General features: G+C 61.2%; 2 protein-coding genes across 3 annotated transcripts in view; both read right to left on the bottom strand.

Annotated features, from left to right (window-relative positions):
* The window catches only part of KIFC3 (kinesin family member C3), a 40,699-nt gene extending 33,755 nt beyond the window's left edge, over positions 1–6,944 (bottom strand). Inside the window, exon 1 of the mRNA XM_068168370.1 lies at positions 6,850–6,944. The gene's annotated coding sequence lies outside the window, so the exon portion shown is untranslated. The remainder of the gene's footprint in view (positions 1–6,849) is intronic.
* A 16,918-nt stretch (positions 6,945–23,862) lies between these two features.
* On the bottom strand, positions 23,863–62,712 carry CNGB1 (cyclic nucleotide gated channel subunit beta 1). Of its 2 annotated transcripts, XM_068168383.1 has the most exons (21): positions 62,159–62,712; positions 60,154–60,783; positions 58,086–58,218; positions 55,524–55,566; positions 47,620–47,752; positions 44,397–44,492; positions 43,294–43,451; positions 42,303–42,485; positions 40,775–40,983; positions 37,924–37,974; positions 37,739–37,825; positions 37,343–37,407; positions 35,871–35,993; positions 35,416–35,557; positions 33,994–34,153; positions 32,085–32,182; positions 30,847–30,930; positions 29,624–29,742; positions 28,722–28,868; positions 28,229–28,424; positions 23,863–27,010 (listed from the first exon to the last, which is right to left on the bottom strand). In XM_068168383.1, the coding sequence occupies exons 1-21, from the start codon at positions 62,371–62,373 to the stop codon at positions 26,801–26,803; spliced, it is 3,282 nt and encodes a 1,093-aa protein (XP_068024484.1). In that variant the 5' UTR covers positions 62,374–62,712; the 3' UTR covers positions 23,863–26,800. The 2 variants fall into 2 exon arrangements, with proteins under 2 accessions (XP_068024484.1, XP_068024485.1); XM_068168384.1 differs by lacking the exons at positions 58,086–58,218; positions 60,154–60,783; positions 62,159–62,712 and adding an exon at positions 53,790–54,101 and having other exon boundaries at positions 55,524–55,562.
* Positions 62,713–67,100: the final 4,388 nt, after the last annotated feature.

Genomic DNA, 67,100 nt, shown 5'->3' with positions numbered 1-67,100 from the left:
TGGGTGAGCTCCAGAGGTCCCTTCCAACCCTTTATCACTGTGTGATGCAAAGAGCAGCCACTGGAACCCCCACCCCTCCGAGCTGTGGGGCTGACTTTCAGCGAGGATAGCACAGCACACCAGGCACAGAATCCCCCAGGGTCCAGAAGGGGATTATTTAGGGATGGGTGAACACTTGGTGGCTGGGTGCCAGCTCCACTTCCCTTGGCTGTGATGGTGCTTAGCTACAGGAGAGCAGCCTGCAGGAGAAGGCCTTGGGGGTGCCAGGGGTTGGCAAAGTGTCCAGGAGCCAGCACTGGGCTCTGGCAGCCCAGAGCCAGCTGAGTGCTGAGCTGCAGCCAGAGCAGGGAGAGCAGCAGCACAGGGAGGGGATTCTGCCCCTCTGCTCTGCTCTGCTCAGCCCCCACCTGCAGCACTGCCTCCAGCTCTGGGGCCCCCAGCACAAGGAGGACCTGGAGCTGCTGGAGAGGCTCCAGAGGAGGCCACAGAGATGCTGAGAGGCTGCAGAGCCTCCCCTGTGGGGCCAGGCTGGGAGGGTTGGGGCTGTGCAGCCTGCAGGAGAGAAGGCTGCAGGCAGAGCTCAGAGCAACCTTGCAGGAGCTGAAGGGCTCCAGGAGAGCTGGGGAGGGACTGTGGGCAAGGGCTGGGAGTGGCAGGAGCAGGGAGAATGGCTTGGAGCTGGGAGAGGGCAGAGGGAGAGTGGAGAGGAGGAAGGAATGGTTGGCAGGGAGGCTGGGGAGAGCCTGGCACAGGCTGCCCAGGGAGGCTGTGGCTGCCCCCTGCCTGGAGGGGGGATTTGACTTGGTTTGGTTTGACTTGGGCTGGGGGGAGGAGTCCCTGGCCAGGGCAGGGGGCTTGGAACTGAATGATCTTTAAGATCCCTTCCAACCTAAACCATTCTCTGGATCCCTGAGTGCTGTAAACCCCAGGGCTGCTCACTTGCTGCCAGCTGGGCCTGGGGGTGCTGCGGGCAGCGGGCACCCTCCTCACCACCCCCACCCCCCACCCCCCCCCTTGCAGGCATTCCCCTCCCCTGCTTTGAGGGCAATCTCAGCCTGGTCCCTCAGCAGTGCTCCTGCCCTCCTGCCCCCTTCCTGGCTGCCACATCTTGGTGACCTGAGGCCAGCAGGGGCTGGGCTGACCACCGAAGGTTATTTGTGGAGTCGCTGCTTTGCAGGCAGAGAGAAGGCAGTGCCCAGGCAGCTGGGCTGAGTGCCAGGCAGTCCCCCCCCCCCCCCCGCCCAGCACCCAGCAGGTAGCAAGTGGCAAAGGCTCCCCAGATCTCAACCAGCCAGCAGCACCTAAAGCCCAGCCTGCCCTCTGGGGTGGCACCGTCCTGCTGTGGGGGGCAGGCTGCCAGGGGGCTGGGTGGCCCCGGGGTGGGGGGGGGGGTGTTGAGCTCCCTTTGGCTTGTGGCCCCAGCCTGCTCTGGGGGCTGCTGTGAAGTCAGGCAGGTTAAATTCAGCTTTGTTTCTCCTGCCTGGCTGAAGGGGAAGCTCCAGCAGCCGAAAGGCAGCGCTGAGCGGGGCCTCTCGCACGAGGCATCGGCTCTGCCCCTGGCAAATGTTCAACCTACATCTGTAAGGAGGCTCAAAAAAACCAACCCCAGCCACCCCAAAACCCAACCAAACCCAACCCAAACCCATCCAACCCCCCTCCCCCCCCCAAATCCCAGCAAGAATGTAGCTCTCCCTCCTCTCCCTTCAAGCAGCCTCACACTGCAGTCCAGCAGTGCAGGCAGGAGCATCCCTGAAGCCTGCTCTGGATCTGGTGGTCCCTGCAGAAGATTCCAGCCAGGATGGTGGCAGACATAGGATCACAACACACCTAAGGGCTGGAAGGGACCTCAGGAGATCATCCAGGCCAACCCCCCCCCTCCCACCCCTGCCAAAGCAGGGTCACCTAAGGCAGGTCACACAGCAGCACATCCAGGTGGAGCTTGAAAAGTCTCCAGAGCAGGAGAGCATCATAGAACTGTTGGAGCTGGGAAGGTCCTCTGGGATCTCTGAGGCCAACCAGCAGCCTCAGACCACCATGGCCATTAAGCCACAGCCCCAGGTGCTGTGTCCAGACATCTCTGGAACACCTCCAGGCACGCTGACAGGAGACACAGGACCTTAGAACTGCTGAGCTGGGAAGAGACCTTGGAGCTCACCCAGTCCCAGCCACTCATCCCCAGAGCTCACAGTGCTGCTGAGCCCCCAGCACCAAACCACCTCCCTCAGCACCACCTCCAGGCAGATCTGAAACCCCTCCAGGCATGGAGACTCCACCACCTCCCTGGGCAGCCTGGGCCAGGGCCTGGGAACCCTTCCTGGGAAGATATTTTACCTCCTCTCCAACCTGAGCCTCCCCTGGCACAACTTGTGGCCATTTCCTCCCCTTCTATCAGCTGAGACTAGGGAGAAGAGCCCAACCCCCACCTGGCTCCAGCCTCCTTTCAGGGAGCTGTAGAGAGCAGAGAGCTCTCCCCTCAGCCTCCTCTTCCCCAGACTGAGCCCCGGAGCGGGGGGAAGATGCCCCTGGAGCACAGTTCATGAGAGCCCAGCCCATGGCTGCACTTTTGCCACTCCTGAGACTTCTCAGCACTGCAGCACTGACACCGGGGCAGGGATGGACCACCCCCACCCCACCCCACCCCTGCCTTCCTGCCCTGCCCTCTCACACAAAGCCAGGAGCGCTCAGGAAGCCTTAGCAAGCTCCTGAGAAATTGAATACTCATTTTAAAGTTCACCAACTGAATTAATTCGGCCCCGAGGCTCTGATCCTTCAGATAGGGTTGGAGAGGAGGAGCCGGAGAGGGAGGTTGCAAGGCTGCCTGCCAGAACCCCAACAGAGCAGGATGCTGCCGACCCCCGCTGGTGGCAGGGGGCTCTGTCGGCAGCTGTTGGGCTCAGCCCCTCCCTGGCCAGGTGCCAGGAGCTGGTTAGGTCGGGTTTGGGCTGCCAGAGGGGTAGGGCAGCCAGGGCAGCACAAAGGTGATGCAGAGCCGAGGAGCTGAGGCAGAGCAGAGGAGCTGCTGCAGAGCAGAGGAGCTGCTGCAGAGCCGAGGAGCTGAGGCAGAGCAGAGGAGCTGAGGCAGGGCAGAGGAGCTGAGGCAGGGCAGAGGAGCTGAGGCAGAGCCGAGGAGCTGAGGCAGAGCAGAGGAGCTGCTGCAGAGCAGAGAAGCTGAGGCAGAGCAGAGGAGCTGAGGCAGGGCAGAGGAGCTAAGGCAGGGCAGAGGAGCTGAGGCAGAGCAGAGGAGCTGCTGCAGAGCCGAGGAGCTGCTGTAGAACAGAGGAGCTGAGGCAGAGCAGAGGAGCTGCTGTAGAGCAGAGGAGCTGAGGCAGAGCAGAGGAGCTGAGGCAGGGCAGAGGAGCTGAGGCAGGGCAGAGGAGCTGAGGCAGAGCAGAGGAGCTGAGGCAGAGCAGAGGAGCTGCTGCAGAGCAGAGGAGCTGCTGCAGAGCAGAGGAGCTGAGGGAGAGCAGAGGAGCTGCTGCAGAGCAGAGGAGCTGAGGCAGAGCAGAGGAGCTGCTGCAGAGCCGAGGAGCTGCTGCAGAGCAGAGGAGCTGAGGCAGAGCAGAGGAGCTGCTGCAGAGCAGAGGAGCTGAGGGAGAGCAGAGGAGCTGCTGCAGAGCAGAGGAGCTGAGGCAGAGCAGAGGAGCTGCTGCAGAGCCGAGGAGCTGAGGCAGAGCAGAGGAGCTGAGGCAGAGCAGAGGAGCTGCTGCAGAGCAGAGGAGCTGAGGCAGAGCAGAGGGGCTGCTGCAGAGCAGAGGAGCTGAGGGAGAGCAGAGGAGCTGCTGCAGAGCAGAGGAGCTGAGGCAGAGCAGAGGAGCTGCTGCAGAGCAGAGGAGCTGCTGCAGAGCCGAGGAGCTGCTGCAGAGCCGAGGAGCTGCTGCAGAGCAGAGGAGCTGAGGCAGAGCAGAGGAGCTGAGGCAGGGCAGAGGAGCTGCTGCAGAGCAGAGGAGCTGCTGCAGAGCAGAGGAGCTGAGGCAGAGCCGAGGAGCTGAGGCAGGGCAGAGGAGCTGAGGCAGGGCAGAGGAGCTGAGGCAGAGCAGAGGAGCTGCTGCAGAGCAGAGGAGCTGCTGCAGAGCAGAGGAGCTGAGGCAGAGCAGAGGAGCTGAGGCAGAGCAGAGGAGCTGAGGCAGGGCAGAGGAGCTGCTGCAGAGCAGAGGAGCTGAGGCAGAGCAGAGGAGCTGCTGCAGAGCCGAGGAAATGAGGCAGAGCAGAGGAGCTGCTGCAGAGCAGAGGAGCTGAGGCAGAGCAGAGGAGCTGCTGCAGAGCCGAGGAGATGAGGCAGAGCAGAGGAGCTGAGGCAGAGCAGAGGAGTTGAGGCAGAGCAGAGGAGCTGCTGCAGAGCCGAGGAGCTGAGGCAGAGCAGAGGAGCTGAGGCAGAGCAGAGGAGCTGAGGCAGAGCAGAGGAGCTGCTGCAGAGCTGAGGAGCTGAGGCAGGGCAGAGGAGCTGCTGCAGAGCCGAGGAGATGAGGCAGAGCAGAGGAGCTGAGGCAGAGCAGAGGAGCTGAGGCAGAGCAGAGGAGCTGCTGCAGAGCCGAGGAGATGAGGCAGAGCAGAGGAGCTGAGGCAGAGCAGAGGAGCTGAGGCAGGGCAGAGGAGCTGCTGCAGAGCAGAGGAGCTGAGGCAGGGCAGAGGAGCTGCTGCAGAGCCGAGGAGATGAGGCAGAGCAGAGGAGCTGCTGCAGAGCAGAGGAGCTGAGGCAGAGCAGAGGAGCTGCTGCAGAGCAGAGGAGCTGCTGCAGAGCAGAGGAGCTGAGGCAGAGCAGAGGAGCCGGCCAAAAGGACTCAGCTCTGCTGCACTGCACACCAGGGCTCAGCTGCACTGCCCTGCACACCAGGGCTCAGCTCTGCTGCAGTGCACACGAGGGCTCAGCTGCACTGCACCCCAGGGCTCTGCTGCACTGCACTGCACACCTGGGCTCAGCTCTGGTGCACTGCACACCAGGGCTCAGCTGCACTGCCCTGCACACCAGGGCTCAGCTGCACTGCACTGCACACCAGGGCTCAGCTGCACTGCACTGCACACCAGGGCTCAGCTGCGCTGCACAGCACACCAGGGCTCAGCTCTGCTGCACAGCACACCAGGGCTCAGCTGCACTGCACTGCACACCAGGTCTCAGCTCTGCTGCACTGCACACCAGGGCTCAGCTCTGCTGCACAGCACACCAGGGCTCTGCTGCACTGCACTGCACACCAGGGCTCAGCTGCACTGCACTGCACACCAGGGCTCAGCTGCACTGCACAGCACCCCAGGGCTCAGCTGCACTGCACAGCACCCCAGGGCTCAGCTGCACTGCACTGCACACCAGGGCTCAGCTGCACTGCACAGCACACCAGGGCTCAGCTGCACTGCACTGCACACCAGGGCTCAGCTGCACTGCACTGCACACCAGGGCTCAGCTCTGCTGCACTGCACACCAGGTCTCAGCTCTGCTGCACTGCACACCAGGGCTCAGCTGCACTGCACTGCACACCAGGGCTCAGCTCTGCTGCACTGCACACCAGGGCTCAGCTGCACTGCACTGCACACCAGGGCTCAGCTGCGCTGCACAGCACACCAGGGCTCAGCTGCACTGCAGTGCACACCAGGGCTCAGCTGCACTGCACAGCACACCAGGGCTCAGCTGCACTGCACAGCACACCAGGGCTCAGCTCTGCTGCACTGCACACCAGGGCTCAGCTGCACTGCACTGCACACGAGGGCTCAGCTGCACTGCACAGCACACCAGGGCTCAGCTGCACTGCACTGCACCCCAGGGCTCAGCTGCACTGCACTGCACACCAGGGCTCAGCTGCACTGCACTGCACCCCAGGTCTCAGCTGCACTGCACTGCACACCAGGGCTCAGCTGCACTGCACAGCACCCCAGGGCTCAGCTGCACTACACTGCACACCAGGGCTCAGCTGCACTGCACTGCACAGCAGGGCTCAGCTGCACTACACTGCACACCAGGGCTCAGCTGCACTGCACAGCACCCCAGGGCTCAGCTCTGCTGCACTGCACACCAGGTCTCAGCTCTGCTGCACTGCACACCAGGGCTCAGCTGCACTGCACAGCACCCCAGGGCTCAGCTCTGCTGCACTGCACACCAGGGCTCAGCTCTGCTGCCCTCCCTCCCCAGGAATAACTCCTTTCTGTGCAGCCACAGACAGAAGCCACAACTTGGTCATCCTGCTGCATCCAGGCAGCAGGGAGAACTCTGCTCTGGCTCTGGGTGGTGTGAGATGTGGCAGCCACCAGCCAGGAGAGGCAATTCCTTCTCCTGGAAATTCCCTGCCTTGGGGCTAGGTTGCAGAGGCAGAATGACAGAAGCATGGAATCATGGCTCCATAAAATCGTGGCACCATTGGGATCAGGGAGTCACAGAGTCACAGAGCCACAGAATCAGAGTCACAGAATGATGGAACCATGGAAGTGTGGGATCAGAATCATGGAAGTACAGAATCACAGCACCCCAGAATTATAGACTCAAGGAATTATAGGATCAGAATTACAGGGGCCCAGAAATGCAGCAGCCAAGAAACCCAGAGGCACAGAAGCACAAATCGTGGTGCCCCAGAGACAGAGCATCAGAGAAGAGTGGAATCAGAGAGCAGAGGAATCACAGAATTCAAGAGACACAGAATTGTAGAACCAGAGACTCAGAGACTCAGAGACTCACAGTCACAGAATGACTTCAGCTGCCGAAGGCCTCTAAGCTCCTCAAGCCCAACCATTCTCTCACCCTTCCAAGCCTGGTGCCAAGCCATGGCCCTCAGCACCATGTCACCCCCCCTGCAGGGCTGGGGGTTCAGGCAGCTCCCTGGCCAGCCTGGCTAACCCAACCCTCCACATCTCCCTTTTTTTCCCCCTTGCCTTTGGTCTTCATCCTTTTCTTTCAGCTGGCTCCAGGGGCGACTTGCTTTTGGGCTTGGCTGCTCCTGCCTGCCCGAAGCCGGAGGCTGCCAGGCTCATCCTGTGCCAGGCTGGGGAGCTGGCAGCTGCTCTGCAGGAGGGCACAGCTTACCTGCTAAAGTCATTAATGTTTCATGGCATTAACCCAGGCAGGCTCCTGCTAATCAAGCCCTTCTTAGAAACAAGGCTAAGAATAAGCACGAGGAGCCCCAGCTCAGGCTGAGGCTCAGGCTGAGGGCTGCCTGTGCTGGCTTGAGTGAAGCCACTGCAAGGGCAGCCTGACACCAAACCAATTCCATCCAGGAAGGTTTTGTCAGCAAGGAAATAAAATCAGACTGTGCAGGAGAGATTGCTGCCCCCCAGCAGGGAGCTCCTGAGCTGGCAGACCCCCACTAGCCATTCCCTGGCCAGCACTTCAGGACCACCTGCTTGAGCCCTTGGGTACTCTCATAGACTCATAGAATGGGTTGGAAGGGACCCTCAAGAGCATCCAGTTCCAGCCCCCTGCCATGGGCAGGGACACCTCCCACCAGCACAGGTGGCCTGGCCTGGAACACCTCCAGACAGGGGGCAGCCACAGCCTCCCCGGGCAACCTGGACCCTCCAAGGGCCTCCTGTCCAACCCCCCTGCAGGCAGCAGGGACAGCTCCAGCTGCAGCAGGCTGCCCAGGGACACAGCCAGGCTGAGCTGGAAGGGCTGCAGGGATGGAGCCTCCACCACCTCCCTGGGCAGCCTGGGCCAGGCTCTCCCCAGCCTCCCTCTGCACAACTTCCTCCTCGGCTCCAACCTAACTCTGCCCTGCTCCAGCTCCAAACCATTGCCCCTGGGCCTAGCCCCACAGCCCCTTCTGAGCAGTCCCTCCCCAGCCTGCCTGCAGCTGCCCTGCAGCTCTGCAGCTGCAGCTCTGAGCTCTGCCTGCAGCCTTCTCTCCTGCAGGCTGCACAGCCCCAGCTCTCCCAGCCTCTCCCCATAGGGGAAGGTCCTGCAGCCCTCTGCTCATCTCTGTGGCCTCCTTTGGAGCCTCTCCAGCAGCTCCAGGTCCTTCTTTTGTTGGGGGTCCCATAGCTGGATGCAGCCCAGCAGAGCAGAGGGGCAGGATCCCCTCTCTCCATCTGCTGCCCACACTGGTGGCTGAGCTTCATCCTCACTGCAGCCTTGCTGAAGAGGTGAAAGTGCAGGACAAGGTAGGATGCTGCCTGGTGGCAGGCAGGAGCCTTCCCCACTAAAGAGCTTTGCCTGCTGGATATTGAACTGCCTGCAAACTCGCTCTGGGAGCTGATCCAGGCCACTCTGCTGCTTCTGCACTTTTGTGTCCCCCCTATAGATTTGAGCCTGCCCTAGGGGGGTATGGTTCAGTGGGCACCACCCAGCCACTCTGCTTGCACCCCCCCCCCCCAGCATGTGTGGGGCTGCTGGAGCACCACTTTGACACTCTAGAAGCTCTGAGAGCAGGATGGAAACATTATCCTGCTGTGCATTATTGACACTGCTTCTAGATAATGGATGTCCCCCAGCCTGGCACCAGCAAGAGCAGCTCAGAGGGTGGCAGCAGCAGGGCCTGCCCCCAGCTCCTGGGTGGGCATCACAGCAGAGCCCTTTGGACACAGCCTGGGAGTGTGCTGGTTCAGGCATCCACCTACAGCTGAGGTCCTCTTTCCCCAGGGGTGCTCCCAGGCCATACCAGTCAGGATAAAACTCTGTGGAGCACCTGATAGTAGAATAGAATAGAATAGAATAGAATAGAATAGAATAGAATAGAATAGAATAGAATAGAATAGAATAGAATAGAGTAGAGTAGAGTAGAGTAGAATAGAATAGAATAGAATAGAATAGAATAGACCAGACCAGGTTGGAAGAGACCTTCAAGATCATCCAGTCCAACCTATCAACCAATCCAACACCACCTAAACAACTCAACCATGGCACCAAGCACCCCATCAAGCCTCCTCCTGAACACCTCCAGTGATGGTGACTCCACCACCTCCCCAGGCAGCCCATCCCAATGGGCAATCACTCTGTGTAGAACTTCTTCCTAACATCCAACCTAAACCTCCCCTGGCACAGCTTGAGACTGTGTCCTCTTGTTCTGGTGCTGGCTGCCTGGGAGAAGAGCCCAACCCCCACCTGGCTACAACCTCCCTGCAGGGAGTTGCAGAGAGCAAGAAGGTCTCCCCTGAGCCTCCTCTTCCCCAGGCTAAGCAACCCCAGCTCCCTCAGCCTCTCCTCACAGGGCTGTGCCCCAGACCCCTCCCCAGCTTTGTTGCCCTTCTCTGGACACCTTCCAGCAGCTCAACCTCTTTCCTAACCTGAGGAGCCCAGAGCTGGACACAGGACTCAAGGGGTGGCCTGAGCAGTGCTGAGCACAGGGCAGGATGAGCTCCCTGCTCCTGCTGGCCACACTGCTCCTGCTGCAGGCCAGGATGCCTTTGGCCTTCTTGGCCCCCTGGGCACACTGCAGGCTCATGTTCAGCCTACCATCAACCAGTACCCTCAGGTCCCTCCCTCTCTGCCTGGCTGCTCTCAGCCACTCTGCCCCCAGCCTGTGGCACTGCCTGGGGTTGCTGTGGCCAAAGTGCAGCCCCTGGCACTTGGATGTGTTCAATCTCCTGCCCTTGGCCTCTGCCCATCTGCCCAGCCTGGCAAGGTCCCTCTGCAGAGCCTCTCTACCCTCCAGCAGCTCAACTCCTGCCCCCAGCTTGCTGTCATCTGCAAGTTTACTAATGATGGACTCAATGCTCTCCTCCAGATCATCAATGAGGATATTGATCAGGCTGGGGCCCAGCACTGCTCCCTGGGGCACACCACTGGTGCCTGGCTGCCAGCTGGCTGTGGCACCATTCACCACCACTCTCTGGGCTCAGCCTCCAGCCACTTCCTAACCCAACAGATTGATTACTTTGGTCCCCTCAAACCACCACACCTGCACAAATGCACACTGGCTGGTGTGGAAGGGGGACCTGGCTTAACCACGGCCACAGCCACCAGCAGTGCCGCAGGGCTCCAGAGCATCGAGGTGCTGAAAGGGGTGGGCCAGGGGGCAGAGCCACACAGTCATCGCTGCAGCTGCAAGTGGGCCGACCTGTGAGGCTGTGAACCTGTAGCAGTGAGGCTGCCATCGGTGGGCACAGAGCCCCTGACCCTGGCCAAGCCCCGAGGGCCTGGGAAGCGCTGGATGCTGGACCTCAGCAAGGCCTTTGCCACCATCCCCCCCAGCAAGCTCCTGGCCAAGCTGTCAGCCCCTGGCTGGGACAGCAGCACTCTGAGCTGGGTGAGGAACTGGCTGGAGGCTGAGCCCAGAGAGTGGTGGTGAATGGTGCCACAGCCAGCTGGCAGCCAGGCACCAGTGCTGTGCCCCAGGGAGCAGTGCTGGGCCCCAGCCTGATCAATATCTTCATTGATGATCTGGATGAAGGCATTGAGTCAGTCATCAGCAAGTTTGCAGCTGACAGCAAGCTGGGAGCAGAGGTTGGTCAGTGAGAGGGCAGAAGGGCTCTGCAGAGGGACCTTGCCAGGCTGGGCAGATGGGCAGAGGCCAACAGGATGGCATTCAACAAGTCCAAGTGCCAGGGGCTGCACTTTGGCCACAGCAACCCCAGGCAGAGCTACAGGCTGGGGGCAGAGTGGCTGAGAGCTGCCAAACAGAGAGGAACCTGGGGGTGCTGCCTGAACATGAGCCAGCAGTGTGCCCAGGCAGCCAAGAAGGCCAAAGGCATCCTGGCCTGCATCAGGAGCAGTGTGGCCAGCAGGAGCAGGGAGCTCATCCTGCCCTGTGCTCAGCACTGCTCAGGCCACCCCTTGAGTCCTGTGTCCAGCTCTGGGCTCCTCAGGTTAGGAAAGAGGTTGAGCTGCTGGAAGGTGTCCAGAGAAGGGCAACAAAGCTGGGGAGGGGTCTGGGGCACAGCCCTGTGAGGAGAGGCTGAGGGAGCTGGGGTTGCTTAGCCTGGAGAAGAGGAGGCTCAGGGGAGACCTCATTGCCCTTTACAGCTACCTGAAAGGAGGTTGTAGCCAGGTGGGGGTTGGGCTCTTCTCCCAGGCACCTAGCCCCAGAACAAGAGGACACAGTCTCAAGCTGTGCCAGGGGAGGTTTGGGCTGGAGATGAGGAGAAAGTTCTTCCCAGCAAGAGAAATTGGCCCTTGGGCTGTGCTGCCCAGGGAGGTGGTGGAGTCCCCATCCCTGGAGGCATTCAGGAGGGGATTGGATGTGTCACTTGGTGCCATGGTCTAGTCATGGGGTCTGTGTTATTAGGTTGGACTCGATGATCTCTGAGGTCTCTTCCAACCTTAGTGATACTGTGAGACTGTGAGAGCTCCGTCGCGCCCCGACCCGACGGACAGCTCCCGAGCTCTGATTCGCCTGCCCGGCTGCTGCACACCGAGGGCAGCTCTGCCTCCCTGCAGTGTGGAGTCCAGTTCCAACCAGCACTGGGAACAGGGAGGCCAAGATTGGGATGGAAAAGACCTTAAAGATCACCCGGTTCCAACCTCCCTGCCCATGGGGCAGGGACCCTTCCCACTGGACTGCTTCAAAACCAAAGCAAAGGTTTTTGTTCCCTCTTTTGGCTTTGGGAATCAGCCTCTAAGTGGGGCTGCAGGAGAGCTGGGGAGGGGCTTTGGAACAAGGGCTGGGAGTGGCAGGAGCAGGGAGAGTGGCTTGGAGCTGGGAGAGGGCAGAGGGAGAGTGGAGAGGAGGAAGGAATGGTTGGCAGGGAGGCTGGGGAGAGCCTGGCACAGGCTGCCCAGGGAGGCTGTGGCTGCCCCCTGGCTGGAGGTGCTGAGGACCAGGCTGGATGAGGCCTTGAGCAGCCTGGGCTGGGGGGAGGGGTCCCTGCCCATGGCAGGGGGCTGGACCTGGATGATCTCTGAGCTCCCTTCCAACCCAAACCCATTCTGTGATTCTGAGTCTCCAGAGATCTTCCTCTTCTAATCCCCTTCTCCCCTCCAAACTTTGCCCTCCTCAGGGGAGGTGGTGAGCCAGGCTTGGCTGCTCTCCCTGCAGGAGAAGGGGAGGCTGCTGGGTCTTTGCTTGCCTGCTGTGTTGGTGCTTCAAAGCCATCGTTCTGCGGCAGCAGAGCTGCAAACTCCGACTGAAGAGCCAGGATCTGTCCTCCAGAGCAGGTTTTGCACCCAGTGAAGGACTTCTGCTTCTCAGCTGAGCCTCACAATCAAAGGAAATGTTAACTCCCAGCCTCCTGCCAAAGGCTGAGGGGAAGTGGAGCAGCAGGGAGCTGGGCAAGGCTGGTTTAAGAAAGCAAAACTTCTGTTACCTCTCTGCCCAATGAATACCAAACAGCCACAGGCTTTGGCTCTGCTGCCTGAACAGAGCACATTGCCTTTGTCCTGGGGAAGAGGAGCAGCCCCACACCCAGACCTTCCATGCATATTCCAGGGGGGATGAACAGGGATGTGAAGGGTGAACCTGAGTCCTGCCCTCTGCCAGGAGCTGCCTTGAGCAACAGCAACTGGAAAAACCAGGAGCCATTAAGGGAAAGCTGGCAGGCTGGCCTGGAAAAGCTGCCAGCTTGCTCTTTTTTGTTGGCATGCAAAGGCCTTCCTGGGCTCCCTCAAGTTTATTTGAGGCTCCTGGAGAGGTGCTGAGTGAGGAGAATAAGGATGAGCTGGAGAAAGAGCTGAATGGGACACGGGGTGGGGGTGGGAGGGAGTGAGGAATGCTGAGCAACCCAAGGTGAGGAGGAAGCAGAGAGCTCTTCAGGGCTCATTCAGCTGCCTGCACCTCCCACCCACCACCCACAACCCCCTGGGAAACTGTGGCAGAGGAAAGGAAATCCTAAGCTGGTGAGGGGTTTGGAGGGCATGGAGTATGAGGAGCAGCTGAGGGAGCTGGGGAGGAGCAGCTGAGGGAGCTGGGGAGGAGCAGCCTGGAGCAGAGGAGGCTGAGGGAGACCTCCTTGCTCTCTGCAGCTCCCTGAGAGGAGGCTGCAGGGAGGTTGGGCTTGGGCTCTGCTCCCTGCTATCAGCTGATAGAAGGAGAGGAACTGGCATCATAGAATGGGTTGGCTTGGAAAAGCTCTCTGGGATCATCCACTCCAAGCAGCAGCCCAATCCCACCCCGGGCACCAGCCCCTGGCCCCCAGTGCCATGGCCACAGGGCTCTGCAGCACCTCCAGCCATGGGGACTCCACCACCTCCCTGGGCAGCCTCTGCCAGGCCCTGACCTCACTTGCAGCAAAGAAATTGTCCCTGGGCAGCCTGTGCCAGGCTCTCCCCAGCCTCCCTGCCAACCATTCCTTCCTCCTCTCCCCTCTCACTCTGCCCTCTCCCAGCTCCAAGCCATTCTCCCTGCTCCTGACACTCCCAGCCCTTGTTCCAAAGTCCCTCCCCAGCTCTCCTGGAGCCCTTTCAGCTCCTAGAAGGCTGCTCTGAGGTCTCCTTGGAGTCTCCAGCCTCAACAGCCCCAACTCTCCCAGCCTGGCCCCACAGGGGAGGTTCTGCAGCCCTCTGAGCATCTCTCCCCAGCTCTCCTGGAGCCCCTTCAGGTCCTGGAAGCCTGCTCTGAGGTCTCCCTGGAGCCTCCTCTTCTCCAGGCTGCACAGCCCCCAACTCTCCCAGCCTGGCCCTGTAGGAGAGGTGCTGCAGCCCTCTGAGCATCTGTGTGGCTATGTGGAGCCCCCATGGCTGGAGGTGCTCCAGGGCCCTGTGGCCATGGCACTGGGGGCTTTGGTTTGGTGGCCATGGTGGGGCTGCTGCTTGGACTGGGTTGATCTTGGAGGTGATTCCCAGCCTCTGACCACCCAGTGCAGCAGGATGCTGGGGTGGGAAGGAGCTGCCCCCAGCACCCCTTCAAGCCTCCCCAGCTGGCAGGCTCCTGGCACAGCAAAGCCTCTGCTTGCTTCTCAAGGCAGGGAAGCTGGAAGGCTTCATTTCCCCTCCCAGCCACCTCCACCTGCCAGCACTCTCTAGAGAGCAGCCAAGGACTGTAAAAGCAGGGGGGGGGGGGGGTGTGAGGAGGGTGGGAGGGGGGAGAGATTTGCTAACTAAACAGTGAGCAAACACAAAGAGCTGGGTTCCTGCTCTGGGAGGCACTCTGCCAACAGACACTGATGGTATCAGGGCTAATTAAGCAAAGGAAAACCACCCTAATTAGTGCTCAGGAAAGCAGTTTAATGAGAAATCCATTAGTGTCAAAAAAGGAAAAGAGGGAGAGGGAGAGAGAGAGAGCACCAAGAGGTCAAATCGTTCCTGAACAGCAGGAAAACAAACAGGACAAGAGGCAGAGCTGCTCTCTGCCCACCCAGCCCCTGGCACCACCTCCTCACCTTGGGCAGAATGCTCAGGTCAGTGGTGAGGAATGCAGACCACCCAGAGCCTGGCACTCTAGGGACAGCTGGCTGGGGTCAGCTCTGGGCTCCTGACTGCCAGCAGGACCCTGAGGAGCTGGGGCAGGGCCAGGGAAGGGCAACAGAGCTGGGGAAGGGTCTGGAGAAGAGGGCTGGGGAGGGAGGAGCAGCTGAGGGAGCTGGGGGTGAGCAGCCTGGAGCAGAGGAGGCTGAGGGGAGACCTCCTTGCTCTCTGCAGCTCCCTGAGAGGAGGCTGCAGGGAGGTTGGGGCTGGGCTCTGCTGCCCAGGCTCAGGGGATGGAAGGAGAGGAACTGGGCTGGAGTTGTGCCAGGGGAGGCTGAGGTTGGAGAGGAGGCAAAATGTCTTTGGTGTCAGAGTGGTCAGGGCCTGGCAGAGGCTGCCCAGGGAGGTGGTGGAGTCCCCATGGCTGGAGGTGGTGCTGAGGGAGGTGGTTTGGTGCTGGGGGCTCAGCAGCACTGGTGGCACTGTGAGCTCTGGGGGAGAGGGCTGGGGTCTTGCTGGTCTTAGAGCTCTCTTCCAAGCTCAGCAGCTCTGTGTCTCCATGAGAGGGCAGAGCCACTGCAGGCATCATGCTCTGAGCATCAGAGCTCAGCTGTGGTCACCTCCCCCCCTGCAGAAGGTCAGGCAGCCCTTGCAGGCATCTCCTCTCCTTTTTGGGCCATAGGCTGGGGTTGGTGGCTGGAGTTTCCCCTTGTCAGGGGCAGCCCAGCAGCCCTGCCAGTGCCCCCAGCCACCTCTGGCTGGTAGCCATGGCAGCAGAGAGGTCTCCACGTGGTGCTGGTATTTCTGCAGCACAAAGGAGCCTCTTATCTGGGGTGAGTCACTGCCCTGGCTGGCCTTCATCCCTCCACTTGCTGCAAAGGCAGAGCAGTGCTCACCCAGGGAGGTTCCAGCATCAGAGCTTGGAAGGGACCTCAGAAATCAGCTACTTCAACCCCCCCTTCCCCTCCTTCCCCCTTCCCCTCCTTCCCCCTTCTCCTCCTTTCCCCCTTCCCCTCCTTTCCCCCTTCCCCTCCTTTCCCCCTTCCCCTCCTTTCCCCCTTCCCCTCCTTTCCCCCTTCCCCTCCTTTCCCCCTTCCCCTCCTTTCCCCCCTTCCCCTCCTTTCCCCCTTCCCCCTTCCCCTCCTTTCCCCCTTCCCCCTTCCCTCCTTCCCCTCCTTTCCCCCTTCCCCTCCTTCCCCTCCTTTCCCCCTTCCCCTCCTTCCCCTCCTTTCCCCCTTCCCCTCCTTCCCCTCCTTTCCCCCTTCCCCTCCTTTCCCCCTTCCCCTCCTTTCCCCCTTCCCCTCCTTCCCCTCCTTTCCCCCTTCCCCTCCTTCCCCTCCTTTCCCCCTTCCCCTCCTTTCCCCCTTCCCTTCCTTTCCCCCTTCCCTTCCTTTCCCCCTTCCCCCTTCCCCTCCTTTCCCCCTTCCCTCCTTCCCCTCCTTTCCCCCCTTCCCCCTTCCCTCCTTCCCCCCTTCCCTTCCTTTCCCCCTTCCCTTCCTTTCCCCCTTCCCTTCCTTTCCCCCTTCCCCCTTCCCCTCCTTTCCCCCTTCCCCCTTCCCTCCTTCCCCTCCTTTCCCCCTTCCCCTCCTTCCCCTCCTTTCCCCCTTCCCCCTTCCCCTCCTTCCCCTCCTTTCCCCCTTCCCCTCCTTCCCCTCCTTTCCCCCTTCCCCTCCTTCCCCTCCTTTCCCCCTTCCCCTCCTTTCCTCCTTCCCCTCCTTTCCCCCTTCCCCTCCTTCCCCTCCTTTCCCCCTTCCCCTCCTTTCCCCCTTCCCCTCCTTTCCCCCTTCCCCCCTTCCCCTCCTTCCCCTCCTTTCCCCCTTCCCCTCCTTTCCCCCTTCCCTTCCTTTCCCCCTTCCCTTCCTTTCCCCCTTCCCCCTTCCCCTCCTTTCCCCCCTTCCCTCCTTCCCCTCCTTTCCCCCTTCCCTCCTTCCCCTCCTTCCCCCCTTCCCCTCCTTCCCCCCTTCCCCTCCTTCCCCCTTCCCCTCCTTTCCTCCTTCCCCTTCTAACCAAACAGTTTTTAGGCTTCAGCCATTTGACTTCCAGCTCTTCTCCTGCCTCAAGTGACCTCTAAGAGCAGAAGATGCTCATGAAGTAATTTGGGCATCCAGGCTTAGCTCTTCAGATGACTCAAGCTCAGCTTGCTGGATGGTGCTCAGATCTCCCTCAGACATTCACACCCCCCCAAGGGCAGGGACCCAAGCTGGAAAGTTTCAGCCCAAAATAGGAATAGGGGAAAAAATGAGGAGAGGAAAAAGGTCATCCAGCCTGAGGAGCTTCTTGTGAGCCCTCCCCCCCAGCCCTGCCTCCAGCTCTGCTGTCCCCAGCAGGAGAGGGACACAGAGATGCTGCCAGGGCTGGAGCAGCTCTGCTGGGAGCACAGGCTGAGGGAGCTGGGGCTGTGCAGCCTGCAGAGCAGAAGGCTCCAGGGGGACCTCAGAGCTGCTGCCAGGACCTGAAGGGATCCTGCAGGGAGGCTGCAGAGAGACTTTTCATGAGGGGGTCTGGAGCCAGGCCAGGGGGGAAGGGTTTGGAGCTGAGGCAGAGCAGGGTCAGAGTGGAGCTGAGGAAGAAGTTCTCCAGCAGGAGGGAGCTGAGACTCTGGCACAGGCTTGCCAGGGGGCTGGGCACCCTGGAGGTCTTCCAGGCCAGGCTGGATGAGGCCTTGAGCAGCCTGGGCTGGGGGGAGGGGTCCCTGCAGACCCCTGGCAGGGGGTTGGCACTGGATGAGCTTTGAGCTCCCTTCCAACCCAACCCATGCTGTGGCTCCCTGATTGATGGCAGCTTGCTGCTGGGGCAGACCTCAGCCCCACTGCTCCCTCCCTGGGGCTGGCTGATGACCTTGGGGAGCCTGAAGCCCCCCCAGGGCAGCCAGGCACAGGGCTGGGGGTGCCCTGCACAGGCAGCAGCAGCAGCAGAGGCTTTGCTTTGGCAGGGGGGGTTGGAGCAGCTGATCCCTGAGTTCCCTTCCAACCTGAGCCATTCCCTGACTCCCAGCTGACCCCGGTGGGGCCATCACTGCACTTCAGAGGAGCTGTGTGCTCAGGGCAGGGGGAAGGGGCCCTGCAGAAGCTCCTGTTCAGAGGAAGGCAAAGGGATTGAGGGGGATTCACTGCTGCATGGCTCAAAGCAGAGGGAGAGGCAGGGAAAGTGGCTGCCAAGCTGTTGCCTGAATCAGGAGCACGTCCTGCTGGTGAAGGTCTCCTGCTCCCAAGCTTCAGGTGCTTCCCAGGGAAACCACATGGAGCTGGGCTTTCCATTTGCCCTGCAGCTCCTTCCTAGCCCTGAGTCCAACCCCCAGACCCTGACCACTTGCTGGGGGTTTTGGTTTGTGTTGGTTTTCTTTCTTTCATCAGGACCTTCCCAGGGATTAACCTGCAGGGACACCAAATCCTTTTAGCAGCTTGGGCTGGCTGTGAGTACAGAGAAGCTACCTGGCCTGCTCCCAGCCACAGGGCAAAACAACTTCCTCCACTCAGGTGTTTGGGTTGGGAAAACCCTCTGGGATCAGCCAGGCCAAGCAGCAGCCCAACCCCACCATGGCCACCAGCCCCTGGCCCCAAGGGCCGTGGCCACAGGGCTCTGGGATACCTCCAGCCCTGGGGACTCCACCACCTCCCTGGGCAGCCTCTGCCAGGCCCTGACCACTCTGCCACCAAAGACATTTTGGGTGGCTGACAGGAGGCTGGCCCCAGGCTTTCTGCAGTGGTGCCCAGGGACAGCACCAGGGGCAAGGGGCACAGGGCTGCAGGGCAGAAGTTGCACCTCAGCAGGAGGAGGAAGTGCTGGAATGGAAGGGTGGCAGAGGCCTGGGGCAGGCTGCCCAGAGAGCTGCTGGAGCCTCCATCTCTGGCCACAGCCCAAACCTGCTTGGTCCTGCTCCTGGCTCACCTCCTCTGGGTGACCCTGCCCGGGCAGGGGGCTGCACTGCCCCATCCCCAGGGGTCCCTTCCAGCCCCTTCCAGCCTGTGAGCACAGTGGGAAGGCAACAAAACTGCTGTGGGAAGGCAACAAAACTGCTGCAGGAAGGGAACTACAAAATGCAGCAGGCAAAAAACAGAGCAAGAGGCAGGAAAGGAGATTCATAGAAGGGGTTGGGGTGGAAGGGACCTCAAAGATCATCCAGTTCCACCCCCCCCTGCCATGGGCAGGGACAGCTCCCACCAGCCCAGGCTGCTTCTTTATCCCAACCTACCATTTCTAAGTGCTCCTGCAGAGCAAGCAGCCCTTGGGTTCAACTCTCCAACCTAGCCCTGGTAAGCCCAAGCCCTACCTTGACCTTAATCACTACCTGGAGAATAATCTCTCTAAAGAACTAAAACCAGAAACAGATTGAGGAGGAGGAGGAGGAGGAGGAGGAGGAGAAGGAGGAGGAGGAGGAGGAGGAGGAGGAGGAGGAGAAGGAGGAGGAGGAGGAGGAGGAGAAGGAGGAGGAGGAGAAGGAGGAGGCGGAGGAGGAGAAGGAGAAGGAGGAGAAGGAGAAGGAGGAGGAGGAGAAGGAGGAGGAGGAGAAGGAGGAGGCGGAGGAGGAGAAGGAGGAGGCGGAGGAGGAGAAGGAGGAGGAGGAGAAGGAGGAGGAGAAGGAGGAGGAGAAGGAGGCAGCTCTTAACATTAGAACATGAAGAGGTGAGGGGAGAGCAACTGCTGTCATTTCCCTGGGCCTGAGCACAGCCTTCCACACTGTCCTGCACCACATCCTGCTCTCCAGGCTGGTGACACATGGGTGTGATGGGTGACCACTAGATGGATAAGGAACTGGCTTGATGGCTGCACCCAGAGAGTGGCTGTCCATGGCTCCATGGCCCAGGGGAGGCCAGGGACAAGCAGAGTCCCTCAGGGATCAGTCCTGGGACCAGGCTTGTTCAACATCTCTGTGGGTGCCATGGACAGTGGCACTGAGTGCACCCTCAGCAGGGTTGCTGATGACACCAAGCTGTGTGGTGCAGCAGACAGGCTGGAGGGAAGGGATCCATCCAGAGGGAGCTGGGCAGGCTGGAGAGGTGGGCACAAGCCAACCTCAGGAGGTTCAACAAGAGCAAGGGCAGGGTCCTGCAGCTGGGTGGAGGCAACCCCAGGCACAAATGCAGGCTGGGCAGAGACTGGCTGGAAAGCAGCCCTGAGGAGAGAGCCTTGGGGGTGCTGGGGGAGGAGAAGCTCAACAGGAGCTCTCAGTGTGCACTTGCAGCCCAGAAAGCCAACCAGAGCCTGGGCTGCAGCAGGAGAAGTGTGGCCAGCAGGGCAAGGGAGGTGATCCTCCCCCTCTGCTCAGCTCTGGGGAGACCCCAGCTGGAGTCCTGCCTCCAGTTCTGGAGCCCCTATTGCAAGAGGGATGTGGAGGTGCTGGAAGGTGTCCAGAGCAGGGCCAGGAGGATGAGCAGAGGGCTGGAGCACCTCTCCTGTGAGGACAGACTGAGCCCCTGGCAAGGCCACTGCAAAACCTGTGGGGCTCCTCCTTGCCTCTGTCAGTGCAGCAGAGAGCAGCAAGCACAGTGGAAGGGATGGGAAATGAGTGGACTGTTGAAGGAGAGCCACAGCAGATGAATGAGGAGCTGGGGAGGTTTATTGGAGATACAGCAAATGATCCAAGCCACCACAGGCAACTATTTGTCTGAAAGCTTTACCTCAGCTGTGCCAGAGAATCCTAGGGGGCGGGGGAAAAGCTCTTTGAGGTCACCCAGCCCAAGCAGCTAAACCAACACCACCGTGGGCACCAAACCCTGGCCCCCAGGGTCTTCTGTTCTTCCCCTATGGAAGAGGAGAGGGAGGAGGGAGGAGGGAATTCTGACTTCCTCAGGAACCATTCCTGGCAACACAGGGGAAGAAATAAAGCAGACAAAGACCTCCCCAGAAAACACAGAGAGAGAATCAGGATGGTTTGGGAAAGCCCTCTGAGGTCATCCAGGCCAGCACCAACCCAACCCCCCCAGGGCTGCACCAAACCCTGGCCCCCAGTGCCATGGCCACAGGGCTCTGCAACCCCTCCAGCCATGGGGACTCCACCACCTCCCTGGGCAGCCTCTGCCAGGCCCTGACCACTCTGTCACCAAAGACATTTTGACTCCTCTCCAACCTCAGCCTCCCCTGGCACAGCTCCAGGCCAGTTCCTCTCCTTCCATCCCCTGAGCCTGGGCACAGAGCCCAGCCCCAATCTCCCTGCAGCCTCCTCTCAGGGAGCTGCAGAGAGCAAGGAGGTCTCCCTCAGCCTCCTCTGCTCCAGGCTGCACACCCCCAGCTCCCTCAGCTGCTCCTCCCCAGCCCTCTTCTCCAGACCAGCTTGGTTGCCCTTCCCTGGCCCTGCTCCAGCTCCTCAATGTCCTTCTTGCACTGAGGACCCCAAAGCATCCTGAACACCCACCCCTGGGCACCCCTCCTTGCCAGCCCTGGAGCTGGCAGCTGAGGTTTCTCTTTCCAAAGAGGGAGGCACCAGAAGGAGACCAAAAGGTTCTTCCCAATGGTGTTGAGTGGTGGTTCTCCAGAGCCTTCCCATCAGCTTCTCCTGACCCTTCCCCTCAGCTTCTCCAGACCCTTCCCCTCAGCTTCTCCAGACCCTTCCCCTCAGCTTCTCCTGACCCTTCCTCAGCTTCTCCTGACCCTTCCTCAACTTCTCCTGACCCTTCCCCTCAGCTTCTCCTGACCCTTCCTCAGCTTCTCCTGACCCTTCCTCAACTTCTCCTGACCCTTCCTCAACTTCTCCTGACCCTTCCCCTCAGCTTCTCCTGACTCTTCCTCTCAGCTTCTCCTGACCCTTCCCCTCAGCTTCTCAAGACCCTTCCCCTCAGCTTCTCCAGACCCTTCCCCTCAGCTTCTCAAGACCCTTCCCCTCAGCTTCTCCAGACCCTTCCCCTCAGCTTCTCCTGACCCTTCCCCTCAGCTTCTCCAGACCCTTCCCCTCAGCTTCTCCTGACCCTTCCTCAGCTTCTCCTGACCCTTCCCCTCAGCTTCTCCTGACTCTTCCCCTCAGCTTCTCCTGACCCTTCCCCTCAGCTTCTCAAGACCCTTCCCCTCAGCTTCTCCAGACCCTTCCCCTCAGCTTCTCCTGACCCTTCCCCTCAGCTTCTCCTGACCCTTCCTCAGCTTCTCCTGACCCTTCCCCTCAGCTTCTCCAGACCCTTCCCCTCAGCTTCTCCTGACCCTTCCTCAGCTTCTCCAGACCCTTCCCCTCAGCTTCTCCAGACCCTTCCCCTCAGCTTCTCAAGACCCTTCCCCTCAGCTTCTCCAGACCCTTCCCCTCAGCTTCTCCTGACCCTTCCTCAGCTTTTCCTGACCCTTTCCCTCAGCTTCTCCTGACCCTTCCCCTCAGCTTCTCCTGACCCTTCCCCTCAGCTTCTCCAGACCCTTCCTCAGCTTCTCCTGACCCTTCCCCTCAGCTTCTCCAGACCCTTCCTCAGCTTCTCCAGACCCTTCCCCTCAGCTTCTCCTGACCCTTCCTCAGCTTTTCCTGACCCTTTCCCTCAGCTTCTCCTGACCCTTCCCCTCAGCTTCTCCTGACCCTTCCTCAGCTTCTCCTGACCCTTCCCCTCAGCTTCTCCTGACCCTTCCCCTCAGCTTCTCCAGACCCTTCCTCAGCTTCTCCTGACCCTTCCCCTCAGCTTCTCCAGACCCTTCCTCAGCTTCTCCTGACCCTTCCCCTCAGCTTCTCCTGACCCTTCCTCAGCTTCTCCTGACCCTTCCCCTCAGCTTCTCCTGACCCTTCCCCTCAGCTTCTCCAGACCCTTCCTCAGCTTCTCCTGACCCTTCCCCTCAGCTTCTCCTGACCCTTCCTCAGCTTCTCCTGACCCTTCCCCTCAGCTTCTCCAGACCCTTCCCCTCAGCTTCTCCAGACCCTTCCCCTCAGCTTCTCCAGACCCTTCCTCAGCTTCTCCTGACCCTTCCCCTCAGCTTCTCCTGACCCTTCCTCAGCTTCTCCTGACCCTTCCCCTCAGCTTCTCCTGACCCTTCCCCTCAGCTTCTCCTGACCCTTCCCCTCAGCTTCTCCAGACCCTTCCCCTCAGCTTCTCCAGACCCTTCCCCTCAGCTTCTCCAGACCCTTCCCCTCAGCTTCTCCAGACCCTTCCCCTCAGCTTCTCAAGACCCTTCCCCTCAGCTTCTCCAGACCCTTCCCCTCAGCTTCTCCTGACCCTTCCTCAGCTTCTCCTGACCCTTTCCCTCAGCTTCTCCTGACCCTTCCCCTCAGCTTCTCCTGACCCTTCCCCTCAGCTTCTCCAGACCCTTCCTCAGCTTCTCCTGACCCTTCCCCTCAGCTTCTCCTGACCCTTCCTCAGCTTCTCCTGACCCTTCCCCTCAGCTTCTCCTGACCCTTCCCCTCAGCTTCTCCAGACCCTTCCTCAGCTTCTCCTGACCCTTCCCCTCAGCTTCTCCTGACCCTTCCTCAGCTTCTCCTGACCCTTCCCCTCAGCTTCTCCTGACCCTTCCCCTCAGCTTCTCCAGACCCTTCCTCAGCTTCTCCTGACCCTTCCCCTCAGCTTCTCCTGACCCTTCCTCAGCTTCTCCTGACCCTTCCCCTCAGCTTCTCCAGACCCTTCCCCTCAGCTTCTCCAGACCCTTCCCCTCAGCTTCTCCAGACCCTTCCTCAGCTTCTCCTGACCCTTCCCCTCAGCTTCTCCTGACCCTTCCTCAGCTTCTCCTGACCCTTCCCCTCAGCTTCTCCTGACCCTTCCCCTCAGCTTCTCCTGACCCTTCCTCAGCTTCTCCAGACCCTTCCCCTCAGCTTCTCCAGACCCTTCCCCTCAGCTTCTCCAGACCCTTCCCCTCAGCTTCTCCAGACCCTTCCCCTCAGCTTCTCCTGACCCTTCCCCTCAGCTTCTCCAGACCCTTCCTCAGCTTCTCCTGACCCTTCCCCTCAGCTTCTCCTGACCCTTCCCCTCAGCTTCTCCTGACCCTTCCCCTCAGCTTCTCCAGACCCTTCCTCAGCTTCTCCTGACCCTTCCCCTCAGCTTCTCCTGACCCTTCCTCAGCTTCTCCTGACCCTTCCCCTCAGCTTCTCCTGACCCTTCCCCTCAGCTTCTCCAGACCCTTCCTCAGCTTCTCCTGACCCTTCCCCTCAGCTTCTCAAGACCCTTCCCCTCAGCTTCTCCAGACCCTTCCCCTCAGCTTCTCCTGACCCTTCCTCAGCTTTTCCTGACCCTTTCCCTCAGCTTCTCCTGACCCTTCCCCTCAGCTTCTCCTGACCCTTCCCCTCAGCTTCTCCAGACCCTTCCTCAGCTTCTCCTGACCCTTCCCCTCAGCTTCTCCTGACCCTTCCTCAGCTTCTCCTGACCCTTCCCCTCAGCTTCTCCTGACCCTTCCCCTCAGCTTCTCCAGACCCTTCCTCAGCTTCTCCTGACCCTTCCCCTCAGCTTCTCCTGACCCTTCCTCAGCTTCTCCTGACCCTTCCCCTCAGCTTCTCCTGACCCTTCCTCAGCTTCTCCTGACCCTTTCCCTCAGCTTCTCCTGACCCTTCCCCTCAGCTTCTCCTGACCCTTCCCCTCAGCTTCTCCAGACCCTTCCTCAGCTTCTCCTGACCCTTCCCCTCAGCTTCTCCTGACCCTTCCTCAGCTTCTCCTGACCCTTCCCCTCAGCTTCTCCTGACCCTTCCCCTCAGCTTCTCCAGACCCTTCCTCAGCTTCTCCTGACCCTTCCCCTCAGCTTCTCCAGACCCTTCCTCAGCTTCTCCTGACCCTTCCCCTCAGCTTCTCCTGACCCTTCCTCAGCTTCTCCTGACCCTTCCCCTCAGCTTCTCCTGACCCTTCCCCTCAGCTTCTCCAGACCCTTCCCCTCAGCTTCTCCAGACCCTTCCTCAGCTTCTCCTGACCCTTCCCCTCAGCTTCTCCTGACCCTTCCTCAGCTTCTCCTGACCCTTCCCCTCAGCTTCTCCAGACCCTTCCTCAGCTTCTCCTGACCCTTCCTCAACTTCTCCTGACCCTTCCCCTCAGCTTCTCCTGACCCTTCCTCAGCTTCTCCTGACCCTTCCCCTCAGCTTCTCCTGACCCTTCCTCAACTTCTCCTGACCCTTCCTCAACTTCTCCTGACCCTTCCCCTCAGCTTCTCCTGACCCTTCCCCTCAGCTTCTCCTGACCCTTCCTCAGCTTCTCCAGACCCTTCCCCTCAGCTTCTCCAGACCCTTCCCCTCAGCTTCTCCTGACCCATCCCCTCAGCTTCTCCAGACCCTTCCTCAGCTTCTCCAGACCCTTCCTCAGCTTTGTTGCCCTCACAATCAAACCAGAGGAGCAGCTCTGAACCCTGCCTTGACTTTTGCTCCTTTCCTGGTTTGATTTCATTTATCTAGTGAATAAATACCTTGCCCTCCCCAGCTGAACCTTCCCTACCCAGCAGGAAGCCTCTGAGGGCAAGAGCTCTTTGGGGAGGGTTTGGGTGAGTCCAGGTTTGCCCCTGCAATGCTGAGGGTCGTGGTGGCCTCAAACCCTCCCCCTGCACTGTTAGTGGAGCTCATTATTGGCAAGTTGGGGCTGCCCCCTGCCTGGAGGTGCTCAGGACCAGGCTGAATGAGGCCTTGAGCAGCCTGGGCTGGGGGGAGGGGTCCCTGCAGACCCCTGGCAGGGGGTTGGCACTGGATGAGCTTCAAGCTCCCTTCCAACCCAACCCATGCTGTGCCTCCCTGATTGATGGCAGCTTGCTGCTGGGGCAGACCTCAGCCCCACTGCTCCCTCCCTGGGGCTGGCTGATGACCTTGGGGAGCCTGAAGCCCCCCAGGGCAGCCAGGCACAGGGCTGGGGGTGCCCTGGGCAGGCAGCAGCAGAGGCTTTGCCCCTCAGGTGCCCACTGGGCACTGCAACCCCCACAGAAACCCAGGGCTGGAAGGGATCTCCAGGATGATCTCTTTACCCCTGAGAGCTGCTCCTCAGGATCTCGCCACAGCAGCTGTGGGGAGGCCACCACCAATCCTCCCCCCGAGGTGGATGGCTGCCAGAAATTCCTCTTCCCAGGGGCAAACCTCAGGGGGTCCTTGGCCCCAGGCTGGCAGCCTCACGCCTCTGGCAGTCTGTGGACCTCAGCCTTCTCCTGGCAGAGTGGTGAGGTCTGTGCTTGGCCTGGGAGCATAGTCCACATCTTTCCCAGGTGAGTCAGCCTCCAGCTGCTGCTGCTGCCAGCCCTGAGCCCACCAGAGGAAGCCCAGCAGGGGTTGGGTTGCTTGGGTCTGGGCTTTCACTCCTCCTGGTGGTCTCTGGCCAAGCAGTGACTCAAAGCTGTCAGAGGTGGAGAACTCTTCACTCTTTATCTCAGCACTCATTAACCACCCAGAGCCATAAGCAGCAGCTCCTTCAGGGCTCCTTCCCCCTGGAGGTTGGATTTCAAAGTGTGAGGACTGGGCCTGGGGAGGAGGATTGAGGGATGAAGATCCCCAGAGAAGGCTCAGTGAAAAAGAAACCTCCCCAGCAGAGCAAGGAGGTCTCCCTCAGACTCCTCTGCTCCAGGCTCAACACCCCCAGGGCCCTCTGCTGCTCCTCCCCAGCCCTCTCCTCCAGACCCTTCCCCACCTTGCTTGCCCTTCCCTGGCCCTGCTCCAGCTCCTCAGGGTCCTGCTGGGGGTGAGGGCTAAGTCAGCAACAGCAGAGGCAGAGGATCACATTGGACAGATCCAGAGACCTCTGAGGATCTAACATCTTGCCCTGAGGTCTCCCTGCTCCTGGGCACCTGGATGGCAGCCCCATGAGGTCTCCCTGCTGCTGGGCACCTGGATGGCAGAGCCATGAGGTCTCCCTGTTCCTGGGCACCTGGATGGCAGAGCCATGAGGTCTCCCTGATCTTGGGCGCCTGGATAGCAGCCCCATGAGGTCTCCCTGCTGCTGGGCACCTGGATGGCAGCCCCATGAGGTCTCCCTGCTGCTGGGCACCTGGATGGCAGCCCCATGAGGTCTCCCTGCTGCTGGGCACCTGGATGGCAGCCCCATGAGGTCTCCCTGCTCCTGGGCAATAGGGTGGCAGAGCCATGAGGTCTCCCTGCTCCTGGGCAATAGGGTGGCAGAGCCATGAGGTCTCCCTGCTCCTGGGCACCTGGATGGCAGAGCCATGAGGTCTCCCTGCTTCTGGGCACCTGGATGGCAGCCCCATGAGGTCTCCCTGCTCCTGGGCACCTGGATGGCAGAGCCATGAGTTCTCCCTGCTCCTGGGCACCTGGATGGCAGAGCCATGAGGTCTCCCTGCTCCTGGGCACCTGGATGGCAGAGCCATGAGGTCTCCCTGATCTTGGGCACCTGGATGGCAGCCCCATGAGGTCTCCCTGCTCCTGGGCACCTGGATGGCAGAGCCATGAGGTCTGCCTGCTCCTGGGCACCTGGATGGCAGAGCCATGAGGTCTCCCTGATCTTGGGCACCTGGATGGCAGCCCCATGAGGTCTCCCTGCTCCTGGGCACCTGGATGGCAGAGCCATGAGGTCTGCCTGCTCCTGGGCACCTGGATGGCAGCCCCATGAGGTCTCCCTCTTCCTGGGCACTCTGTGGTGCTGGGGCAGGGGGCAGCAGGTTCTGTCCCCACTGGGTGAGGGTCTAGGCAGGAAACAATTGAGGCAGATCCTACCTGCAGCACTCAACAAAGCTCTACAGCCAGGGTGGGAAAGGATTAAGGACACAGACTTCTACCCCCTGTGCTTGCCTGACTCCAGGACCTGCTGGGGGGTTTCACTTCTCCTTTTTGCCTTCTTCTTCTTTCTCTGAAATCTCAGCAGCAAGGATCTCTTCCTCCCCTTGAGCAGCAGAAATCACCTGGATGGTGACTAAGTTATCAGCAGACTTGGAGACTATTGCTCCTCCCTGGTGAGCCTGGGGGGAGGTGGGAGGTGATCTCTGGTGCCCTGGGGACCTGGGGGGTGCTGGGCTGGAGGTGAGACCCTGGGAGGCAGAAACAAAAGGCAAATTAAAGCATCAACCATCTTCAGCAGAGCCTTTGCCCTCTGCCCTCAGCCGTGGTGCCTGGGATGTGCAAGGCAGGCAGGGGGCTTGGGGAGTCTCACCACACTGGACCTCAGCTTCCTGTGGTGCCAGGATGAGGGACTTGGAGCTGGGAGAGGGCAGCTTGAGAGTGGAGAGGAGGAAGGAATGGTTGGCAGGGAGGCTGGGGAGAGCCTGGCACAGGCTGCCCAGGGAGGCTGTGGCTGCCCCCTGCCTGGAGGTGTTCCAGGCCAGGCTGGATGAGGCCTTGAGCAGCCTGGGCTGGGGGGAGGGGTCTCTGGGCATGGCAGGGGGCTGGAGCTGGCTGAGCTTTGAGCTCCCTTCCAACCCAAACCCTTCTATGAAACTATGACCTGGATGCCAGCTTGCAGCCAAAGACAAGTGGGGCTGGGCTTGGGCTCTGCTCCCCAGGCTCAGGGGATGGAAGGAGAGGAACTGGCCTGGAGCTGTGCCAGGAGAGGCTGAGCTTGGAGAGGAGGAACAATTCCTTTGGTGGCAGAGTGGTCAGGGCCTGGCAGAGGCTGCCCAGGGAGGTGGTGGAGTCCCCATGGCTGGAGGTGCTGCAGAGCCCTGTGGCCATGGGGGGTTTGGTGGCCAGGGTGAGGTTGGGCTGCTCCTTCACTGGCTGATCCCAGAGAGCTTTTCCCACCCAAACCATTCTGTGATGCCAGTTCCTATCCTTCCATCAGCTGATGCCAGGGAGGAGAGCCCAGCCCCCAGCTCACTGCAGCCTCCTCTCTAGCTGCAGAGAGCAAGGAGGTCTCTCAGCCTCCTCATCCCCAGACTCACCCCCCACCCTGTCCCTCAGCTGCTCCCTGCCCTCCCAACCCCTCACCAGCCTTCTTGCTCTCCTCTGCTCACCCTCCAAGGCCTCCAGGTCTTTCCTATCCTGTGGCACCCAGACCTGAGCACAGTGCTCAAGCTGTGCCCTCCCCAGTGCCCAGCCCAGGGGCACCATCACCTCCCTGCTCCTGCTCACCCCACTGCTGCTCCAGGCCAGGCTGCTGGTGGCCTTCTTGCCCCCCTGGGCACACTGCTGGCTCATCCTCTGCCAGCTGCCAGCCAGCACCCTCTCTGCAGGGCAGCTTCCCAGCTGCTGTGCAGTCAGTGAGGGAGAACAGTGCCTTGGCACCCGGGCTGCCCCACTGCCAGGCTCACCTGTGCCACCTGCAGGGCCCTCAGCTCCCTCAGCCTCCACCGGAGCTGTGCCAGTGGCCCTTTGCCTCCCAGCTTCCCCGTGGCAGCCATGGCAGCCTGGAAGAGCTTTGGGGTCTCAGGCTTTGGGGGGATGATCAGCGAGTCTCCAGGGGCTCCCCTCTCTTCTTTGGGCTTGTTGTTGTTCCTCAGCATCCTCCTGGAGCAAGGGGAGGGGGAGATGATTCCAGCCCGGGGGGGGGGAGGGGGGAGGGGGATTGCTTCTTTTCAGTGGAGAAAAAGCAGATGTTTAAAAGCAAAGGACCTGTTGGCCCCCCCAGGAAGAGCAGAGGAACAAATGGAAGCGAGGCTTGAAGCAATTAGCACAGAGGGACCCACCCCCACCCCACCTCCCCTCACCCTACTCCACCTCCCCTCCCCTCCCCTGGTAACCCAGGGCTCTGCTCTCCCTGTGCCTCCCCCAGCCCCTGCTGGCAAGCAGCAGCCCCACACGCACTTGGCCTTCTTCCTCAGCAGCTTCTGGGACTCTGGGTAGTGCACCAGGATCTCGTTCAGGTCCTTCTTGTCGAGGATGAAGAGGTTGGCAAAGCCGTGAGCCACCACGTTGGCCGTGCGCCGGTTGCCCCCTCCGGCCGCCAGCAGGCTGGGAGGGACGGGGCGGGGGGGAGGTCAGGGCTGGGGGGCACACAGCCCCAGCATGGCCTCAGATCTCCCTGGGCATGGAATCCCAGCATGGACCCCTGGAGATCATCCAGTGGCTGGCAGGATGCAGCCATGAGCAGCCTGGGCTGTGGGAGGGGTCCCTGCCCCTGGCAGGGGGCTGGAGCTGGATGAGCTTGAAGGCTTCCTTCCAACCCAACCCCTTCCATGGATCTGTGAGTCCAGCCCAAGCCCCACACAGGTGCCCCCAGCAGGGCACTCACAGCAGCTTGCCCAGGGGCACAGTGCCCAGGGTGGGGTTGGAAGCTCTCCACACCAGGAGGCTCCACAGCCTCTCTGGGCAGCCTGCTCCAGGCCTCCAGCAGCCTCACCCCAAACAACTTTCTCCTCCTGGGTGCCAGTCTGTGCCCTCTGCCCCTTGGCCTGGCCCTGGGCACCCCTGGGCAGAGCCTGGCCCCAGCCTCTTGCCCCCCACAGCTCTTTCAGCTCTTGCTCAGCATTGCTCAGCTGCCCTCTGGGGCTGCTCAGCTCCAGGCTCTCAGCCCCAGGGCTCTCAGCCTCTGCTGCTCACAGAGCTGCTCCAGGCCCCTCAGCAGCTCTGCAGCCTGCCCTGGGCTCCCTCCAGCAGTCCCCTGGCTCTCTTGGCTGGGCTGGTGCTGGTGTCTCCACCTCCCACCCAGCTCCCCCCGAGCCCAGCAGCTGTGATTCCCCCTGGCTCCCTGGTACTGCTTCACTCACCTGATCTCCCCAAACACAGATCCAGCTTTCAGGGTCACCAGCACCGTTGTGCCCTCAGCTCCCCCCAGGACCTGCACTTGTCCTGCCTGGATGATGTACATCTCACGGCCAATTTCCCCCTGCAACGAGGAGCAGTGCTGTCTGTGCCCAGCAGCAGGGACACCTCATGGCTCTGCCATCCAGGTGCCCAGGAGCAGGGAGACCTCATGGCTCTGCCATCCAGGTGCCCAGGAACAGGGAGACCTCATGGCAAGATGTTAGATCCTCAGAGGTCTCTGGATCTGTCCAATGTGATCCTCTGCCTCTGCTGTTGCTGACTTGGCCCTCACCCCCTGCAGGACCCTGAGGAGCTGCAGCAGGGCCAGCGAAGGGCAAGCAAGGTGGGGAAGGGTCTGGAGAAGAGGGCTGGGGAGGAGCAGCTGAGGGCCCTGGCGGGGTTTGGTGTGGAGCAGAGGAGGCTGAGGGAGACCTCCTTGCTCTCTGCAGCTCCCTGAGAGGAGGCTGCAGGGAGGTTGGGGCTGGGCTCTGCTGCCCAGGCTCAGGGAATGGAAGGAGAGGAACTGGCCTGGAGTTGTGCCAGGGGAGGCTGAGGTTGGAGAGGAGGAACAATTCCTTTGCTGCAAGGGAGGTCAGGGCCTGGCAGAGGCTGCCCAGGGAGGTGGTGGAGTCCCCATGGCTGGAGGTGTCCCAGAGCCCTATGACCATGGCACTTGGGGCCAGGGTTTGGTGCCCAGGGTGGGGTTGGGCTGCTGCTTGGCCTGGGTGATCCCAGAGAGCTTTTCTCACCCAAACCATTCCTGTACAGGTAGGGTGAGATCTTGGGTTGCTATTGGACCCCCTCTGCCCCTCACTGCCCCCTGCTTTGGGAGCTGCAGGTGAGATGCTGGACTCAGAGTTCAGCCTTTTCTTGCTGCTCTTCTCTGGGCACCCTCCACCCTGCTTGGACTGGATGATCTCAGAGAGCATTTCCAGCCTTCAGGATGCCCTGGTCCCAAAGCCTGCCCCAGCTCTGCAGGCTGCCTCCTGCTCTTCATGGCTGCAGCAGAGGAGGTCAGCCGTTGCTCAGGGCCAGCTGCAGGAGGCTTCTGCTCTGGATTCCCTTCCAGGCAGCAGTTCTGTGGCACAGTGCTGGGCCAGGCCTGGCTTTCCCCACCCTTAGTGCCCTGCCCAGCCCAGCCCAGCCACGACCCCAGGGCTGGGAGGGCTCCTGGGCATCTCCTTACCTTCTTACAGACATAGTCATTGGGCAGGTAGACCACGGACCTGAGCCTCTTCAGCATGTCAAAGATCATCTGCCTGTCGCAGCCCTGAGCCCAGACAGAGCCAAGTGGATCCCAGCCCCACCCACATAAGCCCCAAAGGATCCTGATTACAGCCCCATAAGCCCCAAAGGATCCTGATTACAGCCCTCAGCCCCAAGGGATCCCAACCCCCTAAGCCCCAAGGGATCCTGATTACAGCCCTCAGCCCCAAGGGATCCCAATCCCAACCCCCTAAGCCCTACAGGATCCTGATTACAGCCCTCAGCCCCAAGGGATCCCAATCCCACTCCCCTAAGCCCTACAGGATCCTGATTACAGCCTTCAGCCCCAAGGGATCCCAACCTCCTAAGCCCCAAAGTATCCTGATTAGAACCCTCAGCCCCAAGGGATCCCAACCCCCTAAGCCCCAAAGGATCCTGATTACAGCCCTCAGCCCCAAGGGATCCCAATCCCAACCCCCTAAACCCTACAGGATCCTGATTACAGCCTTCAGCCCCAAGGGATCCCAATCCCCTAAGCCCCAAGGGATCCTGATTACAGCCCTCAGCCCCAAGGGATCCCAATCCCCTCAGCCCCAAGGGATCCCAACCCCAACCCATAAGCCCCAAGGGATCCTGATTACAGCCCTCAGCCCCAAGGGATCCCAATCCCCTAAGCCCCAAGGGATCCTGATTACAGCCTTCAGCCCCAAGGGATCCCAACCCCAACCCCCTCAGCCCCAAGGGATCCTGATTACAGCCCTCAGCCCCAAGGGATCCCAATCCCCTAAGCCCCAAGGGATCCTGATTACAGCCTTCAGCCCCAAGGGATCCCAACCCCAACCCCCTCAGCCCCAAGGGATCCTGATTACAGCCTTCAGCCCCAAGGGATCCCAATCCCCTCAGCCCCAAGGGATCCTGATTACAGCCCTCAGCCCCAAGGGATCCCAACCCCCTAAGCCCCAAGGGATCCTGATTACAGCCCTCAGCCCCAAGGGATCCCAACCCCCTAAGCCCCAAGGGATCCTGATTACAGCCCTCAGCCCCAAGGGATCCCAATCCCAGCCCTCCAGACTCCACCAGAACCCCACAGACTCCCCCTCCCCAACTCCACAGACCACCCCCAGCCCCACAGTGCTCCTCATCAACCTACAAGCCCCCTGCCCCCTGCCCCCCTGGTGCCAAGGCTGTGCCAGCTGGCACCCCCATGGCAGAGGGTACCTGGAAGAGGGCCACTTTGCTCACAATGTTGTAGTTCACATCGATGGCAATGTCCAGCCTCATCTTATCTGGCAGCTGCACCAGCAGCTCTGACTCATCTGGAGGGGCACAGCAGAGACCTGCCTGTTGCCAGCCTTGCACCCAAGAGCATGGCCTTGGTGTGGCACTGGCAGAGCAGCCTGGGGCAGTGTGAGCCTGCTCTGGTGGCAGAGGGCAGGAGCCAGCTGGCTCAGAAGGGTCTCCTCCAGCCTGTCACCAGCCACCAGCTTGCAAGCCTAAAGCCAAGGGCTGGTGGAGAGCCTCCCTTTGCTGTGCTGATAGCTCCCAGGGACAGAGCAGTGAGACCAAGCCAGGACAGAGGGCACAGAGGTCCTGCCTGGGGAGCGATAGGACAAGAGAAAATGGCCTCAAGTTGCCCAGGGGAGGCTGAGGTTGGAGAGGAGGAACAACTCCTTTGCTGCAAGGGAGGTCAGGGCCTGGCAGAGGCTGCCCAGGGAGATGGTGGAGTCGTTGCAGAGCCCTGTGGCCATGGCACTGGGGGCCAGGGTTTGGTGCCCAGGGTGGGGTGGGGTTGGTGCTGGCCTGGATGCCCTCAGAGAGCTTTCTCCTGGATTTAGTGGTAGGGTGAGACATTGGGGTTGCCACTGGACCCCCTCTGCCCCTCACTGCCCCCTGCTCTGGGAGCTGCAGGTGGGATGCTGGGCTCAGAGTGCTCTAAGGGATGCTGGCTCACCAAGGTGCCATCACCTGGTGGCATCCTCTGTACTCTGCTCCAGGAGAGACTGGATGGGGCTCAGGGCAACCTGCTCTGGCTGTAGATGTCCTTGCTGACTGCAGGGCACAGATGACCTTTCAAGGTCCCTCCCAAGCCAGTCTGTGATACTATAGGTGGCCAAACAAGCCCCTACAGCAAAATGAGCCCCCCCAGTCCCCACACCTCCCATCCAACAGCAGCAACCTTTGGGCTCTGCAAAGCAGCAGCTGTAGAGCACACAGAGGGGAGAAGGGCAAAGTGCTGCCCCTTGGGAGTGCTGCCCCAGGGCACACAGAGGGAGAAGGGCAAAGTGCTGCCCCTTGGGAGTGCTGCTGTAGGGTACACAGGGAGAGAAGGGCAAAGTGCTGCCCCTTGGGAGTGCTGCTGTAGGGCACACAGGGGGAGAAGGGCAAAGTGCTGCCCCTTGGGAGTGCTGCCCCAGGGCACACAGGGGGAGAAGGACAAAGTGCTGCCCCTTGGGAGTGCTGCCCCAGGGCACACAGGGGGAGAAGGGCAAAGTGCTGCCCCTTGGGAGTGCTGCTGTAGGGCACACAGGGGGAGAAGGGCAAAGTGCTGCCCCTTGGGAGTGCTGCTGTAGGGCACACAGGGGGAGAAGGGCAAAGTGCTGCCCCAGGGCACACAGGGGGAGAAGGGCAAAGTGCTGCCCCTTGGGAGTGCTGCTGTAGGGCACACAGGGGGAGAAGGGCAAAGTGCTGCCCCTTGGGAATGCTGCTGCAGGGCACACAGAGGGAGAAGGGCAAAGTGCTGCCCCTTGGGAGTGCTGCCCCAGGGCACACAGAGGGAGAAGGGCAAAGTGCTGCCCCTTGGGAGTGCTGCTGTAGGGTACACAGGGAGAGAAGGGCAAAGTGCTGCCCCTTGGGAGTGCTGCTGTAGGGCACACAGAGGGAGAAGGGCAAAGTGCTGCCCCTTGGGAGTGCTGCTGTAGGGCCCACAGGGGGAGAAGGGCAAAGTGCTGCCCCTTGGGAGTGCTGCTGTAGGGCACACAGGGGGAGGAGGGCAAAGTGCTGCCCCTTGGGAGTGCTGCTGTAGGGCACAGAGGGGGAGAAGGGCAAAGTGCTGCCCCTTGGGAGTGCTGCTGTAGGGCCCACAGGGGGAGGGGTGTGAAGGGCTGCCCCAGGGGGCTGGGGTTCTCACCTAGCATGCCTTGGGAGTGCCATGTGTACTCATACCAGGTTTTGACCCTGTTCTGGATGGCCCTGGGGATCCTGTAGGAGTTCATGTACTTGATGGTGCTGTCCATGCAGCTCCGGTAGTAGGTCTGGCCGGCGGTGGCGGCGCCCACCACGTCCCTCATCTGAGAGGGGAGCAAGAGAAGCACAGAGTGGCCTTGGGGTGGAAGGGGCTTCCACAGCTCATCCAGTCCAGCCACCCCCTGCCCCCAGCAGGGCCATCCCCAGCTGGAGCAGGCTGCTCACAGCTTTCCCCAGCCTCACCTTCAACACCTCCAGGGCTGAGGCCTCAAGCCCCTCCCTGGGCAGCCTGCTGCAGTGCTCCAGCAGCCTCCTGGGGCAGAACTTGTTCCTCACATCCAATCCCAACCTGCTCTGCTCTCATTTCAAACCTCTGGCCCTGCAGGCCCTTACAAACAGTCTCTCTCCATCCCTCCTGTAGCCCCCTCCAGGTCCTGGCAGGCTGCTCTAAGGTCTCCCCTGAGCCTTTTCCTCTCCAGGCTGCACACCCCCAGCTCCCTCAGCTTGGCCTCAAAGCAGAGCTGCTCCAACCCCCTGAGCATTCTCATGTCCTCCTCTGGAGCCTCTCCATCAGGTCCGGGTGCTTCCTGTGTTGAGGGCTCCAGAGCTGGACACAGTACTGCAGGTGGGAGAGCTGTTTGAGTCGTTGGCACCTATCCATCCATCCATCCATCCTCCAGGCTGAGCAGCCTCCAGCAGCTAGGCTGAGTCCTTGCAGCATCTGCCAAATCCTTTTTGTCCTCCACTGATGCTGAGCAGCTGCTCTCAAAGGGAAAACAAACCTGGAGGTGCAAACCTGTGGACTAAGCCCATGGGTTCTCCTCCCCCTCTGCTCTGCCCTGCTGAGCCCACAGCTGCAGTGCTGTGTCCAGCTCTGGGCTCCCCAGCTCCAGAGGGACAGGGAACTGCTGGAGGGAGCCCAGCAGAGGCTGTGAGGATGCTGAAGGGCCTGGAACAGCTCTGTTGTGGAGAAAGGCTGAGAGCCCTGGGGGTGTTTAGCTGGAGAGGAGAAGGCTGAGAGGGATCTGAGCAGTGTCTGAGGGCTGGGGGCCAGGCTGGAGGTGCCAGGCTCCTTGGGGTGGTGCCCAAAGCTGGAGCCCAGCAAGTTCCACCTCAAGAGGAGGAGAAAGTTGTTTGGTGTGAGGCTGCCAGAGGCCTGGAGCAGGCTGCCCAGAGAGGTCGTGGAGCCTCCTCCTCTGGAGGCTTTCCAACCCCCCTGAATGTGCTCCTGGGTGCCCTGCCCTGGGTGCCCTGCCCTGGCAGGGGGCTGGGGGATCTCCAGAGCTCCCTTCCAACCTCTTCTCTTCTCTGATTCTGTGAAACCCTTCCCCAGCTGAGGCTGGGCACCCCCATGGCTGCTGCTCACCTGCCCTATCATGACAGAGAAGGCAAAGACCCCTGTGAAGTAGTTGAGCAGCTGGAAGATGATCTCAAAGAGGGTCTTGGGGTCTGGCAGGCCCCCGATGGTGATCAGGGTTTTGACTGCCCAGTAGTAGCAGCGGATGTAGCTGGCAGGCAAAGAGAAGACATCTCAAAGGTGTTTGGAAGGCATGAAGGCCTCTTCCACCTCACTTTCCTCCCCTCCCAGCCCAGCTGCAGCCTCTCTTTCCCCTGCAGCACCACACCAGACCTTGCTGCCCATCCCACCCCTCCTGTCCACCTCACCCTCCCTGGCTCCTCCATCTCCCCCTGGCATCCCCAGCCCTTGGCTTCAGGGCTTTGCTTTATTGATTCCCAGCTGCATCCCTACACCTCCTTTCTTGCTCCAGCTCCTCATCAGCAAGCTGTGATGCAGGAGGACCCCAAGCCCTGCCTTGCTACCTGTTTCCTTCTCCATCATAGACCCAGGTGGTGGAGCCCAGCCCCTCGTAGGCTGATGCCCAGTAGTAGAGGCAGGAGTTGACATGCAGGCTGTACAGCAGGTAGGCAGTGGTCCTAATCACCCTGCAAGGAAAAGGAGAGAGCAGGAGGGAGGTGATCTGAGTTCTGGCTGGGGGAGGCCAACAAGATGCTTAAGGGGACTGCAGAACCCTTCTTACAAAGAGAAGCTGAGAGACCTGGGGCTCTTCAGCCTGGAAAAGAGAGGGCCTGGAGGGGAATCTTCTCAATGCTGCTCAAAACAGCACAGCTGAGGGGGGGAGGCCATGAGGGTGCTGCTCAGCCTTTTTCAAGGTGCCCAGGGATGGGACAAGGGGCAGCAGGGACAAACTGGAACACAGGAGGGTTCACCTGAACTGAAGGAGAAACTTCTTCACTGTGTGAGGCTGCTGGAGGCCTGGAGCAGGCTGCCCAGAGAGGCTGTGGAGCCTCCTGCTCTGGAGGCTTGCAACACCCACCTGGATGTGCTCCTGTGTGCCCTGCCCTGGGTGACCCTGCTCTGGCAGGGGGCTTGGACTGGGTGATCTCCAGAGGTCCCTTCCAACCCCTCCCATTCTATGATTGCAAACACATCAGATCCCCTCCAGCACCACAGAGCTGAGTGCTGTCCAGGTAGGTCCTTGCCTGGGCAGGAACCACAGAGCACCCAAACATGTGCCCCTGCAGCCCTGCAGCTCCAGAAGTGCCTGGAGAATCCTAGAATGGAAGGGACCTCAGAGATCATCTCCTCTAACCCCCCTGCCATGCCCAGAGACACCTCTCAACGAGACCACATTGCTCAAGCCCTCCTCCAACCTGGCCTGGAACCCCCTCAGGCAGGAGGCAGCCACAGCCTCCCTGGGCAGCCTGGGCCAGAGCCTCAGCTCCCTCCTGCTGGAGAACTTCTTCCTCAGCTCCACTCTCACCCTGCTCTGCCTCAGCTCCAAACCCTTCCCCCCTGGCCTGGCTCCAGACCCCCTCAGCCAAAGTCTCTCTGCAGCCTCCCTGCAGGATCCCTTCAGGTCCTGGCAGCAGCTCTGAGGTCCCCCTGGAGCCTTCTCCTCCCTCAGCTGTGCTCCCAGCAGAGCTGCTCCAGCCCTGGCAGCATCTCTGTGGCCTCCTCCAGCAGCTCTGTGTCCTTCTCCTGCTGGGGACAGCAGAGCAGGAGGCAGGGCTGGAGGTGAGGTCTGACAAGAAGCAGCATCTTAGCCACTGGTGGTTCCCCTTCACTCCCAGCACCTCTGTCCCTGCTGGCTCAAGGAGAGGTGATCCTACCCATGGAGGGTCCAGAGCCCTCCATGCTCCACCTGCAGTAGAGCAGTTGGACCAGGGAGAGTGGGACCACAAATCAGAAACCCAGACTGGGTGGAGAGCAGGGTGAGCAAACAGCAGCTCCACAGCCTCTGTGCCTCCCTCCCTCCTTCCCTTGCCCTCACCTGTAGATGTAGGCCTTGCTCAGGATAGCCTCCAGACGGTTGTTGAACTCGAAGAAGGCCATGTACTGGGAGGGGGAGGAAAGCAGCATGCTCCAGCTGCCTGCAGACCTCCCTGCCACGACCCCCCCAGTGCCCCTCCACTGCCCTTCTGCAGCACCAAGAGCCAGGCCCAGGCTGGGCTCCATCCCTGTCCCAAAGTGATGCTCTTCAGAAGCTCAGGGTCGAACTGAGCCCTTTTGGCCAACAGCTCTGCAAGGCTGTGGGGCCAAGGCTTCCCATCCAGCTGACAATCCTCTTGTGGCTGATGAATCTGGCAAGCCCCCAAGCAGTGTGGGAGACCTCCTCAACACCCACTGCACCTCGGTGCCCTGCCTGGTCTTGTAAGCCCTGCCTCACCTTCAGACAGCGAGGGAAGCGCAGGAGAGGGTTGACTCCCACTTTAAAGTAGAAGAAATCCAAGGGCAGGAGGGAGAGGACATCCATCTGAAAGGCACAGAGGGAGAGGAACAGCCTGGCTGAGATGCCCTGCAAGCCATGGTTCAGCTGGGAGGTGCAGCTGAGCAAAGGGAGTGGTGGCAAACCTTGAAGCGCTGTGATCTCAGGTAGTTCTCTTTCATGGCCTTCTTCTCTGTCTGGTTGGGGAGGGGAAGGAGACACAGAGAGAGGAAGATTGAGCATTGCCTTGCAGAAAGGAAAGTCATGGCCAGCATGGTCACCACCACAGAGCAAAAGGAGAAGTGGGGAGCTGGAGACTGGCTGTGAGGAAGAAGTTTTTGGGCAGGAGGGTGGTGAGAGCCTGGCCCAGGCTGCCCAGGGAGGTGGTGGAAGCCTCCTGCTGATGCCTGGAGGTGTTTGCAGCCAGGCTGGAGGTGGCTGTGAGCAACCTGCTGTGGCGTGAGCTGTCCCTGCCCATGGCCAGGGGCTTGGAGCTGGCTGAGCCTTGGGCTCCCTTCCAGCCCTGACAGCTCTGGAATGATTCTATGACCAACACAGAATCATTAATGTTGGAAAAGAACTCTAAGCCCAAGTCCAACTGTACCCCAAGAGTCCAAGTGCCACACACTCCCTTCATGGCCACAGGAGTCTTAGAATCCTTGAATCCAGTGAGTGATGCTGAGCTGGTAACTGTAAGTACCAGCCGCAGCCTGTGTGGTTGGTGTCGTTATTGTGTGCCTTGCTGCTGGGATGTTCGGCTGCTCCGTTTCTGGGCCTTGGGCTCACCCGCGCCAGCGCTGTGCCTGCGGCTAGCCCAGGGCATGGCTGCAGCTTGCCGTCAGGAAGCAGCTTTCCTCCCAGCGAAGGGCCGAGCGGGCCCCTGTGCTGCTATTTTAAGGTCTTTTGTACCTCTTAAGCCCGCATTTAATGCGCCTTTGGAACGAGATATTTTGTTCCAAGAACGTAACGGGGTTGTGTCTGCTTTGGAACAGTTACATGATGCAAAAAGGCGTCTAAATGTAGACCGGTTAAAAACCCAGCGCTGATACATGGCTGCAGCAGATGCATACTTTAATTGCCTTTGTCCTGAGTCCTCAGGAGCTGCAGCCACGGGCTGCAGGCTGGCCTAACTTGCACTGGTAGTGTGATAAATGGGGGGGGGGGGGGTATCAGGATCTGCTTGCTCAGCACTGTCCTGATGCTGAGCTGTGTAGGAGCTCGTGTGAGCCACTGCCACATCAGCAGTGAGATGCAAAAGCCAAGAACTGAGTGGTGGAGAAGCTGCTCTCCACACCTTAGGAGGATGCTGATGGCTGTAAGAGATCTCTACCCATGTTGTTTGTTTGCTGTGGTGGATGCTTTGCTTTGCTTGCTTCTTCCAAAGCCCTCAAGTTTCATGTAGTGGACAATAAGAAACAGATACTTAGGGATGTTGCTGCTGGGACACCATCCCCGGAGGTGTTCAAGAGGGGATTGGATGTGGCACTTGAAGCCATGGTTTAGTTAGTCAGGAGGTGTTGGGTGACAGGTTGGACTTGATGATCTCTGAGGTCTTTTCCAACCTTATTGATTCTATGATTCTATGAATCCTTGAGTCACAGAAGCATAGAATCCTTGAATCCATGAATCATTGAATTAATTGAATCCCTGAATCATTGAATCCTTGAATCAGAGATACAGAATCCTTGAATCACAGAATCATTCATTCCATGAATCAATGAATCCTTGAATCAATGAATCAATGGATCCCTTGAATCAATGGAATCCTTGAATCAATAGCATCCGTTGAATAAATGGCATCCTTGAATCAATGGATCCATTCAACCAATTGAACCCTTGAATCAATGGAACCCTTGAATCAACGGAACCCTTGAATCAACAGATCCCTTGAATCAGTGGAACCCTTCAATCAGTGGATCCATTGAATCAGTGGAACCCTTGAATCAATGGATCCCTTCAATCAGTGGATCCCTTGAATCAGTGGAATCCTTGAATCAACAGAACCCTTGAATCAATGGATCCCTTGAATCAACTGAACCCTTGAATCAATGGATCCCTTGAATCAACAGAACCCTTGAATCAGTGGAACCCTTGAATCAATGGATCCATAGCATCAGTGGAACCCTTGAATCAGTGGATCCATAGCATCAGTGGAACCCTTGAATCAGTGGATCCCTTGAATCAGTGGATCCCTTGAATCAATGGATCCCTTGAATCAATGGATCCCCTGAATCAATGGATCCATTGAATCAATGGATCCATTGAATCCATGGATCCTTAAATCAATGAAATCCTTGACTCAGTGGAACCCTTGAATCAATGGAATCCTTAAATCAATGGAATCCTTGAATCCATGAATCCTTAAATCCATGAATCAATGGGATCCCCGAATCAATCAAATCCTTGAATCCATGGAATCCTTGAATCCATGAATCCTTGAATCCATGAATCAATGGGATTCCTGCATCAATGGAATCCTTGGATCCATTGAATCCTTGAATCCATGAATCTTTGAATCCATTGAATCCTTGGATCAATGGAATCCTTGAATCCATGAATCCTTGAATCCATTGAATCCTTCAATCCATGAATCCTTGGATCAATGGAATCCTTGGATCCAGGAATCCTTGGATCCATTGAATCCTTGAATCCTTGGAATCCTTGAATCCATGGAATCCTTGGATCCATTGAATCCTTGGATCCATTGAATCCTTGGATCAATGGAATCCTTGGATCACAGAATGATTTGGGTTCAAAGGGACCTTAAAGATCATACAGCTCCAAGCCCCCTGCCAAGGCAGGGACCCCTCCCACCAGCCCAGGTTGCTCAGGGCCTCCTCAGGCTGAAAGGGACACTTGAAGGCCATCTGATCAACCCTGTAGTGCCAGGAGAGCTTGGGGGGCTCAGCTCAGAGCTCAGTGACCAGCACCATCCATGCTGTGCTGGGGATGGGAGAGGTCCCCGCAGCTGGCGGGGGGCAGGAGGCTGCCACTCACGATTATGTCTCCCCCTTGGACAAACTGCAGTCGAGTCTGGAAGATGATGATGTCCAGCAGATAGATGAGGTCACAGAGGTAGTCCATGAGCAGCCAGAGGTGGATGTTTGCTGGGGTCTGGTAAGGGAAAGCCCAGCGCACAGGGATCAGCCAGCAGTTCCAGTTCCAGGCCAGGACCACGAAGAAGAGCCACAGGACATACATCAGATCTGCACACAGGGCACCACAGCAGGGTGAGCTGGGCACACCTCAGCCTTGGCAATCCACCACACAGACACAGAATCACACACTCAACTGGCTTGGGAGGGAGCCTCCAAGGGCCTGCAGGCAGCAGGGACAGCTCCAGCTGCAGCAGGCTGCCCAGGGACACAGCCAGGCTGAGCTGGAAGGGCTGCAGGGATGGAGCCTCCACCACCTCCCTGGGCAGCCTGGGCCAGGCTCTCCCCAGCCTCCCTCTGCACAACTTCCTCCTCAGCTCCAACCTAACTCTGCCCTGCTCCAGCTCCAAACCATTGCCCCTGGGCCTAGCCCCACAGCCCCTTCTGAGCAGTCCCTCCCCAGCCTGCCTGCAGCTGCCCTGCAGCTCTGCAGCTGCAGCTCTGAGCTCTGCCTGCAGCCTTCTCTCCTGCAGGCTGCACAGCCCCAACTCTCTCAGCCTGTCCCCACAAGGGAAGGTCCTGCAGCCCTCTGAGTATCTTGGTGGCCTCCTCTGGACCCTCTCTAGGAGGTCCAGGTCCTTCTTCTGTTGAGAGCCCCAGAGCTGAACACAGCACCCCAGGGGAGGTCTCAGCAGAGTGGCAGAATCTCCTCTCTTGATCTGCTGGCCAGACCCAGGGCTTCATCCCCTGCCCTGCTCCATGAGCAAGGAGGACACCTTCAGGAGGTCTCTTTTCAGCACCACCTAACTGCAGCCGTGCTGGGCTCCAGGAGCAAAGTGAGTACCAGCCCCCTGCAGAGCACACTCTTTGTGTCCATAGGCTCACACAATCACAGCACTCTTGAGGCTGAGATAGACCTCAGAGATGATAGAATCCTCCAACGGGTTGGGTTGGAAGGGGCCTTAAAGGTCAAGGTCATCCAGTTCCAACCTCCCTGCCATGGGCAGGGACCCCTCTCCCCAGCCCAGGCTGCTCAAGGCCTCATCCAGCCTGGTCCTCAGCACCTCCAGTCAGGGGGCAGCCACAGCTTCCCTGGGCAGCCTGTGCCAGGCTCTCCCCAGCCTCAGAGCGGGAGGGGAAGGGTGGGAGCATGGGAGGGGACGGGCAGGAGCGCGGGAGGAAAATCACAGCTTCAGGCAGAAGGTTGGGAACTTAGAAGGCAAAGCAGCCATTGAGGAGGGAGATCAGCAGCTCAGTGTTTGGCAAAGCCTGTGCTCTGCAGGGGAGTCTAAAGCTTCCTTTCTTACCCTCCCTTCTCGTCTTTCCAGCCTCCTGCCCTCCCCACCCCTCTCCCCTGCCCTCCCCAGCCCTCTCCCCTGCCCTCCCCACCCGTGCCCAGCCCGGGCTGCTGCCCCTGCCCCACGGCTCACTGGTGAGAGGGTCGATGCTGCTGGGGAACTGGTAGCTCCTCAGCTGCTCCAGCCAGGGTGGGTGCTTGAAGGTGCAGCACAGCATCTGGCAGTAGTGCTCAGCTCCTGCTGCTTTGTCCCCCCCCAGAGCCCCTGCTGGGGGAGGCGGTGGCGGCGCTGCTGCAGGCACTGCTTTGGCTGGGGCTGGGGGAAGGTTGTTTGACAGGGCAGGAAAATCACAGAACCACAGAGCTGCTGAGCTTGGAAGAGACCTTGAAGATCAGCAAGACCCCCAACCCCCTCCCCCAGAGCTCACAGTGCCACCAGGGCTGCTGAGCCACCAGCACCAAACCACCTCCCTCAGCACCACCTCCAGGGATGGAGACTCCACCACCTCCCTGGGCAGCCTGGGCCAAGGCCTGGGAACCCTTCCTGGGAAGACTTTTCCCCTCATCTCCAACCTGACTCTCCCCTGGAGGAGCTTGAAGTCATTTCTTCTCCTGTCCCTTGCTGCATGTGAGAGGAGCCCAACCCCCCCCGCCATCTCCAGCCTCCTTTGAGGGAGCTGTAGAGGCCAATGAGGTCTCCCCCTCAGCCTCCTCTTCTGAAGACACTAAACAAGCCCAGCTCCAACTCCCTCATTTGCTCCTCACAGGTTTTGTGTTCAAGACCCTCTCCAGCCCCTCAATGTCCTTCTGGGAGTGAGGAGCAGCCCAGCCCTGAGGCCAGGATTCGAGGTGTGGCCTCCCCTGTGCTGAGCAGAGAGGGACAACAGCATCCCTGCTCCTGCTGGCCACACTACTCCTGATGCAAGCCAGGCTGCCCCTGGCCTTCTTGGCCACCTGAGCACACTGCTGGCTCCTCTTCAGGTGGCCATCAGTCATCACTCCGAGGTCCTTCTCCATCAAGCAGCTTTCCAACCACTCTGCCCCAGGCCTCTTACAGCAACTTTCTCCCCGGACCTGGAGCCACCAGCTGAGCCCTCCCCCCACCCTGCCCAGCTGGAACTCACATGCTACAGGGCTCTCCTCATCTGAGGTGAGATCAGGGTCAGTCAGCTTCTCCTTCACCTTCTCAGTCCTCTCCTTGAAGAGCTTCACCAGCTCCTGGAGCCGGCTGTTGATGAGGGCGCTGCTGGTGCTGGTGGCTGAGCCAAGGCGCTCGGGGAGGCTGCAAAGGAGACCGGCAGGGGTTCCATGCAGGGAGGGAAGCCCAAGGGCAAGGTTCCCAACCCCACTTTTCACCTCTAGGTTCCTAAAAGTCGGATTTTCCCACCTGCATGTGGCTGAAAAGGCTAAGGTGGTCTCAGGAAAACTCCATCTGGAGCTTCATCCCTACCCCGGGGGTGCGAGATGCCCCCAAAGGCAGATGGGAAGCAGCAGCAAGGCCACGGGCAAGGTCCTGCAGCTGGGGCAGGGCAATCCCAGGCACTGCTAGAGCCTGGGCAGGGACAGCCTGCAGAGCAGCCCTGGAGCAAAGGCCTTGGGGGTGCTGGGGGAGGAGAAGCTCAGCAGCAGCCAGCAGGGAGCACTTGCAGCCCAGAGAGCCAAGCAGAGCCTGGGCTGCAGCAGCAGAAGTGTGGCCAGCAGGGCCAGGGAGGGGATTCTGCCTCTCTGCTCCACTCTGCTGAGCCCACAGCTGCAGCTCTGTGCCCAGCTCTGCAGCCTCTGTGCCAGGAAGGCTCTGGAGGGGCTGGAAGGTGTCCAGAGCAGGGCCAGGAGGCTGAGCAGAGGGCTGGAGCTGCTCTGCTCTGAGCACAGCCTGAGAGAGTTGGGGTTGTGCAGGCTGCAGAGGAGAAGGCTCCAGGGAGAGCTTCTGGTGGCCTTGCAGGAGCTGCAGGGGGCTGCAGGAAAGCTGGGGAGGGACTTTGGAGGGGGTGAGGGAGGGACAGGCCTGGGGGGGCTGGAGCAAAAGGAGAAGTGGGGAGCTGGAGACTGGCTGTGAGGAAGAAGTTGTTGGGCAGGAGGTTTGGGGGGGTGGGGGGTGTTGAGCATCTCTTGTTGCACAGCACTGCTCCAGCTGTGGGTCCAGCTCCCTCTGCCTTTGCTATCCCAGCGTTCCCAGCACCTTTGCTGCTTCCACCCAACCCCTCAGAGCCTTGGTACCACCACACACCTCCTCTGCTCCTTGTCCCAGTCCAGCAGTGCTCGGGTGGGCAATTGCCTCACTGCTCTCTGCTCCAGAGCATCCTCTGGAGCCAGCAGCCTCCTCCTGTGGACACAAACACAGCAGCTGAAGCTCAGCTTCTTCCTCATCCTCAGCCTCCTCCCCCTCCTTCTCCTCCAGGACTCTTTGGTTTCCCTTTCCCTTTCTCCATCCAGTGGCAGTTTTCCTCCAGCTCTTGGTGCTGCCTGAAGCCAAGGGGAGCAAACCACCCTGTTCCTTTGCCCTCTCTCTTCTTGGACACCCCCCAAGCCACTTGGTCCATTCTGAAACCCATTTTCAACAGCTGGCAAGATGCACAGAGGGCAGGCACCACCCTGTGCTGCTCCCCAGTGCCCCCCTGCAGCTGGAGAGGCAAACTTGGAGAACTCAGTGCCAGGAGCAAGAAAGTGGAACCTGGACAGAAGGAAGAAGGTTCTGGGGACACCAACCTGGCTCAGAGCTGGCCCCAGAGCACCTTAAACCACCAAGATGAAGAGAGAAGTGCAGAGCAGCTCTCTGAGAGACTCTCTAATGGCTGTTAACTCCTGCAAAGCCAAGTGTGGCTCCAAATTCAGGAGGAGCCCCAGAAACACTGCCCTGGAAATGCTGAGCCAGCAGCAGGAGATGTCACAGAACCCCAGGGCTGGAAGGGAGCTCAAGGCTCAGGCAGCTCCAAGACCCTGCCATGGGCAGGGACACCTCACCCCACAGCAGCTTGCTCACAGCTACCTCCAGCCTGGCTGCAAACACCTCCAGGCATCAGCAGGAGGCTTCCACCACCTCCCTGGGCAGCCTGGGCCAGGCTCTCACCACCCTCCTGCCCAACAACTTCTTCCTCACAGCCAATCTCCAGCTCCCCACTTCTCCTTTTGCTCCATCCCCCCCAGTCCTGTCCCTCCCTGACACCCTCAAAAGTCTTTCCTGAAAGGAAAGGTTGTAGAAGGAGATGAAGGTCCTCCAGGGAGGCTGCAAATTCAGAGGCAGAAGAATTGTCCCCCATGAGAGGCTGTGGTGCCTGCAGCTTGCCTGCAGTGCCCAAACAAGGTGCAGAGGTAAGGGGGGTGGGTGGGCAGGAGCTACCCAGAAAAAGCAATGCCAGCTCCAGCAGAGTGCTGGGAAGCAGGGGGTGAAGGACCACCTGGGGACACATCAGGAAGGGTCAGCTGCTCTGCAGGTAACTGCTTGGAGAAAGTAGTTGAAAGCAGCAGGAGAAAAGTGAGGTGCTCCAAAGAGTAGTTTGACTTGGGAACCAGAGGAGCACAGGAGTTGGGTTGGGTTGGATGGGGCTGGAGTTGGGCTGGATGGAGTTTTGTTGGGTTGGGTGCAGTTTCGTTGGGTTGGATGGGGCTGGGTTGGATGGGGTTGGGTTGGGTTGGATGGAGTTGGGTTGGGTTGGATGGGGTTGGGTTGGATGGGGTTGGGTTGCATGGGGTTGCGTTGGGTTGGGTTGGATGGGGTTGGGTTGGGTTGGATGGAGTTGGGTTGGGTTGGATGGAGTTGGGTTGGGTTGGATGGGGTTGGGTTGGATGGAGTTGGGTTGGATGGGGTTGGGTTGGATGGGGTTGGGTTGGATGGGGTTGCGTTGGATGGGGTTGCGTTGGATGGGGTTGCGTTGGATGGGGTTGCGTTGGATTGGATGGGGTTGGATTGGGTTGGATGGGGTTGCGTTGGATGGGGTTGCGTTGGATTGGATGGGGTTGGATTGGGTTGGATGGGGTTGGGTTGGGTTGGATGGAGTTGGGTTGGGTTGGATGGAGTTGGGTTGGATGGAGTTGGGTTGGGTTGGATGGAGTTGGGTTGGGTTGGGTTGGATGGAGTTGGGTTGGGTTGGATGGGGTTGTGTTGGGGCTGGGTGGAGTTGGGTTGGATGGGGTTGGGTTGGGTTGGATGGGGTTGGGTTGGGTTGGATGGTGTTGGGTTGGGTTGGATGGTGTTGGGTTGGGTTGGATGGGGTTGGGTTGGGTTGGATTGGGTTGGATGGTGTTGGGTTGGATAGAGTTGGGTTGGGTTGGATGGGGCTGGGTTGGATGGGGCTGGGTTGGAAGCAGTCTTTGCAGATCAAGTCCAGGCCCTCTTCTGAGGTCAGGGATGTCCTCCACTAGATCAAGTTGCTCCAAGTCCCATCCAACCTGGCCTCCAACATGTCCAGGGAGGAGGCAGCCAAAGCCTCCCTGGGCCACCTGCTCTGGTGTCTCCCCCTCCCACCTTCTGCCCAGTGCAGTCCTGCCCTGATTCACCTGAGCCCCTTGGCCCTTGCCTGTCCCACAGCACCTCGCCAGAATCCTTCTCTGTGTCTTCCTTACAGACTGAGAGGCCACAGGGAGGTCTGGGTAAAACAAGAGATGATGCTGGGGACAGAATTGCCCCAATGGACCTAACTGGACTGAGGTTGTGCCTTCCAGTTGCTGGATTCTGGGCTCCAAAGATGCTCAGGATCACAGAGTCAGAGAAATGTTTGGGTTGGGAAAGCTCTCTGAGATCATCCAGTCCAACATCAACCCAACCCCCCCATGGACACCAAAGCCTGGCCCCAAGTGTCAGGGCCACAGGGCTCTGGAACACCTCCAGCCATGGGGACTCCACCACCTCCCTGGGCAGCACATCCCAAGGGCCAGTTACTCTTTCTGGGAAGAACTTTCTCCTCACCTCCAGCCTAAACCTCCCCTGGCACAGCTTGAGACTGTGTCCTCTTGTTCTGGTGCTGCTTGCCTGGCAGAAGAGACCAACCCCCAGCTGGCTACAACCTCCCTTCAGGTAGAGAGCAAGAAGGTCTCCCCTGAGCCTCCTCTTCTCCAGGCAACCCCAGCTCCCTCAGCCTCTCCTCACAGGGCTGTGCCCCAGACCCCTCCCCAGCTTTGTTGCCCTTCTCTGGACACCTTCAAGTCTCTCAATGTCCTTCTTAAACTGAGGAGCCCAGAGCTGGACACAGGACTCAAGGTGTGGCCTAAGCAGTGCTGAGCACAGGGCAGAATGAGCTCCCTGCTCCTGCTGGCCACACTGCTCCTGCTGCAGGCCAGGATGCCCTTGGCATCCATCCTGGCAAGGGAGGTGACATCCACCACCACTGCCCTCCCCCTGGAGGAGCAGGGAGCAGCCTGCTCCCTGTGCTGGCAGAAGCTTTCCTGCCCCAGCACCATCGGGAGGGGGTGAGATTCCCCAGGAGCTGGGGGACCATGCCTAGGCAGAGCCATACCTGGGGGATGCTGGTGCCATGCTGGGCACTGCCAACATGCTGGAAGCATGGCTGGTGGGCACCAGGAGGTGGGTGCCATCCTTCTCCACAGCATCGCTTCTGCTTGCCACGGCATCCACGAAGGGGTCACTGCCTGGCCCGTGGAGAAGGACAACAGTTGCAGGTGAGAGGGGTGCTGGGCCCAGCCTGCAGCCAGGATGAAGCCCCAGGCTCCATCCTCTCCAGGGAGCTGCCCTCAAGCCCCACAGTGTGCTGGAAGGATTCTCCTTTCCCCCTCCGTTCCCTTCTCACCCAACACTCATTGCCTGGATCCCTACAGTGGTTGGAAGGGACCTTGAGGATCATCTGGTTCCAGCTTCCCTCTCCTGACAGTCTGGTGCAGTTCTGTCCCTCCTTTGTATTGGTTTGGGTTTTCTCCCCTTTTTGCCCAGTTTTTATCACTGTAGGCAGTGCCACACCTCCCTCCCTTCTGCTTTCCCAGCTGGCAGCTGCTCCAGGCAAGCACTGAGTCCCCAGGGGTTGGATCCCCAGGGGTTGGATCCCCACAGTCAGAGAATCCTAGAATGGGAAGGAGCTCCTGGAGCTCCTGAGCTGGCAGTGCTGCATCCCAGAGGAAGGAGCTCCTGAGCTGGCAGTGCTGCATCCCAGGAAGGAGCTCCTGCAGCTCCTGAGCTGGCAGTGCTGCATCCCAGGAAGGAGCTCCTGCAGCTCCTGGACTGGCAGTGCTGCATCCCAGAGAAGGAGCTCCTGAGCTGGCAGTGCTGCATCCCACAGGAAGGAGCTCCTGGAGCTCTTGAGCTGGCAGTGCTGTAACCCAGAGGAAGGAGCTCCTGAGCTGGCAGTGCTGCATCCCACAGGAAGGATCTCCTGAGTTGGCAGTGCTGCATCCCACAGGAAGGATCTCCTGAGTTGGCAGTGCTGCATCCCAGAGGAAGGAGCTCCTGGAGCTCCTGGACTGGCAGTGCTGCATCCCAGAGGAAGGAGCTCCTGGAGCTCCTGAGCTGGCAGTGCTGCATCCCAGAGGAAGGAGCTCCTGGAGCTCCTGAGCTGGCAGTGCTGCATCCCAGAGGAAGGAGCTCCTGAGCTGGCAGTGCTGCATCCCAGGAAGGAGCACCTGGAGCTCCTGGACTGGCAGTGCTGCATCCCAGAGGAAGGAGCTCCTGCAGCTCCTGAGCTGCCAGTGCTGCATCCCAGGAAGGAGCTCCTGGAGCTCCTGAGCTGGCAGTGCTGCATCCCAGAGAAAGGAGCTCCCGGAGCTCCTGAGCTGGCAGTGCTGCATCCCAGAGGAAGGAGCTCCTGGAGCTCCTGGGCTGCCAGTGCTGCATCCCAGAGGAAGGAGCTCCTGGAGCCCCTGAGCTGGCAGTGCTGCATCCCAGAGGAAGGAGCTCCTGGGCTGGCAGTGCTGCATCCCAGAGGAAGGAGCTCCTGGGCTGGCAGTGCTGCATCCCAGAGGAAGGAGCTCCTGGAGCTCCTGAGCTGGCAGTGCTGCATCCCAGAGGAAGGAGCTCCTGCAGCTCCTGAGCTGCCAGTGCTGCATCCCAGAGAAAGGAGCTCCTGGAGCTCCTGAGCTGGCAGTGCTGCATCCCAGAGAAAGGAGCTCCTGGAGCTCCTGAGCTGGCAGTGCTGCATCCCAGAGGAAGGAGCTCCTGGAGCTCCTGGGCTGCCAGTGCTGCATCCCAGAGGAAGGAGCTCCTGGAGCCCCTGAGCTGGCAGTGCTGCATCCCAGAGGAAGGAGCTCCTGGGCTGGCAGTGCCGCATCCCAGAGGAAGGAGCTCCTGGAGCTCCTGAGCTGGCAGTGCTGCATCCCAGAGGAAGGAGCTCCTGGGCTGGCAGTGCTGCATCCCAGAGGAAGGATCTCCTGGAGCTCTTGAGCTGGCAGTGCTGCATCCCAGAGGAAGGAGCTCCTGGAGCTCCTGAGCTGGCAGTGCTGCATCCCAGAGGAAGGAGCTCCTGAAGCTCCTGAGCCGGCAGTGCTGCATCCCAGGAAGGAGCTCTTGGAGCTCTTGAGCCAGCAGTGCTTCATCCCAGAGGAAGGAGCTCCTGGAGGTCCTGAGCTGGCAGTGCTGCATCCCAGAGGAAGGAGCTCCTGAGCTGGCAGTGCTGCATCCCAGAGGAAGGAGCTCCTGAGCTGGCAGTGCTGCATCCCAGAGGAAGGAGCTCCTGGAGCTCCTGAGCTGGCAGTGCTGCATCCCAGAGGAAGGAGCTCCTGAGCTGGCAGTGCTGCATCCCAGAGGAAGGAGCTCCTGGGCTGGCAGTGCTGCATCCCAGAGGAAGGATCTCCTGGAGCTCTTGAGCTGGCAGTGCTGCATCCCAGAGGAAGGAGCTCCTGGAGCTCCTGAGCCGGCAGTGCTGCATCCCAGAGGAAGGAGCTCTTGGAGCTCTTGAGCCAGCAGTGCTTCATCCCACAGGAAGGAGCTCCTGGAGCCCCTGAGCTGGCAGTGCTGCATCCCAGAGAAAGGAGCTCCTGGAGCTCCTGAGCTGGCAGTGCTGCATCCTAGAGGAAGGAGCTCCTGGAGCTCCTGGGCTGCCAGTGCTGCATCCCAGAGGAAGGATCTCCTGGAGCTCTTGAGCTGGCAGTGCTGCATCCCAGAGGAAGGAGCTCCTGGAGCTCCTGAGCTGGCAGTGCTGCATCCCAGAGAAAGGAGCTCCTGGAGCTCCTGAGCTGGCAGTGCTGCATCCCAGAGAAAGGAGCTCCTGGAGCTCCTGAGCTGGCAGTGCTGCATCCTAGAGGAAGGAGCTCCTGGAGCTCCTGGGCTGCCAGTGCTGCATCCCAGAGGAAGGAGCTCCTGGGCTGGCAGTGCTGCATCCCAGAGGAAGGAGCTCCTGAGCTGGCAGTGCTGCATCCCAGAGGAAGGAGCTCCTGGAGCTCCTGAGCCAGCAGTGCTGCATCCCAGGAAGGAGCTCTTGGAGCTCCTGAGCCAGCAGTGCTTCATCCCACAGGAAGGAGCTCCTGGAGCTCCTGAGCTGGCAGTGCTGCATCCCAGAGAAAGGAGCTCCTGAGCTGGCAGTGCTGCATCCCAGAGGAAGGAGCTCCTGAGCTGCCAGTGCTGCATCCCAGAGGAAGGAGCTCCTGGAGCTCCTGAGCTGGCAGTGCTGCATCCCAGAGGAAGGAGCTCCTGGAGCTCCTGAGCTGGCAGTGCTGCATCCCAGAGGAAGGAGCTCCTGGAGCTCCTGAGCTGGCAGTGCTGCATCCCAGAGGAAGGAGCTCCTGGAGCTCCTGAGCTGGCAGTGCTGCATCCCAGAGGAAGGAGCTCCTGGAGCTCCTGAGCTGCCAGTGCTGCATCCCAGAGGAAGGAGCTCCTGGAGCTCCTGAGCTGCCAGTGCTGCATCCCAGAGGAAGGAGCTCCTGAGCTGGCAGTGCTGCATCCCAGAGGAAGGAGCTCCTGGGCTGGCAGTGCTGCATCCCAGAGGAAGGATCTCCTGGAGCTCTTGAGCTGGCAGTGCTGCATCCCACAGGAAGGAGCTCCTGGAGCTCCTGAGCTGGCAGTGCTGCATCCCAGAGAAAGGAGCTCCTGGAGCTCCTGAGCTGGCAGTGCTGCATCCCAGAGAAAGGAGCTCCTGGAGCTCCTGAGCTGGCAGTGCTGCATCCTAGAGGAAGGAGCTCCTGGAGCTCCTGGGCTGCCAGTGCTGCATCCCAGAGGAAGGAGCTCCTGGGCTGGCAGTGCTGCATCCCAGAGGAAGGAGCTCCTGGGCTGGCAGTGCTGCATCCCAGAGGAAGGAGCTCCTGAGCTGGCAGTGCTGCATCCCAGAGGAAGGAGCTCCTGGGCTGCCAGTGCTGCATCCCAGAGGAAGGAGCTCCTGGGCTGGCAGTGCTGCATCCCAGAGGAAGGAGCTCCTGAGCTGGCAGTGCTGCATCCCAGAGGAAGGAGCTCCTGGAGCTCCTGAGCTGCCAGTGCTGCATCCCAGAGGAAGGAGCTCCTGGAGCTCCTGAGCTGGCAGTGCTGCATCCCAGAGGAAGGAGCTCCTGAGCTGGCAGTGCTGCATCCCAGAGGAAGGAGTTCCTGAGCTGGCAGTGCTGCATCCCAGAGGAAGGAGCTCCTGAGCTGGCAGTGCTGCATCCCAGAGGAAGGAGCTCCTGGGCTGGCAGTGCTGCATCCCAGGAAGGAGCTCCTGGAGCTCCTGAGCTGGCAATGCTGCATCCCAGAGGAAGGAGCTCCTGGAGCTCCTGAGCTGCCAGTGCTGCATCCCACAGGAAGGAGCTCCTGGAGCTCCTGAGCTGGCAGTGCTGCATCCCAGAGGAAGGAGCTCCTGGAGCTCCTGAGCTGGCAGTGCTGCATTCCAGGAAGGAGCTGCTGGAGCTCCTGAGCTGGCAGTGCTGCATCCCAGAGGAAGGAGCTCCTGCAGCTCCTGGGCTGGCAGACCCCTACTAGCCATTCCCTGGCAGCACCTAGAGGTCATCTTTAGGACCATCTGCTTGAGCCCTTGGGTACTTTCATAGACTCCCAGAAGGGGCTGGGTTGGAAGGGACCTTCAAGATCATCCAGTTCCAGCCCCACTGCCATGGGCAGGGGCATCTCCACCAGACCATAGAATCATAGAACCATGAGCACTGGACTGTGTCCCCCAGTGCCACATCTACTCATTTCTTGGACACCTCCAGCCATGGGGACTCCACCACCTCCCTGGGCAGCCTCTGCCAGGCCCTGACCACTCTGACACCAAAGACATTTTGCCTCCTCTCCAACCTCAGCCTCCCCTGGCACAACTCCAGCCATACAATCATAGAGCTGTCAGGGCTGGAAGAGACCTCAAGGCTCAGAGGCTGTCAACAGAGGCTGACAGCCAAGGAGGCCATGGAGCACCCCTAATCCTGTGAGTGTCTGGGGGGCACACAGGGGGGGCAGAGAAGCACACAGTTGTCAGGCTTGGAAGGGAGCTCAGGGCTCAGCCAGCTCCAAGCCCCTGCCATGGGCAGGGACACCTCACCCCACAGCAGCTTGCTCACAGCCACCTCCAGCCTGGCTGCAAACACCTCCAGGCATCAGCAGGAGGCTTCCACCACCTCCCTGGGCAGCCTGGGCCAGGCTCTCACCACCCTCCTGCCCAACAACTTCTTCCTCACAGCCAATCTCCAGCTCCCCACTTCTCCTTTTGCTCCAGCCCCCCCAGGCCTGTCCCTCCCTCACCCCCTCCAAAGTCCCTCCCCAGCTTTCCTGCAGCCCCCTGCAGCTCCTGGAAGGCCACCAGAAGCTCTCCCTGGAGCCTTCTCCCCTGCAGCCTGCACAACCCCAACTCTCTCAGGCTGTGCTCAGAGCAGAGCAGCTCCAGCCCTCTGCTCAGCCTCCTGGCCCTGCTCTGGACACCTTCCAGCCCCTCCAGAGCCTTCCTGGCACAGAGGCTCCAGAGCTGGGCACAGTCCCAGAGAGAAGTGGCATTGGGGTCCTCTTGGCTACACCCCCCAGCTGGGCTGGGCAGGGCTGTGCCATCCCTCAGCTGCAGAACAGAAGGCAGGATCTATTCTGAAGGGGTTGGGGTGGGTTTCACACCCCTGCTGCCCCCACAGGCTGATGTGAGGCCAATGGATTCAACCTGTTTGGATTACAAAGTCCAAATCCTGTTGTGTTGGGGGGGGAGGGGGGAGAGGGGGAGAAGAAAAAGACAAAGCAGCAGATTTGGGCTGGGTGAAACCAAAGCAAAGCAAAGCTGCAGGAGGGTGGATTTGTCCTCCTGGGCTGAGAGGCAGGCAAGCAAGCTGTGGGACAGCAAAGCTCCATCCCCTCTCACCCTGCTGTGGGGGTGAGCAGGCTGCAGGAATCCTGAGGAGGAGAAGGAACCCAAAATGTGCTGGGGAGGAAAAATCTGCTGGTGGGCAGCAGGTGTTTAACCTCCTGCCTGCAGCTCCCTTCAAGGAGGAGGTCCAAAGGTCAAAGCTCATCGCTGGACCCTTGCAAACTCTCCCCAAGGGTCAGCTGGAAAGGCACAGAGTGGTGAGGTGGAAGCAGAAGAAAAGAGCCTCAGGGGTGGGGGGTGTGTGTGTGTGTCCCCAGCCTCTGTGCTGCAACAGGAAGGATGCTTTTATTTAGTGCTTTTTTTTCACCCCCCCTCACTCCCCAAACCAAGCAATAAAACCCTCCAGGAAGAGCTCCTCGCCCTCCCCAGCCACCCCCCACCCCCAGTCCCATCCCGACCTTCCCAAGCTATCCAAAGCCGTTCCTCAAAGCCTCCAATACCTAAGGGGGGTTGCTCCTCCTGGCAAAAGTTGGGGTTGACCACCCCGGCCTTGGGTTTGCTGGCGAGAAGAAGGGTGGGGAGGAGGCAGGCGGCGGCGGCTCGGCGGCTGGGGACGTTGGGGAGCTGCTCCAGCAGCGCGCTGCAGCCAGGGGGGGAGGAAAAGGAGGAGGAGGAAGAGGAGGAGGAGGAGGAGGCTTCCCCACCGTCGAGCGGCTTGCGGCGCACCAGCCGGGCTAGCTCGACGTCTCGGGTGGGCTTGGGCATGCTGCTGGGTGCCTAGGATGCTTCAAGCAAGGGCAAGACATCCGAAGCTGCAAATGAAAGGCAGAGCGGCGGCGTCAGAGGGCAGCGCTGCGGCAGCTGAGCGGCGCAGGGATGCTGCGGGGCCGGGCGCGGCGCTGGCCCTGCTCTGCGGGCGGCAGGGGCTGCCGAGCGGCCTGCCCGGGCGCCTTCAGCCGTCTGCAAGGTGCAGGTGCCCTCAGAGGGCTGCAGAGGCCTCTTCAGCCTGTGCCAGGGCTGCTCTCTCCAGCCTGTGCCAGGGCTGGGTGAGCAGAGACACCTCCAGCCTGTGCCAGGGCTGCTCTCTCCAGCCTGTGCCAGGGCTGCAGGAGCAGAGACATCTCCAGCCTGTGCCAGGGCTGGGTGAGCAGAGACACCTCCAGCCTGTGCCAGGGCTGGGTGAGCAGAGACACCTCCAGCCTGTGCCAGGGCTGCAGGAGCAGAGACATCTCCAGCCTGTGCCAGGGCTGCATGAGCAGAGACACCTCCAGCCTGTGCCAGGGCTGCTCTCTCCAGCCTGTGCCAGGGCTGGGTGAGCAGAGACATCTCCAGCCTGTGCCAGGGCTGGGTGAGCAGAGACATCTCCAGCCTGTGCCAGGGCTGCATGAGCAGAGACACCTCCAGCCTGTGCCAGGGCTGCTCTCTCCAGCCTGTGCCAGGGCTGCTCTCTCCAGCCTGTGCCAGGGCTGCTCTCTCCAGCCTGTGCCAGGGCTGCAGGAGCAGAGACACCTCCAGCCTGTGCCAGGGCTGCAGAAGCAGAGACATCTCCAGCCTGTGCCAGGGCTGCTCTCTCCAGCCTGTGCCAGGGCTGCATGAGCAGAGACACCTCCAGCCTGTGCCAGGGCTGGGTGAGCACAGACACCTTCAGCCTGTGCCAGGGCTGGGTGAGCAGAGACATCTCCAGCCTGTGCCAGGGCTGCAGGAGCACAGACACCTCCAGCCTGTGCCAGGGCTGCATGAGCAGAGACATCTCCAGCCTGTGCCAGGGCTGCAGGAGCACAGACACCTCCAGCCTGTGCCAGGGCTGCTCTCTCCAGCCTGTGCCACCTCATTTTCATTACCATCCCCTTGCCTCCTGCGCTTCCCACCCCTGGGTATTGCCCTAACCGAGCCAAGTGGTGGAGAAAACTCTTTTTGGCCACCCCCAGCCCCTGCATTGCTCAGCTGAAGCAGAAACTCTTCCTGCACATCACAGACTGCTTTACCTACGTGGCTCAGCCCCAGCCTGGCAGAGCTGGCTCCAGCTGGCGACAACATTGCCATCAGGCTGTGCCCCCCCCCCCCCGCGGGGTGCTTGGAGCCAGGGGAGAGCCCCCAGGTGCCCAGGCTGCAGAAAACTCAGCTGCCTGCTCCCAGCCAGTGAGCAGCAGGGAGGGAGAAGCTGCGCCTGCCCTGGCCAAGCCTCTCCTGCTTCAGAGCCCCCCAGCCTGGCAGCATGCTGCTGGCTACTGTACCTGCAGCAGCGGCTCCAGCAGCTTCAGCTCTCCCCTCCTCCACCTTCAGAAGGGAAAGGGGAAAAAAGGGCGTGTTAAGAGGGCCAAGCCCTGCTCTGCCAGAAGAAAGCATGCTGAGGAGCTGGAGGGGGCACCCCCCAGCCCCCCACCATGCCCCAGCCTCGCAGCTCCTTGCTGAGTGCCAGCAGGGTGGGAGGGAAGCATCCCTTGCTTGGGGCAACAGCCTCGGGTCCAGAGGTGGGAGCACAGAATGCCACAACAGAGCTGGTTAGAAGAGACCCCCAACCCCACCCAAGTGCAGCCCTCCACCCAGCACTGCAGGCTCCAGGCTAAGCCACAGCCCCAAGCCCCAGCCCCGCAGCTGCTTGGACACCCCCAGGCTGCAGCGCTGCCCTGGGCAGAGCATCCCAGCGGCTGAGATCCCTCCCAGTGCAGAGAGATTGCCTCAGACCCAGCCCGAGCCTCCCCTGGGGCAGCCTGGAGCCGCTGCCTCTGCGCCTGCTGCTTGGCACCAAGGAGCAGAGGCTGCCCCCGTCCCGCCCCTCAGGGGCTGCCCCCTCCCCGCCCCTCAGGGGCTGCCCCCCTCCCGCTCCAGGGGGGCTGCCCCCTCCCCGCCCCTCAGGGGCTGCCCCCTCCCGCTCCAGGGGGGCTGCCCCCTCCCCGCCCCTCAGGGGCTGCCCCCTCCCCGCTCCTCAGAGGCTGCCCCCGCCCCGCCCCTCAGGGGCTGCCCCCTCCCCCCTCCAGAGGGGCTGCCCCCTCCCCGCCCCTCAGAGGCTGCCCCCGCCCCGCCCCTCAGGGGCTGCCCCCTCCCCCCTCCAGAGGGGCTGCCCCCTCCCCGCCCCTCAGAGGCTGCCCCCGCCCCGCCCCTCAGGGGCTGCCCCCTCCCCGCTCCTCAGAGGCTGCCCCCGCCCCGCCCCTCAGGGGCTGCCCCCTCCCCCCTCCAGAGGGGCTGCCCCCTCCCCGCTCCTCAGAGGCTGCCCCCGCCCCGCCCCTCAGGGGCTGCCCCCTCCCGCTCCTCAGAGGCTGCCCCCTCCCCGCCCCTCAGGGGCTGCCCCCTCCCCGCTCCTCAGGGGCTGCCCCCTCCCCGCCCCTCAGGGGCTGCCCCCTCCCCGCTCCTCAGGGGCTGCCCCCTCCCCGCCCCTCAGGGGGCTGCCCCCTCCCCGCCCCTCAGGGGCTGCCCCCTCCCCCCTCCAGAGGGGCTGCCCCCTCCCCGCCCCTCAGAGGCTGCCCCCTCCCCGCTCCTCAGGGGCTGCCCCCTCCCCGCTCCTCATGGGCTGCCCCCGCCCCGCCCCTCAGGGGCTGCCCCCTCCCGCTCCTCAGGGGCTGCCCCCTCCCGCTCCTCAGGGGCTGCCCCCTCCCCGCTCCTCAGGGGCTGCCCCCTCCCCGCCCCTCAGGGGCTGCCCCCTCCCCGCTCCTCAGGGGCTGCCCCCCTCCCGCTCCTCAGGGGCTGCCCCCTCCCGCTCCTCAGAGGCTGCCCCCTCCCCGCCCCTCAGGGGCTGCCCCCTCCCCGCTCCTCAGGGGCTGCCCCCTCCCCGCCCCTCAGGGGCTGCCCCCTCCCCGCTCCTCAGAGGCTGCCCCCCTCCCCGCTCCTCAGAGGCTGCCCCCCTCCCCGCTCCTCAGGGGCTGCCCCCCTCCCCGCTCCTCATGGGCTGCCCCCTCCCCGCTCCTCAGGGGCTGCCCCCTCCCGCTCCTCAGGGGCTGCCCCCTCCCGCTCCTCAGAGGCTGCCCCCTCCCCGCCCCTCAGGGGCTGCCCCCTCCCCGCTCCTCAGGGGCTGCCCCCTCCCGCCCCTCAGAGGCTGCCCCCTCCCGCTCCTCAGAGGCTGCCCCCTCCCCGCCCCTCATGGGCTGCCCCCCTCCCCGCCCCTCAGGGGCTGCCCCCTCCCCGCCCCTCAGGGGCTGCCCCCTCCCGCTCCTCAGGGGCTGCCCCCTCCTCCCTCCAGAGGGGCTGCCCCCTCCCGCCGCTCAGGGGCTGCCCCCTCCCCGCCCTGCAGGGGCTGCCCCGTTCCCGCTCCTCAGAGGCTGTCCCCTCCCCGCCCCTCATGGGCTGCCCCCTCCCCGCTCCTCAGGGGCTGCCCCCTCCCCGCTCCTCAGAGGCTGTCCCCTCCCCGCCCCTCATGGGCTGCCCCCTCCCGCTCCTCAGGGGCTGCCCCCTCCCCGCCCCTCAGGGGCTGCCCCCCTCCCCGCCCCTCAGGGGGCTGCCCCCTCCCCGCTCCTCAGGGGCTGCCCTCTCCCCGCCCCTCAGGGGCTGCCCCCTCCGACCTCCCTTCAGGGAGCTGCAGGCAGCGATGAGGTCTTTCCCTCAGCCCCCTCTTCCCCTTCCTTCTTCCTGTATGTCTCAGTTCCAGGGGAAGTCCTTTCCCCCCCCCCCCCCCCGTGGATTTTCCACCTCAGGAAAGCAGGGGCTGTTTGTTCTCACCCCTCCTGACAGTCAGACTCCAGCAATCCCCTCAGTGGGCAGCACTGCTGGTGCCCGTCCTGGGAGCAGCGCCCTGCATCCTCTGCCACCCAGCCCCAGCCCAGCTCTGAGCCCTGCCACAGACCAAGCAGGGGGGGATGCCATACCTGGACAAGAGCACCTCCAGAATCACTTATCCCAGCTGCTTCTTCCAGCTGCTCAATCCTGAGGGCCTCCTCTGCACAGCAGACTTCCTCCACACCCTCCTTGGTGGTGGGACCAAGCGGCTGGCCCAGGGGCCTGGGGGGCAGAGATCAAGCAGAGACAAGAGCCTGAGCTCACTTGTGCCCTTGCTGAGGTGGGAGGTGTGGATGGGGAGCACCACAGCAGCAGGAGAGGATCACAGCTGCAGAGGGGCTTTTCCTGAGGGTATCTGGAGACAGGACAAGGGGGAATGGCTTGAAGCCAAAGGAGAGCAGGGTTAGACTGGAGCTTAGAGTCCCAGGGCTGGCGGGAACCCCAAGGCTCAGCCAGCTCCAAGCCCCTGCCATGGGCAGGGACACCTCACACCACAGCAGGTTGCTCACAGCCACCTCCAGCCTGGCTGCAAACACCTCCAGGCATCAGCAGGAGGCTTCCACCACCTCCCTGGGCAGCCTGGGCCAGGCTCTCCCCACCCTCCTGCCCAACAACTTCTTCCTCACAGCCACTCTCCAGCTCCCCACTTCTGGTTTTCCTTAGGAGGAAGCTTTTCAGCACGAGGCTGGGGAGCCCAGGGAGGCTGTGGCTGCCCCCTGCCTGGAGGTGTTCCAGGCCAGGCTGGATGAGGCCTTGAGCAGCCTGGGCTGGGGGGAGGGGTCCCTGCCCCATGGCAGGGGGGTGGAGCTGGAGGATCTTTGTGAGGTCCCTTCCAACCCAACCCCTTCCATGGATCTCTGGTAAGATTTGCAGAGAGTCAACACTGCAGCCCTGGGTAAGAAGCCCCTGAAGGCTTCTCTCTTAGGTGAAATCAGAGCAAAGCTCTAAACTGGGGGGGAAGTTTGTTCTTAAATACCCTCTGGCCCAAAGTCTCCACCAGCAGAGCTGACAGCAACTTAAGTGCTGACAATAACTTGTATTCAATCATTTAAGGGCCACCTCCTTGTCTTAAGTAGCATTTAGAAGTGCTGAGCTGGGAAGAGACCTTGGAGATCAGCAAGACCCCAGCCCTCTCCCCCAGAACTCACAGTGCTGCTGAGCCCCCAGCACCAAACCACCTCCCCCTCAGCACCACCTCCAGGGATGGAGACTCCACCACCTCCCTGGGCAGCCTGGGCCAGGGCCTGAGAACCCTTCCTGGGATGAAACTGTTCCTCATCTCCAACCTGAGCCTCCCCTGGCACCTCCCCTGGCACAGCTTGAGGCTGTTTCCTCTTGTCCTGTGCCTTGCTGCATATGAGAGGAGCCCAACCCCACCCGGCACCAGACTCCTTTGAGGGAGGTCTGGAGGGTGATGAGGTCTCCCCTCAGCCTCCTCATGATGTATTAGCGTCATCCTGGCTTTAAATTGAGCCCTGGGACCCCCTCCTGGTTCCCAGCTGCAGTGGATTGATGGAGATGGTTCCAAAATCCCACGGGACCGGCTCCAGGAGCTGGAAGCTCCCAGCCCTGGATGAAGGCACAAACTGTGTGTGTGTAGGGGGGTCCTGCTCAGCCCAGCCACTGCGAGGGGTTAGCCAGGCACAGCCGGGGGGGGCTCCCGCTGTGCTGAGCTGCCGGCGAGGGCACGGCCAGGGGCTGTGGTTGCCACGGGCGGCTGCGATGGAGATGGAAATTGTGTCGCCAGGCGACTCCCGGCGCCGTCACCAGGTACCGCGTCGCAGCCAGCCCTGGGCTGAGCCGGGCTCTGAAAGCAGCCCTCCCCCAGAAACCCCCCTCCCCAGAGACCTTGCCCCCAAACACCCCTCCCCAGAGCGCCTCTCCCCCAAACACCCCTGCCCAGAGACCCCTCCCCCAAACACCCCTCCCTAGAGCATCCCCCAGGATGCATCCCTCCCTCCCTCCCCGACCCCTCTTGCCCTCCTGAGCGCAGCCTGCCCTGCCCGGCGCATCCCTCCCAGCGCACCCCAGCTGCGCACCAGTCCGGGGAGCTCTGCTCGTCCGCGGATGGACGCCTCAGCCTCTCCGGCTTCTGAACGCAGCTGCAACCACGACTGCCTCCCCAGCACAGCTACAAAGGCGACAGGAGCCACTCACCCCGAGCGCGCCTCCACCTCCTCCTCCTCCTCCTCCTCTTCCTTCTTCTCCTCCTCTTCCTCCCCCTCCTTTACGTCTTCCTCTTCTTCCTTTACCTCTTCCTCTTCTTCCTTTACCTCTTCCTCCTCTTCCTTTACCTCTTCCTCCTCTTTCTCTTCCTCTTCTTCCTTTACCTCTTCCTCCTCCTTCTCTTCCTCTTCTTCCTTTACCTCTTCCTCCTCCTTCTCTTCCTCTTCTTCCTTTACCTCTTCCTCCTCCTTCTCTTCCTCTTCTTCCTTTACCTCTTCCTCCTCCTTCTCTTCCTCTTCTTCCTTTACCTCTTCCTCCTCTTTCTCTTCCTCTTCTTCCTTTACCTCTTCCTCCTCTCTCTTTACCTCTTCCTCCTCTTTCTCTTCCTCTTCTTCCTTTACCTCTTCCTCTTCTTTCTTTACCTCTTCCTCCTCTTTCTCATCCTCTTCCTCCTTCTCCTCCTTCTCTTTCTCTTCCTCCTTCTCCTCCTTCTCCTCCTTCTCTTTCTCTTCCTCCTTCTCCTCCTTCTCTTCCTCCTTCTCCTTCTCCTCCTTCTCTTCCTCCTTCTCCTTCTCCTCCTCCTCCTCCTCTCTGGCAGCGGTCAGGGAGCACAAACACAGCCTGGAGAGGAGAAACTCGTTAGCTGTAATCCCAAAAGCAAGCCTGACCCTCACAAGAGAAGCACTGCAGCCCCTTTGGCTTGGAGATGCTCTCCCTCCACCCCTCAGACAACACCTGGGGGAGGGGACAGACTGTGGCCCCAGGTGGGTGGGAGGAAGAACAGGGAAGTGCAAGCCCAGATCCCTCAAGCCTGCAACTCCCACTGGTGGCATGGGGGAGAGGATGTGCTCAGGGGGGTCCCTTGGTGCCCCTTGGTGCTGATTTTGACCCAAAGCTCCTCAGGCTCCTACCCTAAGGGGTAAAACACCATCTGGCAAAGAGGTTGCTTTGAAACACCTCCAGCCCTTTCTGGGGAGCAGAAGAGAGCTCTGCTGAGGGAAGGAGGCTCTGGCCATTGCTTGTGCCTCGTGCCATCGAGCATCACCCATGCTGGGGGTGGAAACTTCTGCACTCAGCCTCCCCTGCATGTGCCTGAGCTTGAGGGAGCTCTTGGGGAGCCTGCAGGGACACCTCTCAGCCTGCTTCTGGCTTTGGAGCACCTTGGACTAGGAATCACACAGAGAGAACCATTCCCAATCCCAAATGAGGCCAAAACCTTCCTGCCCTAGGGCCAAAAGTCTACTTGCAGGGCATCCTAAGCAGAGCATCCTCCAGCTGTCTTCTGCAGGGCACCAGGAAGCATCACATCCAGGACTCCACCACCACTCAACACCAGAAGGAAGAACCTTTTGGGCTCCTTCTGGTGCCTCCCTCTTTGGAGACAAACCTCAGCTGCCAGCCCCAGGGCTGGCAAGGAGGGGTGCCCAGGGATGGGGTGTTCAGGATGTTTTGGGGCCCTCACTCCCAGCAGGACCCTGAGGAGCTGGAGCAGGGCCAGAGAAAGGCAACTAAGCTGGGGAAGGGTCTGGAGAGCAGGGCTGGGGAGGAGCAGCTGAGGGAGCTGGGGGTGTGCAGCCTGGAGCAGAGGAGGCTGAGGGAGACCTCCTTGCTCTCTGCAGCTCCCTCAGAGGAGGCTGCAGGGAGGTTGGGGCTGGGCTCTGCTGCCCAGGCTCAGGGGATGGAAGGAGAGGAACTGGCCTGGAGTTGTGCCAAGGGAAGCTGAGGTTGGAGAGGAGGCAAAATGTCTTTGGTGTCAGAGTGGTCAGGGCCTGGCAGAGGCTGCCCAGGGAGGTGGTGGAGTCCCCATGGCTGGAGGTGTCCCAGAGCCCTGTGGCCATGGCTCTTTGGGGCCAGGGTTTGGTCCCCACCTGGATGCTCTCAGGGAGCTTTTCCCACCCAAACAGTTCTACCATTCTGTGTGCTCCTCCCTTCCTCTGGCCACCACCCTGCTGGCTGGAGATCATGCAGAGCATCAACAGCATCTCCCTTCTCCTACCTGTTTCCCTCTTCCTGAGGTTCCTCCTGGATGGGGGGCAGGGGGGTGAGCATCTGCCACCAGCTCACAAGCCCAGGCCACCCTCTCAGCCGTGGCTTCAGTGACCCAGCCATCACCAAGCTCTTCCAGGGCAAGCTCAGGCTCCTCCTCAGGCTCCCCAGGGACAATGTGAACTGGAATGGGAAGAGGGAAGGGACAAAGCGAAAGCAGCACATTGTCAGCACCTCTCTCTCAGCCTGCCCCGTCTGTGGCCCTGCTGGTGCCCTGAGCTGGGCCAGCTGGATGCTTTTTGGCCAGAAGAGGAAGAAAATGGATCAGTTTTTGTGCCAAGCACACCCAGAGCCACATGAACAGCAGAACCCTTTGCCTTCCCTGCCTGCCTGCACAGCCAGCTCCAGCAGCAGCTGCTTTGGACCACCTCCAGGCCACCTTTTGGATCTCCTTGCAAACAGAAGCAGCTGTGGGAAGAGCCCAAAGCCTTTCCACTTGCAAGCCCTGAGTGAAACGCTGCACTGGCACGGCCTGAGGGCCCTGGTTTTGCAGAGCAAGGCTCAGCCCAGAGCCCAGGTGACAATGAGCAGCACAGCACACCCTCTCCCAGCCAGCCCTGGCAGCATCCCACAGTTCCCTGGCATCACTGGGGAAAACCTCACAGCAGGATACCAGGCAGCTTGTGACAGAATCACAGAGCCACAGAAGAGTTGGGGTGGGAAAAGGACCTCTGGTATCATCCAGGCCAAGCAGCAGCCCAACCCCACCTTGGGCACCAAACCCTGGCCCCCAGTGCCATGGCCACAGGGCTCTGCACCACCTCCAGCCATGGGGACTCCACCACCTCCCTGGGCAGCCTCTGCCAGGCCCTGACCACTCTGACACCAAAGACATTTTGCCTCCTCTCCAACCTCAGCCTCCCCTGGCACAACTCCAGCCCAGTTCCTCTCCTTCCATCCCCTGAGCCTGGGCAGCAGAGCCCAGCCCCAACCTCCCTGCAGCCTCCTCTCAGGGAGCTGCAGAGAGCAAGGAGGTCTCCCTCAGCCTCCTCTGCTCCAGGCTGCACACCCCCAGCTCCCTCAGCTGCTCCTCCCCAGCCCTCTTCTCCAGACCCTTCCCCAGCTTGCTTGCCCTTCCCTGGCCCTGCTCCAGCTCCTCAGAGTCCTTCTTGGAGTGAGGGACACAGAACTGAACCAGGATTCGAGGTGTGGCCACACCAGAGCCTAGTACAGAGCTGTAATCCCTCCTGCTGGCCACACCATTGCTGCTCCAGGCCAGGCTGCTGGTGGCCTTCTTGGCCACCTGGCTCATCTTCAGCTGCTGCCAGCCAGCATCCTCAGGTCCTTTTCTGCTGGGCAGTTTCCAACCACTCTGCCCCAAGCCTGGAGCATCTCTGGAGCAGCCCAAGTGCAGGACCCAGCCCTTGGCTTTGTTGACCTCAGCCCATGGATCCAGCATGGGCAGATCCTTTGGGGAGCCTCCCTGCCCTCCAGCAGATCCTTAGTGCCATCTGCAAACCCACTGAGGCTGCACCCAACTCCCTCCCACCCAAGTGGCTGACAAAGACACTCCAGAGAGCTGCCCCCAGCTCTGAGCCCTGGGGATCTCCACTGGTGACCAGCCACCAACTGGACCCAGCTCTGCTCCCCACCACAGCTCGTAGGACCAGCTCCTAAGCAAAGAGCTAACCCTACCATGTCCCAGGGGGTTCTCAACCATGTTCCAGGGGGCTCTAACTGTGTTCCAGGGGGGTTCCCACCCTGCAGCACCAGGCTCACTCTGAAGAATGAGGAGGAGGAAGCTCAAGGGCACACTGCCAATCCAGCTTATTTTGGGGGCTGCCTGACCACCAGAGTGGCATTGCCACGGGGAAGAGGCCAGGAGGGGTCCAAACCCAGCTACAGAAAGGCAGGAACACATCCCCCCCAGTCAGCTCTGCCCATACCTACCCACTTCATTGTGCCCACCCTGCCCACATTCACCCCCCTCACTGTGCCCAACTCAAGCCATGCTATGACTCAATGTCTGGTTGGTTGCTGGACTCACAACTCATAGAACCCCAGAGCTGGCAGGGCTGGAAGGGAGCTCAGGGCTCAGCCAGCTTCAAGCCCCTGCCATGGGCAGGGACACCTCACCCCACAGCAGGTTGCTCACAGCCACCTCCAGCCTGGCTGCAAACACCTCCAGGCATCAGCAGGAGGCTTCCACCCACCTCCCTGGGCAGCCTGGGCCAGGCTCTCACCACCCTCCTGCCCAACAACTTCTTCCTCACAGCCAATCTCCAGCTCCCCACTGCTCCTTTTGCTTCAGCCCCCCCCAGGCCTGTCCCTCCCTCACCCCCTCCAAAGTCCCTCCCTCACCCCCTCCAAAGTCCCTCCCCATCTTTCCTGCAGCCCCCCTGCAGCTCCTGCAAGGCCACCAGAAGCTCTCCCTGGAGCCTTCTCCTCTGCAGCCTGCACAACCCCAACTCTCTCAGGCTGTGCTCAGAGCAGAGCAGCTCCAGCCCTCTGCTCCTCCTCCTGGCCCTGCTCTGGCACCTTCCAGCCCCTCCAGATCCATCCTAAAGAGCTGCAATGGGAGGTGGGAAAGATCTTTTTTTGCTGTTTAACCAGGACAGGAGAAGGGAGAATGGTTTTAAACTGAAAGGAAGTAGGGTTGGACTGGGTGTGAGGGAGAAATGTACAGCAGGGGTGGGGAGGCACTGGGACAGGTTGCCCAGAGGAGCAGCTGTGGATGCCTCAGCTTTGGAAGTGTTGGAGGCCAGGCTGGATGGGACTCTGAGCAGCTTCGAATGGGCTGGGCTGGAAGGGAGCTCCAAAGCTCCTCCACTCCAACCCCCTGCACCCAGCAGGGACATCATCAGCTGGAGCAGGCTGCCCAGAGCCCTCTCCAGCCTCACCTGGAATGGATCCCATCCACCTCCCTGGGCAATCTGTTGCAGTGTTCCAGCATCCTCCTGGGGCAGAACTTGTTCCTCACATCCAATCTCAATCTGCTCTGCTCCAGTCTGAAGCCATTGCCCCTGGTCCTGTCCCTGCAGGCCTTTGGGAACAGTCTCTCTCCAGCCTTCTTGCAGCCCCCTTCAGGTCTTGGCAGCCTGCTGTTAGGTCTCCCCAGAGCCTTTTCTTCTCCAGGCTGATTTAGTGGACAGTGTCCCTGCCCAGATCATCATCACCAAGGGTCCTTCCCAACCTAAACCACTCTGCAGTTCTAAGGTAGCAAACATCTAGGGTGTAGGAGCCCCCACCTCACCGTCCCAGTGTGGTTACAGCTGCCTACACACCTCTGGGCTGGAGACTGCCCCTGGGATCCTGCCAGGACACTGCCCCTGCAACCAGTGCTGCATCTGAGGAGCTGCGAGCTACAGGAGAGAACAGTCTGAGCTGGGGGCGAGGAGAGCCGGGGGGGAGAGAGCGGAGCAGGGGCGGGGGGGGGAGGGGAGCCGGGGGCGGGAGGGCAGCTGGGGGGAGAGGGCAGAGCCGGGGGGGGGAAAGGGGGGGGAGGGCAGCTGGGGGGCTGAGCGGAGCCGGGGGGGGAGAGAGCGGAGCCGGGGGGGGGAAGGGGGGGGGGGTGGCAGCTGGGGGGCTGAGCAGAGCCGGGACAGGAGAGGGCAGCTGGGGGGCTGAGCAGAGCCGGGACGGGAGAGGGCAGCTGGGGGGCTGAGCAGAGCCGGGACGGGAGAGGGCAGCTGGGGGGCTGAGCAGAAGCCGGGACGGGAGAGGGCAGCTGGGGGGCTGAGCAGAGCCGGGGGGGGGAGAGAGCGGAGCCCGGGGAGGGGGGGGGGGGGGGGAGGAAGGGGGGGAAGGGGGGGGGGGAGGGCAGCTGGGGGGGCTGAGCAGAGCCGGGGGGGAGAGAGCGGAGCCGGGGGGGGGAGGGCAGCTGGGGGGAGAGAGCAGAGCCGGGCGGGGGGGGGGGAGGAAGGGGGGGAGGGGCAGCTGAGGGGCTGAGCGGAGCCGGGACGGGAGAGGGCAGCTGGGGGGCTGAGCAGAGCCGGGACAGGAGAGGGCAGCTGGGGGGGCTGAGCAGAGCCGGGACGGGGAGAGGGCAGCTGGGGGGCTGAGCAGAGCCGGGGGGGGGAGAGAGCGGAGCCCGGGGAGGGGGGGGGGGGGAGGAAGGGGGGGGAAGGGGGGGGGGGAGGGCAGCTGGGGGGCTGAGCAGAGCCGGGGGGGGAGAGAGCGGAGCCGGGGGGGGGAGGGCAGCTGGGGGGGAGAGAGCAGAGCCGGGCGGGGGGGGGGAGGAAGGGGGGGGAGGGCAGCTGAGGGGCTGAGCGGAGCCGGGACGGGAGAGGGCAGCTGGGGGGGAGAGAGCAGAGCCGGGACGGGAGAGGGCAGCTGGGGGGCTGAGCGGAGCCGGGGTGGGGGGAGAGGGCAGCTGGGAGGCTGAGCGGAGCCGGGACGGGAGAGGGCAGCTGGGGGGAGAGAGCAGAGCCGGGACGGGAGAGGGCAGCTGGGGGGCTGAGCCGAGCCGGGGTGGGGGGAGAGGGCAGCTGGGAGGCTGAGCGGAGCCGGGACGGGAGAGGGCAGCTGGGGGGCTGAGCGGAGCCGGGACGGGAGAGGGCAGCTGGGGGGCTGAGCGGAGCCGGGACGGGAGAGGGCGGCTGGGGGGCTGAGCAGAGACGGGGGGGGGGGGGGGAGAGAGCGGAGCCGGGGGGGGTGTGGAGGTGGAGAGAGGGGGGGCCGGGGGCGAGTTCTCCTCTAAGGACAGCCCAGGCCAAGGCTTTCAACCACCAACTGGTCCCTGTCCACATAGGATTAACCTCCCTCCCCCCCCCCCCCTACATTTGCTGCCTCGAACCACAGCTGGGGGCAGGCCCTCGGGGGGTGGAAGAAAAGCAAGAAGCAGCCTGGCAAGAGCTGAAAGATCTTTATGCTGTTACACCTCAGAGGCAAAAATGGACTGAAAGAGGTCTGGGGGCTTCAGCTGGAGCTCTCGGGGGTGAGATACTGATGCT

This window comes from Melanerpes formicivorus, unplaced genomic scaffold, assembly GCF_026170545.1.
Source record: "Melanerpes formicivorus ecotype bairdi unplaced genomic scaffold, bMelFor1.0.p_v2 SCAF_137, whole genome shotgun sequence".
Classification (NCBI taxonomy): domain Eukaryota; kingdom Metazoa; phylum Chordata; class Aves; order Piciformes; family Picidae; genus Melanerpes; species Melanerpes formicivorus.
Note: the sequence above shows the minus strand (reverse complement) of the source record. Positions and strands in the feature narration are given on the sequence as shown.

Excerpts from the sequence above, each read along its gene's own strand:
- CNGB1 (XM_068168383.1), bottom strand. The coding sequence starts at position 62,373 with ATGTGCTGCTTTCGCTTTGTCCCTTCCCTCTTCCCATTCCAGTTCACA. Across the intron at positions 40,984-42,302 it reads CAGCATCGACCCTCTCACCA|ATCTGATGTATGTCCTGTGG; the intron begins GTGAGCCGTGGG and ends CCCTGTGTGCAG. Across the intron at positions 27,011-28,228 it reads GGGCCCTGCAGGTGGCACAG|GGTCTCACCTCCAGCCCAGC; the intron begins GTGAGCCTGGCA and ends TCTGCCTCCCAG.